This window comes from Solanum verrucosum, unplaced genomic scaffold (genome assembly GCF_900185275.1).
Source record: "Solanum verrucosum unplaced genomic scaffold, falcon-dt-bn FXZP01000060.1, whole genome shotgun sequence".
In the NCBI taxonomy this organism is placed as follows: domain Eukaryota; kingdom Viridiplantae; phylum Streptophyta; class Magnoliopsida; order Solanales; family Solanaceae; genus Solanum; species Solanum verrucosum.
In genome coordinates, this window is record NW_026020129.1 from 6040 (window position 1) to 67263 (window position 61224).

The 61224-nt window shown below is 28.7% G+C and overlaps 2 protein-coding genes and 1 long non-coding RNA gene across 3 annotated transcripts; 1 reads left to right on the top strand and 2 right to left on the bottom strand.

The window, feature by feature from the left end:
- Positions 1 to 13168: 13168 nt before the first annotated feature.
- On the bottom strand, positions 13169 to 53738 carry LOC125826120 (tyramine N-feruloyltransferase 4/11-like). Its single transcript, XM_049505423.1, has 3 exons — positions 53676 to 53738; positions 49050 to 49658; positions 13169 to 13381 (listed from the first exon to the last, which is right to left on the bottom strand). The coding sequence occupies exons 1-3, from the start codon at positions 53735 to 53737 to the stop codon at positions 13306 to 13308; spliced, it is 747 nt and encodes a 248-aa protein (XP_049361380.1). The 5' UTR covers position 53738; the 3' UTR covers positions 13169 to 13305.
- LOC125826134 (uncharacterized) lies at positions 13642 to 45343 on the top strand. Its single transcript, XR_007442927.1, has 3 exons — positions 13642 to 13754; positions 33097 to 33363; positions 45261 to 45343. It is a non-coding gene; the product is annotated as an uncharacterized LOC125826134 (long non-coding RNA).
- Positions 53739 to 55909: 2171 nt separating the features above from the next.
- LOC125826122 (tyramine N-feruloyltransferase 4/11-like) lies at positions 55910 to 56668 on the bottom strand. The gene has a single exon (XM_049505425.1). The coding sequence runs from the start codon at positions 56638 to 56640 to the stop codon at positions 55912 to 55914; it is 729 nt and encodes a 242-aa protein (XP_049361382.1). The 5' UTR covers positions 56641 to 56668; the 3' UTR covers positions 55910 to 55911.
- Positions 56669 to 61224: the final 4556 nt, after the last annotated feature.

Sequence of the window (61224 nt, forward strand, 5' to 3'; positions counted from 1 at the left end):
AAGGGTTCTCCAATTACACTTTTCTTCTGCTATTCTCTACATGGTATCAGAGCTATAGTTGTAGATTGGCTTGTTGATGTTATTTCAAGATCGGATTAGAGGTAGACTCAACTGGTTTGTCTATATGGATTTTAGCGGTCATGTTAATGGACTTGGGATGGAGTTGTTGAATCAGTCCAATTATAAGGTATGAAAAACATGTATGGAATCATACCTTGTGGGCGAGGATTTGTGGGATATTATGAATGGGAGTAACACAAGTTCTCCTGTTGACGGACCGGAAAATAAGTACAAGAAATAGAAGCAGATTAATGTGAAGGCGGAGTTCATTCTAAAGAGGACAATCTCCTCCGATTTATTCGATCATATTATAAAGTGTAAATCAGCTCATGAAGTATGGAGGACCCTCAATCATTTGTTCAACAAGAAGAATGAATCTCGGCTGCAGATATTAGAGAATGAATTGGCTAACACCACTCAAGGTAACCTTTCTATCGCTGAGTATTTTTTGAAGATTAAAAACTTATGTTCTGAGATATTTTTGTTGAATCCGAAAGAGGCTATTTCTGAAGCACGAATGAAAAAAATAGTCATTCATGGGTTAAAACATGAATATATTTCATTTGTGACGTCAATTCAAGGATTGGCTCAACAACCATCCTTGAAGAAATTTAAAATTTTGTTGTCGTCACAGGAATTACTAGCGAAGCAGTTGGCTAGTGTGTTTGTCAAATATAGAGAAGGAGATGCTCTTGTAGTCGACAAGAGAAACTTCAAAGGAAAATCAAGAGATATGTTGCACTCTCGATCCTCAGATGATTCAAGCTTGCTTGGAAAGAAGGAAGAGTCTTCTACTATTATGGTAAAAGCCTCTCAGATGTTATCGTTGTGGTGAAATAGAACTCATAAGAATATATTGCTGAGTCAAAGAGAGCAATATAGCTCAAAAAGTTGCTAAAGAAGAAGAAGACTGGGAAAATTGTTGAGTTGTTGAGGCTCGAGCAATAGATGTTATGATTTCCATCAACCTTGAAGAAGACTTGATCGAGGATTCAGAATATAATGCAATCGATCACGTGGAGAAGAAAAATGTTGATGTTATCAGTATGAAGCAAGAAACTATTAAAGATATGCATACTGGTGATATGGTAGCTTCTATATATCGAACAAATCAAGAAAATAAATTCTGAACAAGCAGTATTTAAAGCTATATATGTTGATGGTATCCTTTATGGAGAAAGTATTGAGGAAGATGTATGGGAAATTGAATTCTCTGAACAATCGTCAGCCATATCAAGGTCAGTCTTTGGCTTTGATCAAATATTAGAAGCAAATGGAGATGATGAATATCAAATAGAGGAAGAAGCTGATATTGAAGTCTCAAAGACAAATAATATGTTTTTTGAAAGTTCTAAAGCTGCCAAAAAATCTATCGAGGAAATGATAAAAGAATATGGTAGTTATCATGTGTTGGTGTTGAGACTTTACAAGAAATTGATAGTGTTTCTCTAGATAAAATAATTACCGAGAAGTTAAGAGAAAGGGGGAGTCTGAGAACTCAACAAGGAGATAATCTACATGGATTAACTGACGATGAAGAATCTTTATCATTTGAAGAAGCAAGAGGAGTTCGAAAGAAACTGTCGAGATTTTCACCAAAATGTGGCTCAAAGCTTCGTTTGAGCTCTTCCATGACAAGTGTGGGCTAGTTTTCAAAAAATCACTTTAAGGAGGACTGTGAAAAATTAAAGTTGATTTTTTGGAGGTACAAAAAATATCTAAGATATTTAATAGAACTTTCTAGATTTTTGTAGAGTAAATATCTTTTATATTTATACTTAAGAAAAATCTAGAGGTTCTAGATAATTAGATATGTATAGTAAGTAAAGTATAGAAATATCTAGGTTCTTGTTACATAGTCAGAAGATAAGGATATCTAGATTTTTCTTGTACAAGTATCTAGAATAATTTCTAGAAGCATCCCTATACAAGTATAAATAGGGGTGGCATTAGGCATTTGTAAAGTAACCAAAAAACAACCCAAATAAAAGAGTATTCTTCCATAAACAAGTTCTCCTTTCTAGTTTTCTCTTCTTTAGTTGAATCTTTCGATCTTAGTTAACGATCTTGGGCTAGCAGAAGACTTCCCGGATTACACTTTTCTTCTGCTATTCTCTACAAAAACTTCAAAAACATTTACTAAATTAAAATTTTCACAGTTTACACATATTGAATTTTGACAAGTAATATTATTGGATTGTTTCTTGCAATATTATTCCATTATTTCTTCTTCCTTTTTCAACTTGATTTAGTAGTTTTCTCTTTCCTAAAATTAGAAATCACTTTTAGAAATCGAAAATAGTGATGCTAATAAATGAAGAAGGAAATTTTGTAATAAAGATGATGATTTGATTTGATAAAAAATCTATTTTTTTATATTTTAATAATTTGGTGATTATCTAACACTGATTAAGAACCTATTTGACATTGTTGTTGGGAGCCCAGAAACACTTATTTTAACAAAAACACACTTTTTTTTTAAAAAGTTGGTGTTTGACAAACCTGTAAAAGTGCTTTTAAATAGAAGAAGAATCAGTTTTTCTGTTATTGTGAAGAAGCTAAAAATTTCTGCTTAAAAAAAAGCAAAAGAAAATTATTTTTTTCAAGACTAAAATGTCCCTATATATATATATATTATTACTTAATTAGCATACCTAATATGTTTGGTTAAGTTCCATTTAATAATTTTATTTTTTATTTTTATATAATAAATTTTATATTTTATTTTCCGTTTGCGTATTATTATTTTATTTATTATTTTACGTATTACTTTACAAAATTAGAAAACAAGAGAAAGGCAATAATAATAGTTTTGTAAGATTAGGAAAAAAGAAAAAACATAACAATTAAAGATTTGTACCTTTCAAAAAAAATGTATAGTATTGATTGAAAATTTGAATATGAACATTTTATTTTAATAAAATAAAAATTTAATTTATTTTTTTGTAATAGATCTTTAAACTAGTTTCTCTCTATAAAATAATTTTAATATTAAAAGTACATTAGCAAGTTAGCTAAGGAGGACTCAGTAGCTTTGTATAAATGAGTATAGTTATGGTATACATGTATTTGGTAAAACAATTGGTATATATGAGACAGATCAGACTTTGTAGCGAGACAAACTCTTGTATATATCTTTCGAGTGATGGTAACATTGTCATTATTGGATTCGGATGATGCATGGATGCATGTTGTTTCAGATGGAGTTGGTTGTTGAGTAGCAGGAGCCATGGGAAATTATTTAGTTAAATTTGAGGGGAATGAGGTTTCAGATAAAAGGTTTAAAATGGGATATTGTGTGGGAATACTTAGTATAATAATGGTTATTTATAGTGGAGAATTAAGTTGGATATAGAAAGAAATTTCTTATAGTTGTATATAGGCCAGCTTGACAAGCAGCCCTTCCTCTTGATCTTGTTGATCTGAGGTGCGAAGAGAAAGATTTGACTAGGGCAGTGTTGGGTAAGGCAAGACATTCACAAGAATGCCCGATAGGATAACAGAGGAATAATACTCAAATCTAAACTTTTCCTTTCAATTTGAACGAAGAGAAGACAAACTAAATCAAGCAATACGAAGAATGGACAGTAAGGACCAAAAGCTTCACTATAAACACCAAGAGTTACAATATTGTTCTCCAAAATTGGCCACAAAACAAGTGCCAAACAATGAGCGTCAACAAAACAAGATTGCACCAAAACTAGAGAATTAAAGGAGAGATTTCACCAAAAAAAACGAGCTATTGTTCACGCCCCAAAATCAGAAGCTACAGACAACAAAATTTGATCTCCAGTGTTGAATTGAATAACTAGATGCTGAGAACTCCCAGTTCAAATTTGAGCACGATCCAACAGCCAGTTCAAATTTGAGCACAATCCAACGGTTAACGGAGCAGCAAACTCTGTTAGAAGAGAACTGCCTGAGCAGAAAATTTCCTGAAGCAAAGACGAGATTTTTCTCCCTTTCTCTCAATCTCTAAAACGGCTCTCTCTTGATTTTTCTCTCTTGTGTTTCTAAAAAAAGACCTAAATATGCCTTATATATATACCACATATTATTGAGCTTATGGGCTAAAATGAATTGATCCTAATAAGATTTTATTTATCCACATAGGAAGGGGAAAAAAAATCCTAAACTCAACCGACAGGGCCCATTATTAATAGTTAAATTTCACAAATAATTCATGAATTTTCAACAAAGGTGAAATATCGAGAAGAAACAATTGCAAGTGGGTGCACAGCATAGGATCATGCAAAATATCATACAAATGTTAACATCTGCGAAGGAATTGAAAATTCTTCCAAAGATAAATGTTGACAATTTCACCAATATTGATAAAAATCATATGTATGGATTACATATATGTGGCTTGAAATTAAAGGTAATGGAAATCCATCAATATTGACCAAGATGCATGGAAACAAGTGTTTCTGTTAAATGGAAACCAAGTTAATCACATAAATTTGTTGAATGATTTAAGACAACGACAATCCTAATAAATGTGCATGTCTATGATACAACTCAACATTTTGGTCAAAAGCGACGGACATTGTCGCTTTTTTTTTAAAAAAAATATTTTTTTTAAGAATGCGATGTCGTTTATTGCTTTTTTTATTTTTTATTTTTTTAATTAAAAAGAGACGAAGTCCGTCGCTTTAATTAATTTTTAATTTTTTTTAGAATCTTGAAAAGCGACAGACAATGAGACACCGTCCGTCGCTTTTTGGAAATAAAATTTTGAAAAATTCAGAAAAGCGACGAACTAAAGGACCCTGTCCTTCGCTTTTCTGGATTTTAAAAAAATAAAATTAAAAAAAGCGACGGACTAAAGGACCTTGTCCGTCTCTTTTCTGGGTTTTAAAAAAATAAAATCTAAAAAAGCGACGGACAAAACCACCTTGTCCGTCACTTTTTCTGCAAATTTTTTGGCAGCAGAAACTGGCCAACCTGCAATAGCAATTCAACTCAATTCAATTCAATTCAGCTCCAATCAAACACAAAATATTATAAAGAAGCTACACAAAATATAAAACCACAAACTTAAATTAACATTCAAAAATATCTAAATTACAATATAAAGACTTATAAAGTCCGTCAAAATTCGTTTCAAAATTACAAATAGTTCATAAAGACTACATTTTATCAAGATTTCTAAAGTTCAACCTAATAATTATTCATAAATTCTATAAATCAAGATTCCTAAAGTTCACGACCTAAAGTTTAAAAATCCTACAATAATTCAAGATTTCTAAAGTTCACAACCTAAAGTTCTAAAATTCCACAATAATTCAAGATTTCTAAAGTTCACAACCTAAAGTTCTAAAATCCTACAATAATTCAAGATTTTCTAAAGTTCACAACCTAAAGCTCTAAAATCCTACAAAAATTCAAGTTCTCTAAAGTTCACTACTTAAAATTCTAAAATCCTACAAAAATTCAAGTTCTCTAAAATTCACAACTTGAAGTTCTAATATACTACTATAATTCAAGATTACTAACGTTTCACAACCTAAAGTTCTAAAATCCTACAAAAATTCAAGTTCTCTAAAGTTCACAACTTAAAGTTCTAAAATCCTACAATAATTCAAGATTTCTAACGCTCACAACCTTATAAAGTTCTAAAATCCTACAAAATTCAAGTTCTCTAAAGTTCACAAATTTAAGTTCTAAAATCCTACAATAATTCAAGATTTCTAAAGTTCACAACCTAAAATTCTAAAATCCTACAATAATTCAAGTTCTCTAAAAATCACAACTTAAAATTCTAAAATCCTACAAAGATTCAAGTTCTCTAAAATTCACAACTTAAAGTTCTAAAATTCTACAATAATTCAAGATTTCTAACGTTTCATAACCTAAAGTTCTTATAAAAATTCAAGTTCTCTAAAGTTCACAACTTAAAGTTCTAACATCCTACAAAAATTCAAGTTCTCTAAATCTTACAACTTAAAGTTCTAAAATCCTACAATAATTCAAGATTTCTAACGCTCACAACCTTATAAAGTTCTAAAATCCTACAAAAATTCAAGTTCTCTAAAGTTCACAACTTTAAGATCTAAAAATCCAACAATAATTCAAGATTTCTAAAGTTCACAACCTAAAATTCTAAAATCCTACAATAATTCAAGTTCTCAAAAGTTCACAACTAAAAGTTCTAAAATACTACAAAAATTCAAGTTCTCTAAAATTCACAACTTAAAGTTCTAATATTCTACAATAATTCAAGATTTCTAACGTTTCACAACCTAAAGTTCTAAAATATTACAAAAATTCAAGTTCTCTAAAGTTCACAACTTAAAGTTCTAAAATCCTACAATAATTCAAGATTTCTAATGATCACAACCTTATAAAGTTCTAAAATCCTACAAAAATTCAAGTTCTCTAAAGTTCACAACTTTAAGTTCTAAAATCATACAATAATTCAAGATTTCTAAAGTTCACAACCTAAAGTTCTAAAATCATACAATAATTCAAGATTTCTAAAGTTCACAATCTAATTAAAGTTCTAAAATCCTACAAAAATTCAAGTTCTAATTAAATTTAATAATTCCTATCAAATTTCTAAAATTAGCTATATATAAAATTCTAATCCAAGAATTAATTAGTTATATTCAAGTTCCAAGTTCAAGTTCTAAATTAAAGTTCATAGCTAGTTATATATAAACTTCTAATTCAACAATTAGTTATATATTCAAATTCTAATTAAAAAAAAACCTCATCGATCAATATATATTCATGACATTCAAACAATCATCACTATATAGTCATGGCATTCAAACATTCATCATATATACTTCAATTACTAATTTCTAACTTCAAAGTAACACTTACTAAGTAACAATATATCAATCAAATTTTAAAAAAATATCAATTCACAATCAAATTACATATTCTCAAGTTCAAACTAGTCCTAAAATCAAAAAACCCTAATTCATTCACTAATTACAATACCTAATTTAAAATGCTCAATTTAAAAGAAAATCCTAAAATAAAAATCTCCAATTCTCTACCTAACTAACAATAATCAAATCAAATTAACAATAACACAACCCAACAAACTAAAACAATAATATACTAACTAACAATCAACTATAATCACTAGAATTGAAAAAAAAAAAACAAACTAAAACTAAAACTAAACACCAACCTTAACAAAGAGGAGAGGCAGTGACGGACGGCGACTAGCGGCGACGGGCAGGGCAGTGACGGCAGCAGCGGTGGAGGTGGAGGCGGCATCTGGTGGAGGGAGATCGATAGAGAGAAGGGAGAGAAATAAGAGTGAAGAGAGAAGAAGAGAGAAGAGAGAGAGAAGAAAATAAGAAAATCACGATCTGGGTCAAAGATATTTTAAGAAAAACGACGAACAGTGTCTCTTTGTCTGTCACTTTTTTTAAAAATAGTTGACCAAAATTTTGACCAAAAAAGCGACGGACTAGAGATGCTATCCATCGCTTTTCTTAAATGTTTGACCAGTCATGTTGACCAAAAAGCGACAGACTTAGAGATGCTATCCGTCGCTCCTTTAAAAAATAATTAATCAATTAATTATTAATTATATATATATTTCGTGCAAAAATCCGCGAAAAAAAAAGCGACGGACTAAGAGATGCCGTCCGTCGCTTTTTGAAAAATAATTATTTTTATTAAAAAGCGACGGACAGCGTGGCAAATGGTGTCGTTTTTTGGAGCGACGTCGTCTGTCGTTTTTTAGCAATTTTTTAGTAGTGCAATTAGTTTTTTTTAAAAATTTATATCGTACTAATTCTTTGAATATTTCATTTTGTATAATAAAAATTAGATTTTGTGAAGCCGTCGATTTTTCTTTTGTAACGATGTGGTTGTAGACATTGAATTTTGTTGGACTCTACAAGACGTGTTCAATTCTAGTTGAGACTCTACAATATGTGTTCAATTCCAATTAGGATTCTTCGAGGGTAAACCCTAAACTCTAGTTCATGACTATATAAAGGGTACTATATTCCCTTGAAAAGGCATCTCGAATATTCCACAAAAGTCATGGAATACACCACTAACGGTCCTCGAATCATCCCTAATTAATGGTTTTTTATAAGCACTTTTATTTTATCAAAATATTTTACTATTTTACCCTTAATAGTTTTTTCTAATTCTCAAAATATATATTTCAAAATAAAATTCCTAGCTTTCTCTTCACTCAGTATTCATCGTTCCTCCTTTTATTTTAACAAAAAAGATACTTTTCAAATTTATAGTTCTTGCAAAAATAATGAATTAATTAAAGTATGTTATTTTTATTTTTATTTTTAAAATATCAATATTTTGTTTTATCAAATACTTTATTGGTGATCATTTCAACACTTCTATGACCGAGCACGTAACTGTGTAGTTAAATTGATTTCATCACTTAAAAAATTGACTTTCAAGTTTCAACACTTAAAACTTATCAATTGACCTTCAAGTTTCAACACTTAAAATTTATCAACTATTTATGATCAGTTAAACTAAACACCTTTATAATATAATTGAATAATAATAATTTTTTGTACTTTTAAAACTACATCTAGCCTTATACCGTGAAAATTCTATACAAATATATAATGACTCACCCACAAATCCATGATAGCCTATATAATGTGTTTAAGTATACTCGAGCATAGGGGTGTACAAAATAAAATCGAAAATCAAATCAAACCGCAAATCGAGAAAAAAAAACCCAACTAGTGGTTGGTTTGACTTGGTTTGGTATTGAAAAAAAAAACTTGACTATATTTGGGTTGGGTTGGTTTTAGCTGAAAAAACCAACCCGAGACCAAACCAACCCGACATTATATATATAATTTTAAAATTTTATTTTATATATAAAAATATTTACTTTGATATAATTTTTAAATATTTCTTATACTTTTTCATAGTTTTTTTCTTTTAATATATTATTTCAAGTTTGAAACTTAGAATTCTGAATGGTTCAATAAAGATTATAGTCCACAGATGTTGATAATTATAATAAAGCTTAAATCAAAATCAAATTAATACTAATGCAAAAAGAAAATCAATTCAACACTAAGAATGACAATAATATTGAATATTTGTTCTTTGGTTTTACATTGGTTTAGACAATTCAATTAATGCATAATCTAATTTTAATTTCCTTTAATATTTAGTCATGTAACTAATACTTATTAAACTTATTTAGCATGATTTAGTACTTTTAAATTATGATCATTTTCATTATGACTTGTTAATTTGCAATATTTGTTTTACGCGATTTCATTATTATTGTTATTTTGTTGGATATTTTAGTGTCATTACTCATATCATATTTTGTGTTATTTTCTTAAGAAACATCTTAGATAGTTGTATTTTGGTAGGACTAAAGAAATATTTGAAGTACAAGTAAATTAATTATATGTTTGTATGAATACTTTACCGGAAAAACCCGAAAATTCAAAAAACCCGAGGTTGAAAAACCCGAGTTTTATTGGTTTGGTTTGATTTATAGATTTAAAAATCCGACATAAATGGTTTGGTTTGATAATTGAAAAACCTGAACCAACCCGGTCATGTACACCCCTACTCGAGCATATGTATAAGCCCCTAATATATAAATTAGTACATCATATTGTTAAGAAGTCCCACATCTGCAGAGGAATAAGAGATTAATTGGTCTCTTTTAGAGGTGTCAAATGGCGGGTTGGGCTGAAATGGAAATCGGGTTGGGTCTTGACCCGCCCAAGTTTACTTTGAATTCAAATGGGTTGGGCTCAAAAGGGCTAAATATGGGTTGGGTCTTGACCCGCCTAATTTGACCTGCTTAATCTCTATAATTTTAACATAGTGATATTTAACTTTTATAATCACAATTTGAATTTCAACTCAAGATTATTATTTTATTTTTTTAAAAGTAACAAATAGATAGATAAATCCTAAAAGATATTAGATAGATAATAATTCATACATTTAATATAGGAGCATATATTAATAAAGAGTTTTAAAACGGATTGAAATTGGAGATTGAATTGGACTCAATTAAGGATTCTCTTAAAATGGGTTACGCCTGAATGGGTTGAGATTGAACCCAATTCAAATTATCTTGAGCCCAACCCTTAAAATTCTGGGCGAGTTGGACGGTTTACCTATGTTTGAGTTCATTTTTGACACTCCTACTCTCTTTATATGTATTTGGACAAACCTTCCCTCCCCTCATGAGCTAGTTTTTGGGGTGTAAGTTAGACATAAAATATAATTTAACATGGTATTAGAGTCAAGTTTATCCCAATATTTGTTGTTCACCGATGTTGTTCCCCCATTATAGTGTTCACATGCTAAGCACTAGGCGTGATGTGAGGTGTTAAAGAATGATAAAAGTCTCACATTGATGGTTAATGAAATGACACGAAGACACGCCATATCATAAATCACATATGAAATACTTTAATATTTTTTCACAAAATAATATGTTAATACAAAATGCAAAAGGAAGACGGAAGTTAGTTAAGTTAAATAGGAACGCAATTACATATTTCCAAAAAATTTATCTAGTCGTTTAGTTGATTAATTACTTAGTTTCACTATTTGCATCGTTTGTCTCATTTTTATTGGACACTGATTGAGAGTTGATTGTAACACTAGGTAATAAATTCACGCTTCCTGGGCATTAATCATCTTTCTAAGCTTTTGAACAACCTTTTCAATAATCGATTGTTATAAGAAAAAAATAAGCAAATTTTAGTAGGTTTTAAGATCATTTCAACAGAAATTAAATGATTTGACATTATCACATATCTCAAGAATTATAAATATATAATGAATAATTAAAAATATCTTGATATCTAATCATTTTTATTTTTTACATAATTTATCATAATATATGTTTGATGATATAATTGTCTTGATAAACTGAGTGATGTTTCTATGTAGCGATTAAACATCAATTTTTCTATTTTTTTACATGAAAAATATAGAATATGATAATTTTATGGTTAGAAAATTATGTGAAAATTTTCGGTAATCAATATTAGTTATAAATAAGTTAAGACCGTTAAATGTACACCACAACAACATAATTAAAAAAAATTTAGAGACAATCTTGTCTGAGGTCAAATGTTCACCACTTTTCGTTATTGTTACTTTGTTACTCTAACAAAATTTAATTTGAAACGACAACAAAATAATATTGTTGACCCTTTTAGAAATTCATTTTTCATTAAATTGCTACTCTGAAGGCCCTTCTTGATGCTTCATCAATGCAACTTTGCAACTTTTTCAGAAATATGTATGTATAATTTTTTGCATTATGAAAGTAAAAGTAGATCAAAATGTTGGTTTCTAGACTCATGTTAAAGAAATATTCTCGAACATTAAAAAATTAAAAATGAGTCTCACCTAAATAACTCAAATGCTCAGCAATGACTTGGGACATGGACAACAAATCTATCTTAATAGACATTTCTTTTGTAGCTTAAGATATTACTTTTATTTAAAGCAGGTTTTGTTTCATATTCTTCAAATTAAGCTTGCCGAAAATAGTCATAACTCACACCAAAAATATTTAGAAGAGCCGAATGAGAAGGAAAAAAAGAAAAACATTAAAAGGACGAAAGCTTTGTCCAAGTGAGATCATATACATACCAAATAAAAAATAATCAATACAATTTTAAGAAGACAACAAAACGGCGAGAAAAAACATACATTAAAGGGAGTAAACTATGAGCTATCCAATGATGATAACAAAACATTCTAACCAAAAAAGTTCCTATGTTTTGAAATAACATACCTCAAAAAATTGAATAACACTTCAATTAACTTTCAATCCTTAAAGTAGTCATAATTTCCACTAATAAAATTTAGTAAAAATAGAACACAAAATCTCATCCTTGTAAGGAATGACGTTGTTGATGAAGAAATTAGAGATTTGTAAGGCCTTTTTTTTATTGTACCTTCAACAATTCTAATAGAGAAAACTTATTTGAATACTCAATTAACATTTGTTATTTAATCAGTACTAACAAATACTTATAAAAATAATTTTGCAGAAACATAAACAACAAAGTTTAAAGCACGTACTCAAAAATAACAATTAATAATATAAGCATAAATTAATGACGGTAAGATGCATACTAGGATCTGTAACAATAGAATGAAACAGAATGGAAAAAATTGAGTCCACTGAATGCACAGTGTCCTCTTAAGAAAATTATTCCCATCTAGTACCTGATGTTTAAAGGAATAGGTCCTCTCAGGATAGAACGATTTTATTCACCAGTGTATTGATACAAAAACAATGGTGTCAGTGAGTCATTCAACATAAGCAAAGTACACAAATATTTAATTGTCCATAAGAAGAAGAATAAGTTCAATTTTTTTGTTGTTTTAAAATGAGAGAAAATTCCTCTATTTATAGACAACAAAAGGTAGTGTGAACAAATGTTTATTGTGTCTTATTCGATAGGTTACAACCCTTCGTAAAGGTCACAACCCTTCAGAAAGGTCACAACCCTTAGGAAAGATCACAACCTTTCATAAAAGTCACAACTTTTCATAAAAGTCACAACTTTTCATAAAAGTCACAATTCTTCATAAAAGTCGCAATTTTTCATAAAAGTCACAATTTTTCATAAACGAGGAAGGCTAGTTTTGGAAATAAAATAAATTAAAAGAGAATTTTGGTTTGTAATGGCGCTACATACGCGAGTCTAGAATTTTCTTTTATATATATATATATATTGACTTCTTGTGGGATAAGAGAGATAAATTACTATGAGCGGTAATTAAGGTTATGCCCCTCTATATATACTTTGAACTTACCTCTAAATATAGAAAGATGTGATTCTTTTTATACTCCCTCTGTCTCAATTTATGTGACATATTTTGAATTTCAAGATTCAAACAAGTCTATCTTTGATCGTAAATTTTTCCTATATCTTTTAAAATATATTGAATTATCAATTATTGTGACTTATAGTACTTTTTATGTAGTTTATAAATATATAAATTTCATTTTAAAAAATTTGAAGATTTCATGAGCAAATTCTCAGTCAAACTTAAACTGTTTGACTCTCGAAAAGCGAAATGTGTCACACAAATTGGGACAGAGGGAGTAATAACTTAAAGAAGAAGAAGATCATGTAAATTGAATAGAGGGGTTTAATGTGATAATTACCAATTAAAATTTAAAAATACAAATGTAATGAGCATTCTGCTTTTACAAAATTACAAATAGAAATGTATGAATTGAACTTTCAACATTTAAAAGAAAGCACACAATAGCTAACAGCTTCCTTGGTCATTTTTGTCCTTGTTATCAGCATACTTTTGAAGATTTTCTCCATGCAATTTTCCATACCTAAACTCATCAAAAACTTCAACTCCCATATTTATGTAAAAATCATATGACTTCTTATTCCAAACTGCGATTATTCCATCCACCGATACGAACCCATTGTTGGCAGCAATGGACGAAACTGTTCCAAACAACAATTTCCCCATTCCCAACTTTCTATAACTCTCTCTGAAGTAAAGACTCTCAAAATAAAATCCAGGCTTGTCATTGAAACATGAATAATTAGCGTAAAAGAAAGCATATCCTGCAATGTAAGCATCACTCTTATCATCATATTTTGATCGGAACTCCTCAACTTGTCCTTCAACGACAGGGAATTTAAGGTCGAACGTTGTAAGGACAGGCTTGAACCCTTCATTTGTGGGTTCGTTAAAAGGTGTTGGAGAGACTTCAAGTAGAAGTACGGATGGCCCGTAGAAAAGTGGAAGAGGATTTTCTTTAAAAAGCAAGCCCTCTAAGGAGGACTCAGTAGCTTTGTATAAATGAGTGTAATTATGGTATTCATGGATTTGGTAAAACAATTGGTATATATGAGATAGATCAGATTTCGTAGCAAGACGAACTCGTGTGTATATCTTTCCAGTGATGGTAACGTTGTTGTTTTCCGATGATGCATCGGTGGTTATTATTTCAGATGGAGATGGAGTTGGTTGTTGAGTAGCAGGAGCCATGGGAAAGTATTTAGTTAAATTTGGAGATAAAGGAAATGTTGAAAGGACTAGTAATGGGATATTGTGTGGAAATACTTTAGTATCATAATGGTTATTTATAGTGGAGAATTAAGTTGTCTCTTTTTAAAATTCATTTATTTGCTAGTGAGATTAGTGGATTTTTCAACAATAAAAAACGGTTGGTGGAGGTCAACTCTGACGTGCGTTCTATAGGGTCGAGTCATTGATGTAATTGGTTTGGCCTTTGGCCACCAATTTTATGTTGTTGATACTACTTTCCACTTATCCTTTATTTTATAATAGATTTTTGTTTTTATTTATTTCTTTTGACTTATTAAGAAAAGATAAAAAAATTTTATATATTTTACCCTCACCATTAAATATCTATTTTTCAAATCATTATTTCAAGACTCAATACTAAGTATCATTTAATAAGAATAGTTTGGTAATATATATATATATATATAATTATTTTATTTTTTTTTCTTAATGGGTATGTTAAGTCAAACAGTCACAAAAAAAGTGAATGGAGGGAATAATAATTAACTATTTCTGTTTGAATTTATATGACACGTTTTGATTTTTAGTTAGTCCACGAATAATTACACGTAAAATTTAATAATGCTATCAACATTTTACTTATGGTGGATCTCAATTGTTTCGCGAAAAAAGTTCATAAAGATATACTCTTTTTAAGGTAGTTTTGAAACATTTTAAAGTTTCCCCTTATTTCGTAAATTGATATACAGTAAACTACTTCATATAAACTTCGTCTGTGGTATTTTTAAGGTCGAAAGTTGTAAGGACGGGCTTGAACCCTTCGTCTGTGGTATTTTTAGGTTCGTTAAAAGGTGTTGGAGAGACTTCGAGTAGAAGTACAGATGGCCCGTAGAAAAGTGGAAGAGGATTTTCTTTAAAAAGCAAATTGGCTAAGGAGGACTCAGTAGCTTTGTATAAATGAGTATAGTTATGGTAGACATGAATTTGGTAAAACAATTGGTATATATGAGACAAATCAGATTTTGTAGCGAGACGAACTCTTGTGTATATCTTTCTGGTGATGGTAACGTTATTGTTTTCCGATGATGCATCGGTGATTATTGTTTCAGATGGAGTTGGTTGTTGAGGAGCAGGAGCCATGAGAGAGAGCTGTCAACCTACACAATTGTGTAGAAGCAAGGGTGAGTACCGAAAACCACAGATAGTCGCAAGTAACTCTAAACTAAGCAAAACTAGCAGCTACAAACAACTCCTTTCAATCCCAACCGAACCACCGAAACTTCAATCTAGCAGCAAACCAACCAACCTATACTAAACAGATCATATTCAACAGTTAGAACCAACAGTATATCCTCATCAACCTCAGATCAACAAATAAGAGCAAGTAGATCAAATTTCACATAAAAAGGGTAAACCGATACAATCCACACATCACAGACAAAGATAAGGCAAATGCGATGCAAAATGCAATAATGATGTCATGTAGTCGTGATGCATGTCTGTCCTACGATACACATTTGTTGACGTAATCAGTCCGCGCTGAATACTCAAATCAGAACCCATGGGGGCCACACATGGACCATGTATCACCGCCGGAACCAGATCCCATCGGCATCCAAATCGCTAGCCGGAGCTAGTCCATCTCATATATCTCTAGCCGGAGCTAGTCTCAACCGTGTCTCATATCCATCCATCCTCATATCAGTGTCTCAGAACTCATGCAACAGATAGTTCACACATGGGATGAATAATGAATATGCACATGTCATCAATCACAATCATATCACGATCACATCATAGTATTACACATCATCTGTCTCAATCATAACCATATCACGACCACATTATACTATTACATATCACCTGTCTCAATCACAACTATATCACGACCACATCATAGTATTACACATCACATGTCTCAATCACAACCATATCACTGCCACATCATAGTATTACACATCACTTGTCTCAATCACAACCATATCACGACCACATCATAGTATTACACATCATCTGTCTCAACATCAATGCCTGTATCAATCATAGCCTACTCATGCTCTTCTATCCCCTCAATATCAGTTATCACATGACTTATTCAATAAATTCAAGTCACATATAACACATTTAGCTCGTTTTATTCCCCATCTTTCATTTACAACAATTTCAATCAACAAATAAAACTCATCCTCAATCCCCATTACTCCCCAACACAATTAGGAAAGTAGTCATGCGTAGTCTAAGAGTTTTACAAAGTTTGGAAGTCACTTGCCTTAAAACGAACTCCAAAAGTTACTTAACTTGAGCCCTTTCCTTTCCGAGTATAATCCGGATCACGATAATCTATTCAAACAATTATTCACAATCACAATTCGAGTCCAATGACATCAAAATCAAGAAATTTAGAGAAAAAGGGCAAAACGGTCCAAAAGTCTCATACCAGAAAACGATACCCAAATCTAGAAATTTTTTATGTAAAATGATCCTTAAAGTATTTGGAAGCTAATGGTGAAAACCAATTTGAAAATGGAGTTGAAATCAATTCACAAACTCAATTTGAAGGAAAATTCACGTTCTTGAAGAAGTCTAAAATATTCGAATCCGAAACCCCGACTCGAAAATGAAATATCTCTTAAAAAACATCTTACCCATGCTTAGATAAGTTCAAATATGAAATTTCATAAAAAACGGAGTTAAGATCGACCTTGAAATTCTCAATTTATCAAACTTTAACTTTACCGGGAAAGTCCAAATTGTACGCGGTTAATATGATGAAAATAATCGATGAATCAATAATTTTATGTTAAAAATCAGTTTACCCATAACATAAGGATCGTAAATATACCTTTTTCATCAAAAAGGGAGTCCAAATCGATAAAACCCCAATTTTTCCCAAGAGATTTATGGATAGGGAAAAAAAACCCAGATAAAGAAATTATGAGAAAATGTCGAATTGAAGATTGAATATTAACCCTCATATTAATTCAAGAAGAAACCCATAAGAATCACTCCATTCCGATCTCTAGAACTCCCGATATGCTCAAAATACCAAATGAACACAGTCTGAGATTTTTATAACAATACATGGCTGTTATGCACCAGAAAAACAGCAGTTAATCTTTCACTAAAAAGACCGTAATTTCCTCATACGATAGTGAAATGACCCGATTCTTTTTTGTAAATGTCTTAAATAATGATACGGACCTGCTCGTTCAATCGGAGCTCAATTTCATGCTCGTTGCCCAGTCAAATATCATTTCTACTCGGTAAACAATTATTTCTTATTTGCGATAAAATTCCGATCTCGGGTTAGCGAAAATGCACCAAAATTTGCAGATAAGTCCTATAATTCATGCTCAAAATTTCAGAACCTTCGGAATAATTTTTCGACCTTTAAAACTAATAATGAACCCTTTAGTTGCCACAATTTGCTGAAATAGTGTCAAAGTATCCAAGAAACTTAAAAGCTCACCCAAAACTCATTTGGCACTTCCCGAACACAAACCAAATATGCTACTAGCTTGAAAATGACATTTCGGACTCAATGAAATCTTCGGAATTTGAATTCGAGGTCTCCTTGACCCGGTATCCGATAAGGCGTCAAGAAACTAACTTTAGGCTCAAAAAGTCGAAATGCACTCGGGGACTCTAAAAATTCAACCAAGACTCATTCTAGACTTAGAATCACCCCCTGAATCCAACGGTGCCCTCGGAATTCCATTTCGAGCACCGGAACCTTGTTTGTTGACCAAAGTCAACTCTTGATCAAAATTTCACAATTTTTGCAACTTAGGACCTCAAATCTTCGTTTTAACTCCAAATTCGACTCCGTAAATTCTCATAGACCCGTTTCGACATTTTAAAACTGCTGAAATCGGCGGAAATCCGATTCGAGTCTCGAAACTCCAAATGACTCGAAATAGCACTTTTAACCAAACTTTAACTCTTAAAAACTCAGCTTTTCATCCAACTTCAAAAAAACAACAATTAGGACTCGGGGCAACTATCGGGAGGGGTAAAACGGTCATTTTATAAAAATTTCCAAAAATGACCTTTAGGGTCATTACACATCAACATGCTCACGGAAAAATAATGTTGTTGAGATTAATAAGGTTAGTTTCAAATCATCATCTCTTCAAAGAAAAGGAAAATAAAATTGTTTTTTTAAAATGTTTAAAATATTATGACAGGTTGTTTTTTAATAATAAATAACAGATTTGTGCTTTTTGATAATTTATTTTTTTTAAATACTAATGCAACCATATGCACTATAATTCCCCATAAAAATAGTATTTATTATTAAAAATAAAATTAATCTTAAAAGATTTTTCATTTAAAAATAAATGTTTATAAAAAAATAAATTTTACAAAATTATATTTTGCCAAAAAATTAAATAAAAACGCATGCATTTAACTGCAGTTAATTATTTTAAAATTAGTGGATCAGTTTTAGATGAGTTAGTGGGATCAGTTTTAAATTTATATAAATATTTTTATCTTTTTAATTTTGAGTTATGTAAAGGGGAGTAGTGAATTTCTAAAATATAAGTAAATTGATTAAGAATTTTTTACTTCCAATTTAAAATTCCATAATTCAAATAATTTTAATTTATAAACTAAAATTTAACAAAAAAAAATAATATAATAAAAATTGTTAATTATAATTTAACAAAAAAATAATACAATAAAAACAAAATAAAAACAAAACAAAGAGTTAGCTGAAACTCCTATTTAAAAACTCATTTTTCCTATATTTCCTCTCATGTTCACACTTTACTAACAATTAAATTTTTTAAAATAAATTTATTTCAAAAATTTTAAAAATAGTATGACCAAAACATAAAAAATAAAAATTGAATGATAAGCATTATCCGTAACACACAATAATCTTATGAATTACCGAATTCTAATTCTCAATTAGAATATTACTACAGTTAATATGACTTTTTTTTTATACAGTTAATATGACTATTTTCTTTTTTTTTTATTTTTATTTTAACCAAAAAATAAGATTAATTCTTCTTAATTCATTTTTCTTTTTCTTTTTTTTTTCTGAAAAAAGAAGAAGAGAAAATCACGATGGTGTGAGAATTCTAACTAATCATTTCAAAAAACACATGCATTTAAGTTTTTATTTTTTAATTATAATTAAATAGTTGAAAATGTTTACATCTCAATTCAAATTTAAAATAGCTATATCAACTCTAAACTAATAAACTATACCTAATTTGTTTATTTATAAATTCATTCTCAACTTAGAATCCAACTTTTATTTTTATTTTTAAGTTTAAAATGGGAAAACAATTGCATTTTTGTTTTTTTTTTAAAAAACTTTTATTTTTTAAAACACAAATCTTTCGAAGATTTGCCCAACAAATGTCAATATTTTGTTGATTATTTGGTAGTAATATTTTTGGTTAGAAGTTTTATATATATATATATATATATATATATATATATATATATATATTTATATATATAATTGAAAAACAATTAACAATAATTTATAATTTAATTAGATGTAAACAAATGAATTTTAGAAATGTGATTTTATCTCAGACATATTTTGTGCGTGTGTAACTTTCTTTTGAAACTGAAAAAGTTGTGTTAATTTTAATTGTAAAAGGATTTATATGTAATTATTTCTTGATTATTTAAAATTTGATTTTATTCTATAATTATTAAAATCATGAATTTAATTTTATTTTATCCTCTATTTATGTATATGTTTCAATAAAATTTTAAATTCATAAGCATTTCTAAATTAATTTTCATTATACGTAGGAAAATTAAATCAATATTTAACAGGTCCCATTATAATAAATTGTTATTTATATGTTGAATTTACTGTTGAACTTGATTTTAGGAATGAATTTAAAATTTTAAGTTTTAAATTTAACATGTTGCTATTTAATTAAATTTAAAATAAATCATATGTGGCCCCTTAAAATTGTCCGCATAATTCACTTAGACACCTCAATTGAGCTAGTGCCTATTGAACACTTTTATCTATTTAAACGTTGTTTCTATTAGATACTTTTCGGTAATCAGCAAAAAATGTAAAGTGAGTGTGACACACTCTCAATGACATGACAAAATGCTTAATGAAAAGACGACATGTGGCAAGTGGTCCCCAAAAATTATAGAATATGATTTTTAAACTTTAAAAAATAAAATTTATTTCAAATACATTTCAATCTTTTTCTCTTATATATAAAAATATTGAAAATAATAACGCATACTACCCAGCCCTATGCTATCCCACCCCCACGCTACCCCACCCCCTTTCTTCTTCATCTTCTTCCCTAATCCCTGCAACATTTCATTTCTAACCATAATAAAACTCAATATCTTATCAAATTATTTACCTATTCAGTTTTTTAAAAAAAAAATCATACCTAATACGTGAGAGAAATATAGAGAGAGAGACACATACAAGAGTGATGAAGAAACGGAGTTTGTTGACGGATAATCATTTCAAAATCGATTGCTAAAGAGAAATCAAGAGGACTCAAATTAATTTTATCGAATTCTTTGATATTATTTTTTATAAGTTAAATGGGTTCACATTTTAATTTTGAGTGATGATGTTTGTTTGAAGATGGCTGGAAATGGAGCTATCAGCTAAATTTTTTACTCCAATGTCCAAAAATCTTCTTTCTTCTTTCGTTTTTGAAGATCCAATGCAGTTGTCTTTGAAAACCTAATTGAGGTGAAGAAGATGATCGAAAGCGGGAGTGGGGGACTTTTTCTTTTTGCGATTAAAAAAATTATTGGTTTAAAAAATATTTTTAAAAAATCGTTTAAGTCATTTACGATGATAAGAATCAATGGAAGAAGAAAAACTGAAGTTTTCTTGAAAAAATAAATTAAAAAAATATGATTTTAGAAATCTTCACGCGCCAAAGGAAAGTGAAAAACACTTTTTCTACCATATCAACATTTTGTGTTTAATAGGTATACATTTTGAACAATTTAGGTGTTCAATAGACACTAGCCCTACTTTAAGGGCCATAGATGACTTAAGCCTAAAATCACTTATATATCAATTCAGAGGGATGCATCATTTATTGAGAATTTGGCAAGTAAGAGCCTGTTTGGATGGGCTTTTAAGCTGGTCAAACTGGCTTAAAAGCCAGTTTTTGACTTATTAGAGTGTTTGGCAATTATCAAAATGATTTATTTTAAGTCAAAAATGACTTATTTTAAGCCAAAAGCTAAAAGCTAGGGGGGGGGGGAGCTTTTTTTTTTTTAACTTAAAAGCACTTTTATGTTGACCAAGTATATTACCTTTTTGCCCTTAATTCTTTTATACAATTTCCAAATTGCCCATATTGAATTATTATTATTATTATTATTATTATTATTATTATTATTATTATATCTTATTATTATTATTATTATTATTATTATTACTATTACTATTACTATTATATTATTATTATTATTATTATTATTATATTACTATTACTATTATTATTTATATTATTATTATTATTAAATTATTATTATTATTATTATATTATTATTATTATTATTATGTTATTATTATTATAATTATTATTATTACTATTACTATTACTATTACTATTATTATTATTATTATTATTATTATTATTATTATTATTATTATTATTACTATTACTATTACTATTATTATTATTATTAATAAAATAATAATAATAAATATTATTATTATTATTATTATTATTATAATAATAATAAATATTATTATTATTATTACTATTACTATTATTATTATTATTATTATTATTATTATAATAATTATTATTACTATTACTATTACTATTATTATTATTATTATTATTATTACTATTACTATTACTATTATTATTATTATTATTATTACTATTACTATTACTATTATTATTATTATTATTATTATTATTATGTGTATTATTATTATAATAATTATTATTACTATTACTATTACTATTATTATTATTATTATTATATTATTATTATTATTATTACTATTACTATTACTATTATATTATTATTTTATTATTTTATTATTATTACTATTATTATTTTATTATTTTATTATTATTACTATTATTATTATTTTTATTTTTTTATTATTATTATTATTATTTCTGAAATATGAATTTATATTCCTCTTATAAGGTGGTAAAGAAATATGTGAATGATAGAAAAATATTATTACTTATGGATGTAAAACATAAATTAATTTTGTTTTAATTTTTTTTTAAGTATAAAAACCTTAAATTAATCAACTTTTTATCATGTTAACAGCTTAAAGGGTATTTCAGACATTTTGATAAAAAAAAGTGTTTACCAGCACTTATTTGCCAAACACATCAACAACTTTTTTTTCAACTGCAGCACTTTTATCCAAACACATAACTACTTATTTTAAAAATAAGTTCCAGCACTTTAAAAAGTTACTTTTTAAAAGTTACTTTTTTTAAGTCAATCCAAACGGGCTCTAAGTAATAATGTCACTCAGCTTATAGAATACTTGGGAAATGGCAACAGACATAAATTATTGAAATGAGCAATTTTTAACTTTTTTATAACAAATCTTAGTATGCCTAAATTAATCAATAAGTACAAATAATAAATAGGCTACACGTAAGTATGCGTGATAATTTTGGTTTCATGTTTCATTATATAGCTATCGATCAAATGGTTATAAATTATAAGTGTGCATTTTCTCCCTCGTATGAGGACTTTTTTTTCTTTCTCTTTTTCTTCTTCTTAATGTGTTATGAGTTAATCAAAGTGAAGTGTAGCAAACATGTCTGGATATCACTGTTACATTAAGATTTTAAAAAATTATCAAGTTATTTGCAATTATAATAAGATAGACACTTTAATATGATAATATCGTAACTTAAACTAATAATTAATTTATCTTTAATAAATTAAGTGATAATTTACGCTAAGAAATTCTTCAATGCAATTACTTATGTACGCTATAGCTATGTTTAAAGTGATTTTTTAAAACTCTAATTCTAAGAGACGAAAGAGTTTTTCATTTTGGAATTGTGGCTTCAATATATGCAATGATAATACTAAAATATTACATAAAAAAATTCATGTATAATGTTGTCAATTCATTCAAAAAGTCTATCAACATTTTCATATATTCGTAATATATACACTATTTAAGATTAAGTCGCAATACCTTCACTTCAATCTTATGTTGAATTTGGATCACATTTAGTTTTAATTAATACCATACCATTCATTCTCTTATTTCCTTCATTTAGTTGTATTGTTTAACAAGTGGACATTACTTGACTTGCAACTTTTGATCTCCTTTGTAATAGAATGGCCTTGTTTATGGTAGAATATTTTCTTCATTCAATTTTGATTATATAAACTGTGCAAAGAGATAAACTCATCGAAAAAAGAGAATAATTTGATTTGTTACCAGAAAGCCATGAAATATAATCAAAATTTCTCACGATGATTCTCTTTCAAAAATAAAATCACATAAAAAAGAATATAAATACTGTGTTTTGTATTTATAGAGAGTGAAAACAAAGAACAAAAAAGTTAAAACTCTAAAGTTATAATCAGTTTTGAATTCAAAAACCTCAATTGTTTAAGATAAAGTCGAAATTAAAAAAATGCACCCAAGTTAGTTTTGTTTTTATAAGAGACCACGTTGCTTTTTCTTTTTATTTTCCTTTTAAACTGAATTTTCTCATATTTTTCTTCATATGAAATTTTAAAATGTGATTAAAAGAAAAAACTGTAAAGAAAAATAAAATTCATGATTTGTCCGATGTAATATAGTTATATTGATCTTAATTAATGTTTTAAATAGTTAATTTTCTTAAAACAATTATCTTATGTTAATCAATTACCTATACTTTAGGAACCATTACCTATAGATTCCGTACTTATTAAACTATTCAGTTTTATTTTTATTTTTATTTTTAAATTCAAATTAAAAAACAGTGACTAATTTTTAATTTTAGGAAAAAAAACATGGAATTATTTAGTTGGTTACTCTTTTTTATTTTTTATTTTCGGTTAATATTAGATACATATTTAAAATATTTTAAAATTATTTTTAAAATTTTAAAATTGTTCGAAATTTTGTGTGCAATGTTGAAACTGTAATTATTAGTGAAGAAATGGGACAATTTAGTTAGTTTTCTTCTTTCTTTCTCACTTTTTTTTTTCAAATTAGTTGAATTTCAAATTCTTCTAAAAATAAATAATTTTTTTTTTTTTTAGAAAATCCTTATATAATTAGTAGTTGATGACATGTGTCTTTTTATTTTATTTTTAAAAAAATTCAGATTAATAATATTTAGTTAATTGATTTTTTAAAAACGGAAAGCTAAAGAATAATTGTATATAGATAGAAACGTTATTTTTAAAAATATTTTATTTACTTTTTGTTTCACTTAAATACAGATTTACAGTTTCTTCATGTTAAATTTTAAAATTGTTTTAAAATCGTATCTCAATTAATTGTAAAAACTGCTTTTAAAGTATTTTTTTTAAAAATAAAATAAAATTTACTATTTAAACAAATTACATATTATATATAATTAATTTAGATGATTTAAAAATCTGATTTTTGTGGTGATGACATGTGTCACTTTTTCTTCTTCTATTATATATAGATAGATTTTGAAACATTTTAAAGTTTTCCCTTTATTCCGTATACTCAGTATTCAATCAAATTACCTTATGTAAATTGAGACGAAAGAAATATTCCTTAATAATAATAAAAAAGAAATTGGACGGAACAACCCCGGTTTATATATAGTATTGTTGGAGTTTAAAATTTTGACAAGTAAAACTTCAAAAATAATCTACTCAATTCAAATTTCACAGTTTACGCATATTGAAAATTTAATAAAATATTAAATTTGAGAAACAATTCATAGCATTCAGACGTTTATAGTTTAATTTCATAATTAATTCATGAATTTTCAACAAAGAAGAAATATAGAGAAGAACCAAGTGGGTGCATAGGACCATGCAAAATATCATAAAAAATGTTATTTTTCAACTTCTTATCGTACAACTGTTAACAACTACGAATGAACTGAAAATTCTTCAAAAAATAAATGTTGAAAATTTCAGCAATATTGATAATAATCATATGGATTACATATATGTGGCTTGAAATTAAAGTCAAATGAAATTCGTCGACATTGACCAAGATATATGAAAACTCAATAAGGACGATTTATTATAAGAATCCATATATATTCACACTAAAAAAGAACATGTTTTCAGAGAAAAAATATTTTCGTCTTAAATAAACTTTATCATGAATTTTCCGAGAAATAAGTGTTTCTGTAAATGGAAACTAAGCCAATCACGCAAATTTGTTGAATGGTTTATGACAACGACAATCCTAGTAGGAGTGAATGTCTATGATACGACTCAATCAGTTGTTTTTTAAAAAAAAAAAAAAAAAATCATATTGTATTAATATTTTGATTATTTTAATATAATGTATCATTGGAATATCTTATAGTATTATTCCTCTTGCTGATATATGTATTTTGTTATGTCCTAATATATATAAGGTAGGGGTCATGCCTAACCTTTTAATTTGATTTCAAAAGAAGAAAAACTAGACAATATGGGAAGAGTCTCTCCTTTGACTTGTAAAAGAAAATGATTGGGAAGGGTTTCTCCTTCATTACCAAATCTAATGCAAACTTTAATAGTGGTTGTTACCACAACAAAAGAGTAAATTACATAAGATGTTTAGTTAAATTTATAACCTAATTAAATTGATTTATAAGTCTTTTTTTTTAGTTTATTTATATGTTTGATAAATGCTACAATATCAAAATATTTCTAAGTTAAAAGTCAAGTTGTGAATTTCTAATATATGACTTTTCAATTTATAAACACTTTTCATTTGATCCAAATATTTTACTATTTTATCCTTAATAGTTTTTCTTATTCTCAAAATATCTTGTTCAAAATAAGATTCCTAGCTTTCTCTTTACTCAGTATTCATCGTACCTCCTTTTATTTTAAAAAGATAACTTTTCAAATTCATAACTCTTGCAAAATTAATGAATTAACTAAAGTATGTTAGTTTTTTTAAAAATAATAATAATCAGAATTCGAGTAAAAAAGAAACACTTCATCTTTGATCTAGGTTGACTCGTATATTTGTGTATATATAGTAAGTACCTTAGTCATTTTGTGTACATTACTCTTTCCTTTTGTGCTCTATTTTTTCTTTTTCCTGGTCGAAGAGTAACATTTGTTTTGCTATGAGAGGTCAGGTTATGCCCCTCTATCTATACTTTGGCATACTTTTAACTTACCTCCAAATATAGAAAGACGTCATTTTTTTAATAATAAATTAAGAAGAAGAAATCATGTAAATTGAATAGAGGGGTTTAATGTGATAATTACTAATTTAAAATTTTCTAATACAAATGTAATAAGCTTTCTGCTTTTACAAAATTACAAATAGAAATTGAAGAGCAGGAGCCATAGTTGTTTAAGGCAAAGGAGATATTATTGAAAGGAGTAGGATGAATTTTAATTAGTAATGGAATATTGTATGGAAAGATAATACTAATGGTTATTTATAGTGGAGAATTTGGTCTCTTTTTTGTAATACTTTATTTGGTTGGTGGAATTCAACTCAAACGTGCGTGTTATTACAATAACTTAGATAAAAGAGTCAAGCATCTCATGAAATTTCTTTTCTATTTCCTACAAATACAAAATTTGGTGGGAGCCGTAAACTAAAGTTGACCCATTTTTCAAATGTAGTCATTTTATAATGTAAAAGAACTCTCCTTTTTCTTTTTCCACGTGTGGTGTAGACTGACGTGGCATCATACATAATTAAAAAAAATTAGTTCGATAATTTTCAGTTCCAACTTGTAAAATATTATATTCATATCAAAATAACTTAATACGGTCAATAATTTTAAGTCTGATTTTAATATTTTACAATTTACGGTATGATAAATTCGCAATCTAAATTTATTCTATTTTAACTTACATATAATAGATAATTATGAATAATTCAAAAAAAGTACATTCAGTTTCCTTCGTTAATTAATTATATACACACAAAAATATTCGATCAAGACATAGTAATTAAAATTTAAACGATTAAATAATTAGTTTTGTACTAATATAAGTTTATAAATTTGTTTGTAGTATTATGAGTTGAATTTAATTATATACTTCAGTACAATATTCGATATATTTATATAAATATCAAATATTGTATGAATATTTATAAAATCAATATCTAATATCATACTTCCTTCATTTTAATTTATTTGTCATATTTTTTTTGTTGTTTGAAAAAAAAATCTGTTCTTTTTTTGTAATTCTTTAGTTTCAACATTTCACATGTCATGTTTTAGACCACATGATTAAAATTCACTCTTCTTTCGACACGTGGCACCAAGATGGCCCACCTACTTTTATATTTGGTTTTTGAAGATGGCCCACCTATCACAAAGATGGCCTACCTACTTTTATACACTCCTCTTTCATTATATTTTAATTTTTTCCTTTTTAAATAGTACTAAAAAATAAATTTAAAATATCACAAATTCGATTAACTCTCAAAATTTTACGCGAATTCTATAATTAAGACGAAGGGAATAACATATATTATTTGAAAAATTACTATATAATTACTACTCTTCTTATATAGTAATATTTTAATTTTTTCCTTTTTAAATAGTACTAAAAAATAAATTTAAAATATTACAAATTCGATTAACTCTCAAAATTTTAGGCGAATTGTATAATTAAGACGAAGGGAATAACATATATTATTTGAAAAATTACATTAAGAATACCATAAACCACTTACAAATTCGATTAACTCTCAAAATTTTAGGCGAATTGTATAATTAAGACGAAGGGAATAACATATATTATTTGAAAAATTACATTAAGAATACCATGAACCACAATAGTTAACAACTTACAATATTTGAAAAACATATTAACTCTCAAAATTTCACATGTGTCACATAAATTGGGACTAATGGAGTAACATATATTATTTGAAATTACGTTAAGAATATTATTAATCACAACTCAAAGTATTTAAAAATACATAACATATATTATTTGAAAATAATGTAAAAAATATTATAAATCATAATAATTAACAATTTAACGGATATTGTGCCCGTGCTTCCATTTAGAAGTGAGAATGTTTAGGAGCTTAGGGTTAGTCAGTCAATTGACTGATTTGCCCTTCTTCTTCAACTTCCTCTAGTTACTACAAAAATAGTACTAAAAATCAATTTAAAATATTAAAATTTTGGTTAATTCTTGAAATTTCACATGTATTGCATAATATAATAGAGTGAGTAACATATATTATTTGAAAATTATATAAATAGTACTAAAATATAGTTTAAAATAGTACTAAGAATTTGATTAACTCTCGAAATTTCATATGTACTGCGTAATTGAGATTGAGTGAGAAATATATATTATTTGAAAAATAGAATAAATATGTAGAGTGAGTAACATATATTATTTGAAAATTATATAAATAGTACTAAAATATAGTTTAAAATAGTACTAAGAATTTGATTAACTCTCGAAATTTCATATGTACTGCGTAATTGAGATTGAGTGAGAAATATATATTATTTGAAAAATAGAATAAATATGTGATATTATTAGAAAGAGCTTTAATATATATTTTAAAAATTATTTTGTCTTCCGTATATGATTTTCTGCATATATGTGGAGTTTTAAAGTTTTTAACATTTTAATATAGAAATATGATTATTTGAAAATTTTAGTACTTTCTTCATTTAAATTTTTCCTTGTTTTTCTTTTAATTTGTTCTAGATTTAAAAATTACATAAAAAGTACTTAAAATCACAATGTAATAATATAAGATATCAAAAAAACATAATTAAAAATCATAAAAGAAATTTTATTGACTCTTTAATTCCATATTGAAACAAAAGAAGTTTGTTTGAAAATAACATAAAAAGTAACGTAAATTAAAGTAAAATAACAACTAAAAATATTTGAGAATCATATAAGAAATTTAGTTGAGTTTCGTAAAAGTACCTACGTCACATAAAATGGAACAGAAAGAGTAATATATATTATTTGAAAATGATATAAGAAGTGCTATAAATCACAATAAATTAACAACTTCAAAATATATTTAACAAAATCACATACAAAAAATTATATAACTCTCCAAATTTCATCGGTGTCTCATAAATTGAAACAAAGAACTACTCCCAATTTATGTTATTTACTTTCCTTTTTAGTCAGTCCCAAAAGAATGTCACATTTCTATATTAAGTAACAATTTGATTATAAAATATTTATTTTACCCTTAATGAAATAATTTACAGTCATACAAATTTATATCATTCATTTTGGACCACAAATTTTAAAAGTCTTCATTTCTTTTTTAAACTCCGTGGCGAATCAAACTACCTCACATAAAATGAGACGGAGGAAGTAATATACATTGGGCCCGCGCTGGCGCGGGAACCTAATAACTAGTATATATATATAATATCAAAATCACGGTATTAGGATTTTGATATATTAATTTGATAGCTACCGTAGCATGTTCATTCCTATGTATACTGAAGAATGACATCTAATATACCACATTTGCGAATTGCATTACCAATAAATTAATACTCCCCATCTCCATTGATATAATATTTTTAACTTCTCGAAATTCAAATTCTAAAGTTTGATCCTGTGTTTGAACATAAAAATTTTTAAAATAAAATTTATATATTTGAAAATTACGGAAAAAGTATTATATAATAATTAATAATTTAAAATATTTAAAAGGCATATGAAAAAGTAATGATTAAAAAATAAGGGTAATTTTAAAAAGGCAAAAGGGTTTGGTGGACGCTTCTACTTGTATGAGTTTGTATTCCAAACTTTTTTACTTAATCATTTGTCAACTGAACCCTTGAACTCCTCGAAACACTATATTTTAAACACGTTTTCTGACTTGGCATCCTATGTGGCAGACACAACAAAGGAGCGTGTGATACACCCACCTGAGGAGCGTGAGATCTGGTTAAATGGGTCTAATAGCCACATTAGGGTTTTATAAAGCCATCTTCTTCCCCATATGCATTTAACAACATTATTAGACAAATTTGAGCTTTTTCTGGCCTCTTTTTTTTTTATCTCTTTTCCCCAAATTTCTTCTCCATTTTTTCCATCGTTATACTCCTTTTTTATTTCTATGCATTTTCATTTAATTCTTTGCTTCATTTTGTGGTTGATCCTATTGTAGTTTTCTGCATCATCATGAAAGTTATTTTTGTTAGAATCCTATAATCTAATAGAAATCATGAAACATGTAATTGAAAGCATAACAAACAAAATCCCAAAAAATTTCAACATAATTAGTATGAATCGACTAAAAAGCTAAAAATTAAACAAAGACATAAATAGAAGATGAAATCTAGACTAAACAACATACAAATACGAAAATAAGTTACAAAATTTACATAGATAAATTGAAATTCAAACAAAACCAACAAAAATACTCAAACAATTTTGTGGGAATGAAGAAAAAAATGAGAAAGAAAAATGTGGGTATATATAGCCACACACAGATGTTGCGGTGAACCTCTCTTCTTCGACTTAGATGAAAACAAAGACGGATTGCCTTGATTGAGCCATGATTTCTGCTACTGGAGTTTTTTCTTCAATGAAAAGAGTAGAAGAGGTTGAATTATTTTTTTTTTAAGAAAGATGAAAGAGAAATGAAATGAGATTGTGGGGAAGAGTGGTGGGGTTGGTGGCAAAAGACAAATAAAAATCAAAAATATATTAATTAAATATAATAAAAATGTCAAGATGACATGAAGTGGTATATATACACGTGTCATTTATAATTATTTTTAAAATTACGTGTTTGACATTTGTGGTACACGCGCAACTAAAGGGTTAAAAAGTGTTTAAAATATTGAGTTTAGATGGATTCAGGGGTTCAGATGACAAAGGAATAAATAGAAGGGTTCACAATACAAACTCATTCAAGTAGAAGGGTCCACCAGACCCTTTTGCCTTTTAAAAGTCTCACTAGTTTAGTACTCCCTCTGTTCCAATTAATGTGGCATTTTTCGTTTTTTGAGAGTCAAACAATTTAAGTTTGACCGGAAATTTGCGCATGAAATCTTCAATTTTTTTTGAAATAAAATTTATATATTTGTAAACTACGTAAAAAGTACTATAAGTCACAACAATTGATAATTCAAAATGTTCAAAAGATCTATGAAAAATTTACAATCAAAGTTAGACTTATTTGAATATCAAAATCCAAAGAGTGTCACATAAAATGGGACGGAGGGAGTACCTAATTACCTCTTGTTTCCTTTCATTCCCTTCCCTTCCCTATATTTTTCATTATTACAAAACTAACCAGAATTTGGACTTCAGAGTGTCCATATACATGTATCTCTTTCTTAAATGTTCAATGCAATCTCTTTCATAATCATCATCAAAAAATATATTCTTTTACATAGTTTATTACATCTCAAACAAGATTTCTACTTATTAACTTTATATTTACAAGAGTTTTTAATATATGAGTGTATGCATGAGTGATTTTTATGAGATTGTTTACTATTTTAAATTAATTAATTATTATTATGATTTTATTTTATGTGTAGCTAAAATGAATACTTTCATCAACAACAACAAGTTCAACAAGAAGAAAGTGGTGTTCATAATGGGAGCAACAGGAACAGGAAAATCTCGTCTCTCTATTGACCTTGCCACCCATTTTCGAGGAGAAATAATCAACTCGGACAAAATGCAAGTATATAAGGGACTTAAAATCGTGACCAACAAGATCACACACACTGAGAAACAAGGTGTACGATACTATTTGCTAGATATATTTATTTATTTCCAACAATTTTTATATCAAATGACTACCTAAATAATTTAAGAATACTAACAATAGATTCGAGTGGAAAATATATTTTACTATTTTACAATCACAACACTCACTTTCGTTACAAAATTTATAATAGACGATAAAATTTAGAGGTAGTTATTACCTTTATATTTTTGGTGAGAGAATTCTAAGCCTATCATTGGCGACATGTCCTAATAATTATTAGATAATTTACTGAAATATCACTCCAAAATTATTAGATAATTAAATGGAGTATATCACTCCAAAATAAAAACATTGGTGCAAATGACATCAACAAATTAAATTGGATAAGGCTACACTTGATAGATGAGTATGAACATTATTATTCATTACGTAACGAACCTTGAACTTTTCAATAGGTTTTAATAGAAATTATACTATAGCTATTTTTCTAAGTTTGGAGGTTTCCGTTATTAGCTCGTAAAAATAAGTACAACTAACGAAGCCTAAGAATGGAGGAAAGATGCATATCTAATATGGCAAGGGAGAAAACTCTGTGATTTCCCAAATAATATTTGTGCCAAATAAAATTAAATCATGAATCACAGAGATTATGTTATATATGATAACCAATTTAGAATTAATACAAATGTAATGAGCATTCTGCTTTTACAAGATTACAAATAGAAATGTATGAATTGAACGTCTTTCAACATATAAAAGAAAAACACACTAACAACTTCCTTCTTCATTTTTCTCCTTCTTATCGGCATACTTTTGAAGATTTTCACCGTGCAATTTTCCATACCTAAACTCATCAAATATTTCAACTCCCATATTTATGTAAAAATCATATGATTTCTTGTTCCAAACTGCTACTATTCCCTCTACTGATACGAACCCATTGTTGGCAGCAATAGATGCAACTGTTCCAAACAACAAACTCCCCATTCCCAACTTTCTATAACTCTCTCTGAAGTAAAGACTCTCAAAATAGAATCCTGGCTTGTCATAAAAGCATGAATAATTAGCGTAAAAGAAAGCATATCCTGCAATGTAAGCATCACTTTTATCATCATATTTGGACCTAAACTCCTCAACTTGTCCTTCTACGACAGGAAATTTAAGGTCGAAAGTTGTAAGGACAGGCTTGAACCCTTCGTTTGTGGGTTCGTTAAAAGGGGTTGGAGAGACTTCGAGTAGAAGTACGGATGGACCGTAGAAAAGTGGAAGAGGGTTTTCTTTAAAGAGCAAGTTAGCTAAGGAGGACTCAGTAGCTTTGTATAAATGAGTATAGTTATGATATTCATGGATTTGGTAAAACAATTGGTATATATGAGACAGATCAGATTTTGTAGCAAGACGAACTCGTGTGTATATCTTTCCAGTGATGGTAACATTGTTGGATTCCGATGATGCATCGATGGTTATTGTTTCAGATGGAGTTGGTTGTTGAAGAGCAGGAGCCATAGTTGTTTTAAGGCAAAAGAGATGTTGTTGAAAGTAGAAATGGGATACTGTATGGAAAGATAATACCAATGGTTATTTATAGTGGAGAATTTGGTCTCTTTTTTGTAATACTTTATTTGGTTGGTGGAATTCAACTCAAACGTGCGTGTTAGTATAATAACTTAGATAAAAGAGTCAAGCATCTCATGAAATTTCTTTTCTATTTCCTACAAATACAAAATTTGGTGGGAGCCGTAAACTAAAGTTGACCCATTTTTCAAATGTAGTCATTTATAATGTAAAAGAACTCTTCTTTTTCTTTTTCCACGTGTGGAGTATACTGACGTGGCATCATACATAATTAAAAAAAAAATAGTTCAATAATTTTGATTTCCAATTTTTAAGATATTATATTCATATTAAAAAGATTTAGTATGGTTTAATAGTTTTAAATTTGATTTTGATATTTTGCGTATGATAAATCGATAATCATATCCTTCATTAATTAATTATATACACAAAATAAATTCGCTTGTATCTAGCTATCTCGCTCGCCTGATCTCTCTTATCTCGCTTGCCATTTTCCTCTCTCACTCCCCTCTCTTTCTATCTAATATTCAGATACATGTATATATAGACTATCTCGGTCGTTTATCCCTTCTATCTCGTTCATCTTTTTCCCTATTTAAGTCATGCATCAAATAGCAAAAATACATGTATTTGAGTTGAAAATTTTGACATGAAATATTTGTGAGACAATATGTAATTATTTCAAATTATAGAGAGAACTAGAAAATATGGTAGAAACATTTAGGGAAAATTGTATGAAATAACAAACTATTAATTCAAATTAAATGTTATAGTCATAGTTTATTTTAATTGTAATTCACAGCAAACATTCCCCTTTTTTTGCCATTTGATTCGGTATACAATTAGCCATTTTATACATTTCGGTATAAAATGTGTTTGTGTTTGTATAAAGCGAGAAAAAGGTGTATATACAAATACAAATACATATATTTTCGTCCTATCACCTATATTTATACAAATACAGATCTTATTATACAAATTACAATGTATAAATGAATTTATACAAAATTGAACAATTTGTATAAAATTGGATATTTGTAGCGAATTATACAAATCAAAAGCTCCATGTCATATCACTTGGATTTATTCGCAATATAGAAATATATGTTGATACAAATACATTCAGGTTGATATAGTCGTATCACTTGTATTTATTCGCTCTTTTATCTATTGTATTCATTCACAATACAGAAATACAAATTATAATTTATACATAAATATTGTCTATTTGTATTATTCATTCATTCTTGTGCTCATTCGCGATATATATAAAAATACAAGTTATACTCTATTGTACATGTTGTTACAGAGGTGTCACTTGTATTCATTCTTTCTTATATCGCTTGTATTAATCACATTAACAAAATATAGATTGATATAAGATAGTAGATATAACCATTAGAGTGACACCATTGATACATATATCTTTTTTTTTTTGGTGTGTGTGTATTCATTCCTTTAGTTGGCTGGGATTTTATTTAAAAAAATCGAATAAGCACTCGTTGTTTGCTAGTACCAGTCAACATACATACAGTTGAATGAATTATGTAATTGTAGTAGTATCGCATTGTGAAATACAGAATACAATATATATATATAGAGAGAGGTGAGTGGGGGTGGTGGGTGAGATAGGGAGAGAGATGGCTAGAGGGATGAGAGAACCTAGTAAAAAAGCGAGATAAAAGAGAGGGCGGATGAAATTGGGAGAGATGCCTAGAAAAATAAAACATAATTATAAAATATAATTTTCTTAAAATGTTATTATAGTTATTAAATACAGTGTACATCTTTGCTACATTATATAAGATTTTCGACAAAAAGTTAAGTGTCCAAATATAGAATTCTTACTATTTTTTAATAATATTTTAAATAAAATTTTGGTTCTTTAATACACCAAAAAATCTCAATCCTTAAATCAACCATCAAATTTAAGAATCAAACCAACTTTAAAAAAAAATAAAAATGAACGAAACCCAAATGCCAAAATCGAAGCACCAAATTAGTTACTTCGATTTTCCAATTTCTTTTAACTTTTTAATATTTATGTCCACCCGTAAACAAAACTATGGAAATGGCCACGGATTGAGAGCACTACTAATTATAAAGTGCTCACACAACAATGAGAGAGCATAGGGTGCAAATAATTTTTTTGTTTGGAGTAGTAAGGGGTATTTTTGAAATAAATAGTTAAGTTTCTTTTGTTTTTTCTTTTCAGCATCTTAATTTTTCAATTTTTCTTTTTTTTCTTTTGAGCTTCTTAATTATTAATTAATGATACTGCTCATTAGTTAATTTTAGTGGGGACATTTTAGGAATTACTGATTAGTTACTTAATTAATTATTGCGTATTAGTTAATTTTCGTTTGTTTTTCTTTTATGCATCTTACTTAATCAATGATATTGCTTATTGGTTAATTTTCTTTCTCATATATATCTTACATTTTATATTAAAAGTTAAAATCATTTTAATCAACACCATTTCATATCTCTAATGTTAATAATATTTGTAGGTATTTATTTTATACTTAATGAGATAATTTAGTTACATAAATATTGCTTATTGTAGATAAAATAATTTACTACCACACAAATATTATTTTACTCTTATTTAGAAATGAGACTTAGAGGACTAACACTGCATTAAATTAGTTGTACAACATGCATAGAATTTTGTACATTAGCTTTTGACTGCATTAAATTAGTTGTACAACGTGCAAAAAGAATTGTACATTAACTTTTATAAATGACAATTACAAGGACTAACATTGCAATTATTATTATTACTCATTACTTACAAGGACTAATATTGCAATTATTATTATTACTCATTACTCCTTATTAGAATTATTATTATTACTCATTTTACTCCTTATTAGAGTTGACACTTTAAAGGACGAACACGACACTACCAAGTTGTACACAAAGCATTTCAAATTGTACTATAAAATTAATTGTGCCTCATTAATTGTACAAGTGTCTTTCTACATATACAACAACCCACATGAAGAATTACTTTTCTGAGTTTTTTCCTCAGTTTCTCTCTATATATTCGTTTTTTTTTCCTTTTTTTCTACTTTCCATTCTCCCCTTTTACTCTCTCTTTAGTTAATCTTTAATATTACATTTTTTTATAGATCTTTAAAATATTTTGAATTATTAATTATTGTGACTTATAATACTTTGATATTTACGTAGTTTACAAATATATAAATTCCATTTTTAAAAAATTGAAGATACCATGCGCAAATTTTCGGTCAAACTTAAACTATTTGATTCTCGAAAAATAAAAAGTGTCACATAAAATGGAACAGACGGAGGATAACTCTCAATTAAATTTATTTCAGTTTTTATTTTCCATTTTTAACATAATTTTTCAAGTTGGATTTCTAGGAATTGTATTGTAGACCCATTTAGATTTTACCCTTTTGTTTTAAATTCAAAACAACCCTAAAAAACAAATGGTGATTACAGACAACAAAATTTCAATAATAAAGAAATTTGAACGATAAATTCTTCACTATCAGATGACAAAATTTGAAAACCATTAAAAAGAAAAAATGTATAACCATACAAAGATTTAAATAAAAATTTAGAAAGCAATGGAAGAAATCAGTGGTAGGCAAATCAAGAAAATAAAATTTGCCTAAATAGTAGACGTGGTTTGATGAGAAAGAACTATAGTATAGGTATTTATACAAAAGTGAAAGATATTGAATAGCCAATCAGATTGGACCAAGTTTATAGACGCGTGGGGACTTAACACAATTTTTTAATTGGTTCACGGTAGCGAAGATCTCTGTTATATATAATATAGGAGTAAAATAATAAGAGAAAAGAAAATCGATGGGTAAAATGTTCTTTAAAATTTGTATAAAATAGAGAAATCTCATACCGTGCTAATTACATCCTATTCCGGAAGTCTTCTTAATTACAATAATTTTGAAATTTTCCTTGCTCTCAGATACATTACTCAATTGTTCGATACATTGTAAATGATACATTACTTAAGATTCAGTTGCGTCGGATATATTCCTCTACTATCGAATACATTGGTCTCTACTCCGTTGTTGTGTCATACATTCCTCTATTGTCTGATACATTGATCTCTACTGATTCTGTTGTGTGAGATACATTCCTCTATTGTTGGATACATTTGTTTCTACTATGTTGTTGTGTTGGATCCATTTCTGTATTGTGGGATACATAACTATATATGAACATGGTTCATAATGGGAGGGATGTATCCAAGAGGAGATTTTTGTAGTTTTTATAAATGGTAGGAAATTTTACATACATACTACTTGGCTGGAATATTAAAACTTTTATTCAATGACTAAAATATCTCAGCACATAGTACAATTTTTGTGGCCGTGTTCAGGAGTGCACGTGGTTTGCTTACAAACTAAATAACAATATACTTGTCAACAGGGAAAAGATGAAGGATCATCCCAAACAATTAACTTTGAATCTTGAATTAGAGTCGCTAATGAACTCTGTTTACTAATATTGCAAGTGAAATTCTCATCAATGTCAATAGGAATTTTGAAACGTGAATGAGTTGTTTGTCCTCCTGGAAGTACTATTTGACTCCTCTCTAATTCAAAAACGTTTCATACACTTGTCAATTAGAACTTTTGGATCCTCATTCGCTTAAACAATTGTGTTGCTGAGTGAGGCAAGTGACCGAGAAAAACAGTCAACTTCTAGAAACAGACCTGCTTTGAAAAATGATTGATTTCAGATTCTCTAATTTTCAAGCCTTCAAGTACAATTTCACACCCTTTTCAAGCTTTTAAGATTTGTAGGGAACCATAGTGTTCTATTTTGGATGATGTTGTATTAGTATTTAGTAGTTATTCTTAGATAGAACACTACAAAGAATGCACTTAACGCTACAAAACACATTGTAGCTAAATATGAAATTTTCCATAGCTAAACAATTTAGCCATAAAATATTTTTTCGTAGCATCCGTAGCAAGATGTAGGGTGGCTAAAAGTTTGCTATAGATTTTACATGGTCTGTGGCTAAGGACTAATACTTATAGCTACAAAAAATATTATGTTATAGCTATGATAGTAAAAAATTCTTGCTACGAAATATATACTTGTAGCAAATAATTTTACTCTTTTGCCACAACAAATTAGATCTATAGCAATTTTTATATTGTAGACACAATACATTCTATTGTGGCAAATGACTTAATTTATTTGCTTTGAAACTTTAAAATTTATGGCTATTTTATATTTTATTCTTGTGGCAAGAGTACTTGTATTTAGCTACAAATTAGAAAATCTATAGCTATAAAATTAAAGTATTTGCTACAAATATTTTTCACAAAGCTAAGAATTTAATTTTTTTGTCATGACATACAATTATAGCTAATAATTTTAATTTGCTATGAAAAATGAAAATGTATTGCCCTATTTTTTTTATATAATTACATATAGATTTAGCCATAACTATAAATATTCATTGTTACAAATTGAAGAATACTATCATAAGCATTATTAATCACAAGAATTTTTATAATTTAGCTAAAAAATAAATTTCAACAATTTAAATACTATGAATGAAAGGATGTTGGTAAAAAATGTTACATAATGTAACCACAAATACATTTTTGAGATTCCAAAATAATTCTCAAGTACATATAATTTCATTCTATAATTTTGAGAATAGTCACAATATACAATTCTTGTAAGACACCATCGTGTTTGAATCCAAGGAAGCATATAGTCTTCCCCTATCTCTCCTTCCACAATCTTCAAATTATATGCATCTTAGTTTGTTCAACATCGATCCCAATTTATCATTTATATGCTCTTGTTCCATAAATATGCCTATCAATAATGGCAAAGTAATTTAGCACCAAGAAAATAATGATTTGAAATTACAAAGAGGAAAAAAAATGTCTTGGATAATCTTTTTACAAAAATGTTTAGCAAATAAAAACCAAAAACTAATACAAAGAAAACCAAGAAGTAAACAAATTTGTAACTTTTAAACTTCTTAAAACTTGTAGATATAGATCTCAAATTTTAGTATCAATTATAAAATTCATACCTAGTCAAAAAATTACCTTATATTAATTAAAATATACAAATTTAATACGATACCTATCAATTCAAATCATGACAACAATCTCTTGCAAAAATACAAAATATAATTGTGTATGATAAATTGTTTGTGGTTCAATCTTTTCTTAAACCTATACATAATAGAAAATTTAGAGCATACAATTGAGTAAATAAAACAACTCGTATAGTAAAAACTTATCGCATCTGCTTGGAGAATGCTATGTAAAAACCTACAAAAGAGAAATTAGCAAAACTTTAAAAAAAAAATTGAACAAAAAAACTGAGATAAGGGTGAGGGGAGGGAGAGGGGAGGGGGCGAACAAGAAATATATGGGAAAAGGGAAAGGATGTCTAGGTATTTGTTAATTGAATTTTGAAATTTGGGGGGGGGGGGGGGAGTGGGGTGGGGTATATATTTATACTATATATATATATATATATTTCCATTTTAAAGTATAAAATAAATCAAAAATTTTGATCTTTTGCAATTTTAATTTTTTTGGGGGGAGATTTTTGGATCTAAATGGGGAAGGGGAAGGGACGGCTGGGAGAGATTTTGGGGGTAGATTTTTTCTTTACTTAGTTATTATTTCTTATTGTATATGTATAATTTTTGCTTTTTTTATTTTACAAATTCTATTACAATTACAAAATTAACAAATACAAAAATTATTTTTTATATATATATATATATAACAAAGAAAATTATTTCATGAAAATAACAATAAATAATAATAATAATAATAATAATAATAACAAATTTATACTTTGCTTTTAGTCAATGGAAAAAATCAATTATTTATATGAAATAAATATTATTCTAAAATATATATTCCTTGGTCCTTTATTAATTATTTAACTTTGTTATCTACTCTCATTTTCAAAATAAACTATTAACTTATACTTCATATGTCTCATATTAGTTGTCCAATAACAACAATAATAATATCTCTAGTGAAATCTCATAAGTAAATTCTAAGAAAAATAGCGTGTACCAAGACTTTATCACTATCTCGTGAAGGTAAAGAGACTGTTTTAGAGAGACCATCAACTCATATTAGTTGTACACATTAATAAAAATAGTTGTCCGAAATTAATTGTCAATTTATGAAATCAAAATATAATTAATTACATTTTCTCAATTTCCCTTACATTTTATTCTTTTTAAAAGTGTAAGCAAGTTTGTAAAGTTTCAGATAAAAAAAATTATTGGGTAAAGTATTAAAATTATCCTTGTTATTTATTTATTTATTATTATTTTTATCCTTCTTATTATGATTTTTTAAGATCGTGTCTAGGGAAAAATAAACAACTAATATGGAACAGAGAAAATAGTGTTTAATCAAATTTATGATCATTCTTAATTTCAATTACTGTTTTTAGTTTGCTTTAAAAATATAAAAAAATTATATGGATTCAAAATAATTTTCTCTATATCTGAGAGAAGGGTAAATGTACACTCTAGTATCTCCAGATCTCATATATTGTAGAAAGGTTTGCTTATACTCTACTTTCTTAAAATCTAATATTATAGTACTATAGTTAGTATTTTATTATTATTATATATTGTATAAAAATTTTAAATGATATACTCATTAGAATGTCAAGTTAAAAATATAATATTTTAAAATAAAATAAAATTGTTAATATCAAAAAATATGTTTAATCTATTTAATAGAATTGAGAAAGCAAAACAATGTTGTGATGGCAATTGTTAATTGCCATACAATTCAAATTTGAAAATTATTTTAAAATAGAATTATCAAAAGAAGAAAAGAAACTCAATTATATTTTTTTATACATGTGAAGTCAAATTCAAGTTAAATTGTTCAACTAATAATGGAATTATACCTCCACAACATTTGATTATTTCAATTTGAATTTAAATAGAGATGTGAATTTTGAATTGTAATTTTATAGTTTTGATTAAAACACACAATATTATATGGATTAAGATGTTAAGATTAAAATAATAAATTCAAAAATAGTTTATTTTTTCCTAATAATAGAAAATTAAAAAAGAATTGAATGTCAATATCACTTTTTGTGTATTAATTATATTCAATTAACAATTGACAATTGATTTATCTATCTAGATTCCAAAATAATTCATGTTGCATATTTGAATAAAATATGACACTATTTAATAAAGTGTAAATTGATTATACATATTTTTTATATAAAAAAAGTACAATTACATCAAATTAATTAGACATAATTTCTAAATTTTTCATAACTTCAATTTATTTAAATTATATTTATAAATTAAAAATTAAGATCTTGTAAAATTAAATTAATTGAAAGATTAAATCTCTAATTAAGCTAGCTCGATAAATGTATTGTTCGATAGAAGAGATCCGAGTCGTATAACATGAATTCTCAACACAACATAAGTATAACTATGTATCACTTCAATTTTCAGATAAAATGTATCACTTCAATTGTGCTCACATTGTTGTATCAGTTTGTTTTGAGAAATAATTATAACTATTAAGTTAATTATGGCAACACTATTTTGATACTCAAAACATAATATTCATTTAGTTATAAAATTTTATTTTAAATTACTTCTTATGGTTAAATTATTACTAGTGCTTCAACAAGTTTCAACATGATCCTGAAGGTTTTTAATAATTAACTATAAAATTTTACTACAACAAAAAATATATGATAATATTTTTCATATGCAACAACTTTTATAACTAGAAAAAAAAGTATTTAGCTATAATTTTTTTAAAATAATTTATTGTGGCTAAAAGGTTATTATTATTACGATAACTTCAAACTCGTGATAAAAGTTAATAATTAGATATAAAATTTTGTTATAGACGAAAATTATGATTATTTCATTTAATTATTGCCACAATATTTTATAACTTGAAGCTAAATTAGTTATTTAGCTACAAATATTTCTTCAAATAAGTTATTGTGGCTAAAAGGTTATTATTACTATGGTAGATTTAAATTTGAGGCAAAAATAATAATTAGTTACGAAATTTTACTATAGCAAAAAGTGTAAGACTATTTCATTTAACTATTGTCACGTCTTTTTATAACTTGAAGCAAAATTATTTATTTAGCTACAATATTTTGTTTCAAATAACTTAATATGGCTAACATGTTACTATTGCTACAATTACTTTTATTGCATAGGAAAAAGGTTATAATAGCTATTAAATTTGATTGTAGCAGTAAAATTGTAGCTATTTTGATAATTATTGCCACGATTGTTAGTAATTATAGCAAATATAAGGATTTAGCTTTGTCAACTTAATATTTGTGGCTAAGAAATTTGATGATTTTTTTAGATAGCCACGAAATTTGAATTGTTATGGCTATTACTAAGTAATAGCTATGATTTTCAAATTCATAGCTTAAATTTCGTAGCAATAAGTATGTTTTCTTGTAGTGGAAGTTATGCTTTTAGTATCATCTAAATTTCTTCTGTTATTTTTGTGTTGTTTGAATTGCAACTTCTGATTTATTAGCAGACTGGCAGACGATACCAAAACACCATACTTTATCATATTCATAATTACAATTGTGGAATTGAGAGGATGATCATACAATAGGAGACTAATGATGTTTGGAAATGATTTAAGTAATATTCATTTTTTTAATGAGTTATTATCTGTATTTTTGACACACATAATATTTTATGAACAAGTTTTCACATTTTATGTCATTATGCATGTAGGATAGGTTTTGCTTTAAAAATTTCTTGTTCAACTTTTCCTTTAAATAAGTGAAATTCAAGATATATAGTTTAAGAGGAAATGACAATAGGGTTGCGGACCGTCTCAACTTCATTTGAAAGTGTCACGCCCCAAAATCTTTAAGCACACAAGAAGAGAGATGATACATGCAAAGAGTGAAGAAGAGAGAGAAGCACCAAAAAAATTTGTGAATACAAAATGGGGCTACCCAAAAGAAGATGAAGAGAAATAAGGAACTAAAGAGCAAACACGTGTTAAATAGTCACATATGGATCCAAGTATAAACTATAAAATAGACATTTCTTAGCTTGTTGCACAATTTGTATCCTCTACATATGATAAACAATGACATGCTAATCTTATATATCAAAACTGAAACATCTGCTATATCACTCTTCTAAGTAAGGGTCATTATTTTGGTTGTATTACATTAGTTAGTATTTGCAGATCGTTCAAGTTGGCATCATACTGATGTCTGTTGTACATATTCTAAATATTTCTAATAGTATATAATATATGATATTATCCATCTTCTGCAAAAGGTATCACCCTTGATTCATTAGTATTAATATTTTTACAAGCATAATAGTTTGACTATTGGGCCCGTGCTTGCCACGGGCCTCCCCCATCTAGTATATACATATATATAACTTATTTTAGATTAACCTTGTAAGTATTCATTTCACATTTAATGAGATGATTTACTATCATATATACAAAAATATATAACTTATTTTGAATTAAAAAATTAAAATTATTTAATCAAAATTACTTTAAAAAATAACTTCCTAAATAATTATCGGACCGTGTGAAGCATGAAATTCTTGCCACCAGTTATATATTCAATATAAGACAAAGTAAGAGAGGCGTCAATGCAAGTTTCTGCATGGATCGTTTTTATATTTGGTGATTTTCAAATTTTGTCTTTAAATTAAATGAGTTTTAATCTTCGCTCTTGTTGATCATTTAATTAAAAATTGTAGATCAAAATAATCTTACGGATACCTAAGAATTTTCTTCTCACTTAATATAGATTATATAGGAATAAAATTACGAATAAGTTTTGTAGTATTTTTTAAAAATTTTCTTGCAGTTTCAAAAATTGAATTATAATTCATGGAGGCATCCAAATTTTTAAAAAAAAAAAAATCAGAGAGATGATGTTATTATGATAGTAATCAATTTAAAATTTTCAAATACAAATGTAATACACACTGATATGATGAGCCTTCTGCTTTAAAAAAAATTACAAATACAATATAATAAATTGCACCTTCAATATGTAGGGGAATTAATTAACTATCAGTTGCCTCCATTTTTATGAGCATACTTTTGAAGATTTTCACCATGCAACTTCCCATACCTAAACTCATCAAATATTTCGAGCCCCATATTTACGTAAAGATCATATGCCTTCTTATTCCAAACTGCTACTATTTCCTCTAACGAAACGAACCCATTGTTGGCAGCAATGGATGAAACTGTTCCAAACAACAATTTCCCCATTCCCAACTTTCTATAACTTTCTCTTAAGTAAAGACTCTCCAAATATAATCCTGGCTTGTCATTGAAGCATGAATAATTCGCGTAAAAGAAAACATATCCCGCGATGTAAACATCACTCTTATCATCATATTTTGATCGGAACTCCTCAACTTGTCCTTCCACAACAGGGAATTTAAGGTCGAACGTTGTAAGGACAGGCTTGAACCCTCCGTTTGTTGTATTTTTGGCTTCTTTAAAAGGGGTTGGAGAGACTTCAAGTATAAGTATGGATGGCCCGTAGAAAAGTGGAAGAGGATTTTCCTTAAAGAGCAAGTTAGCTAAGGAGGACTCAGTAGCTTTGTATAAATGAGTATAGTTATGGTATACATGTATTTGGTAAAACAATTGGTATATATGAGACAGATCAGACTTTGTAGCGAGACGAACTCTTGTATATATCTTTCGAGTGATGGTAACGTTATTGTTTTCCGATGATGCATCGGTGATTATTGTTTCAGATAGAGTAGGAAGTTGAGGAGCAGGAGCCATGGGATATTGTTTAGTTAAGTTTGAGAGGAATATTGAGGTTTAAGATAAAAGAAATGTTGAAAGGTTTAGTAATAATGGGATATTGTGTTTAATGGTTATTTATAGTGATGAAGAATTTGACCCTTTTTAAAATTTGGAATTTGCTCCGATCCCCTCTATTATATTTTCTCTAGCTCCATTCCATAAGTACACGTCTAGATAAAAGACATGCATTTTAATTATTCAAATTTTAAAGGTCAAAATTATATTACTATATTAAAATGTATCATAACCAATTTTAAATAAACTACTTTTCAAATTTAGTAAAAACAAAATATTTCCTACAATTTTTTATACCATTAATTTGTATATTTTCCAGCTAGACATGGAGAGTTTAATTTTCTGTTTTTAGCCTTTTATAGGAGAGATTGACGTGATGTATTTTGGAGGTAAGGTTCGGTCCCCTCGTGTTCCACCTTTTTGATGGAATACAACACATTTAAAATTATAGAATATGAATCTAACAAGATTTTTATTTGGCGTGACAAATAATAACCTTCAAAACATTTGTAGGTAAAACAATATTTTCTTTTATTTCACGAAAAAAAAGTAGAAGATAAAAGAATATTCTTCAAAACACACTTCTTTCATTTTCCCCTTCAAAATACATATGTAGCCACACTTTCTCCTTTTAACCTTGTGATAATTTTGATATTTTATATTTGTAATTTTGATAATCTCTAAAAATTATTTTTTATTTCTTGTTCTTTATTTTTAGGTTTTGGTTCACATTGATAATCTTAACTTCTTTTTTTTGTTTTCATTTCTCAACACATAGTATTTCAAAGACAAAATTTACTGTCATTTAGATGTGCACTTGACAAAATTTTGGAGAAAACATAATGGAGAGGAGGTGGAGATGATTTATCCAACGATAAAAAATTCTGGTAATCATCAATTCAAAAGTGCGTTCTAAAGAGTTAAGTCATTGATGCAATTGGTTTGAGTTATCCATCAAAATTTGGCCACCAATTTTTATGTAGTTGATAGTATCAACTATTCTTCTCATAATTTTTACATGATATTATATTATTTTTAGTTAGCCCCAAAAGAAAATGACGCATTGTAAAAGTAAATAATGTTATCATTATTTTAGTTATGTTGAGTTTCATTTATTTGGCAAAAAAAACCATAGAAGGGTACCCTTCTTGAGGAAATAGATTCGAAACATTGCAAAATCATCCCTTATTTCTTAAATTTCGTGTCCATTATCCAATTAAACTACGCACAAAAATTTAGACGGAGAAATTACTCTTTAATAATTAAAAAAGAAAAGAACCAAGTGGGTTTATAGGACCATGCAAAATATCATAAACATGTTATATAAACACTGTAGGAACAAACTGACAATTTCTTAACATAAAAATGTTGACTTTCATCAACTTCTTATCGTACAAACTACAAATGTTAACATCTACGAAGGAACCGATGATTCATCCAAAAAAAAATGTTGACAATTTAAGCAATATGGATAAAAATTCTATGAATTACATGTGACTTGAGATTAAAGTCAAATAATCAAGTCGTTAACATTGTGGAACATGCTTTAGAGAAAAAATATTTTCCTTTTAAATGATCTTTATCGTGAATTTTCCATGATTCCGTAAATGGAAATTAAGTTGATCACGCAAATAATTCATGAAACATGTGTTTCGCTAAATGGAAATTAAGTCCATCACGCAAATTTGTTGAATGTTTTAAGACAATGACAATCCTAGTTGGGGTGTCTATAGTACAGTTTAATCTGTAATTTTTCAAAAAATTATATAATTTTTGGTTATTTTATTTTGTATGATAAAAATTAGACTTTGTGAGATCGTCTCATCATATCGATTTTTCTATAATATTGATGTGGGTTCAATAGTGTTCGGTATATTTTTAAAAAAAATATTTTTTAGATATTTTTTTAAAAAAAAAACTCTCTAGATTTTATTTTTTACTATTTAAAATTAAGGAGGTGAATTTGAAAAATGATAATAATAGTGATGCACCACGGGAGAAAATATATTCCTAATATCTTATAACTCTCTACTCAAGATCGTTAATAACTTTTGTAGATTTTACACAAATTTCATAGTGTTAACAGCTAATTACATCTTTTCTCTACTCCTTTTCAAATTACAAAAATTCCTTAAATTTGGTGGAATCCAGATACATTCAAAAACATCACGATACACTGTGTTCTGGTTTTGAAAACATCCCTGATACATCGCGTCTTGATTTCGAATACATCACTCAACGTCATGATACATCACGTATGTCCTGATATATCGCGTAAAGTAATGTATCCAATTAATACATCACGTAAAGCAACGTTTTGATACACCACGTAAAACAAACTGATACGTCACTTAAAATAAAGATTTTTGTAATTTTTTTATGATAAGGATTTTAAAAAATATAGTAAAATAAATGTTGTGTTTAGGTAATTTTTCCTTACTTGTAACCACTCAAGATGTGATGCAACTTATATTTGATTTCATCCTTCCAATAAGGCCCAAAATGAAAACTTTAATTTAATGCATCATTGGATATTATTCCTCTGGTCAATTTGTTTAGCACAAATATGATTAGTCATGACAATAAACGTTGGATACAATAATTATCCAGGAAACACGTGTTTCTGTAAATGGAAATTAAGTCGATCACGCAAATTTGTTGAATATTTTAAGACAACGACAATCCTAGTAGAAGTATCTATAATACGATTCAATTAGTTAATTATTTTTTACAATTTATAATTGTACAAATTTTTAGTTATATTATTTTGTGTAATAAAAATTAGACTTTGTAAAACCGTCTTATCATATTGATTTTTTTTTCATATTAATGTGATTTCATTAATTTTTAGTATTTTTCTTAAAACGTCATCTAAGAATCACAAGTAAAAATTAGAATTAGGATAATATGTAAATATTCTTTGGTAAAATTTCTGAAAAAAATTCTAGGATTATTTTACTATTTAAAAATTTGTGAATTAGAAAAACTTGAAAGATGAAAATAAGATATATACCAATTTGCTATTCAAGATCGTTAATTAATAACGTATGCCACTTGCCACGTACCTGGACCGTAAAAGAAAGTGATTTGGAAGCAGTGACTCTCCTTCATTATCAAATATTTTACTATTTTATCCTTAATATTTTTCTAATTTTCAAAATATCTTTTTCAAAACAAAATTTCTTTAACTTAATTCTCTTCACTCTATATTCGTTCTTTTTTTTCTTTTCTTTTTTTCCTTTTTAACAAAGATAATTTAAGTTTTTGCAAAACTATTGAATTAAGGTGTTTTAGTTATTCCACGAATATGACTATTTATCAACATTTTTTATCAAATACAACAATTGCTTATTAGTCGTTTTACCATTTCCATCCAAACATGTTTAGTTATAAGATCGACTTCATCACTTAAAAAATGATTTTCAACATTTAATAGTATAAGAGACCATCTTTGCCATTTTTGTTTTATAGAAAGATATAATTCTTTATGATAAAGTTTAAAAACATTGAACCCAGGGATTTAATATAATATCACAATTACCAATTTATTTATTTTCAAATTACAAATATAATGAGCATTCTGGTTTTACAATATTATTACAAATAGATATTAATAAATTGCACAATTAAGCACACAAAAAGCCATTCTCTACTAACAGCTCCCTTCGCCGTTTTTGTCCTTGTTATCAGCATACTTTTGAAGATTTTCACCATGCAACTTTCCATACCTGAATTCATCAAAAATTTCAACTCCCATATTTATGTAAAAATCATATGACTTTTTATTCCAAACTGCTACTATTCCCTCTACCGATACGAATCCATTGTTGGCAGCAATAGATGCAACTGTTCCAAACAACAAACTCCCCATTCCCAACTTTCTATAACTCTCCCTGAAGTAAAGACTCTCAAAATAAAATCCAGGCTTGTCATAAAAGCACGAATAATTAGCGTAAAAGAAAGCATATCCCGCGATGTAAACATCACTCTTATCGTTCCCATCATCATATTTGGATCTGAATTCCTCAACTTGTCCTTCCACCACAGGGAATTTAAGGTCGAACGTTTTAAGGACAGGCTTGAACCCTTCATTTGTGGTATTTTTGGGTTCGTTAAAAGGGGTTGGAGAGACTTCAAGTAGAAGTACGGATGGACCGTAAAAAAGTGGAAGAGGATTTTCTTTAAAGAGCAAGTTAGCTAAGGAGGACTCGGTAGCTTTGTATAAATGAGTGTAGTTATGGTATTCATGGATTTGGTAAAACAATTGGTATATATGAGACAGATCAGATTTCGTAGCCAGACGGACTCTTGTGTATATCTTTCCAGTGATGGTAACGTTGTTGTTTTCCGATGATGCATCGGTAGTTATTGTTTCAGATGGTGTAGGAAGTTGAGGAACAGGAGCCATGGGATGTTGTTTAGTTAAGTTTGAGAGGAATGAGGTTTTAGATAAAAGAAATGTTGAAAGGTTTAGTAATGGGATAATATGGTGTTTGGGATCATATATAATGGTTATTTATAGTGGAGAATTTGGTCCTTTGTTAAAAAAAAACATTATTTCGTTAGTGAGGTTGGTGGAGTTGGTGCAAGTGGGAGTGGGTGCAAGAGATGTTATAGCTAGGGACCATGCAAAACAAATATAGCAAAAAAGTCCAAAATGTTACAATTGTAGGAACAAACTGACAATTCTTAACATAAAAAATATTGACTTTGTATGAACTAAGACTTTCACCAACTACTTATCATTCAAATGTTAACATCTACGAAGAACCGATGAACCTTCCAAAATCAAATGTCGACAATTTCAGCAATATGGCCAATAGAAAATATATGAGGTGTGAAAATCAAATGAAGTCGTCAACATTGTCTAGCTCTATAATGCTTACCAAGATGCATGAAAGCTCAATAAGGATAATATTCATTCACACCGACCCAGATCGTCGTGATTGACACTCACACTAACTCTCCGGTGGAAGAACCATTACTACAACCCAACTAAGCAGCCTTGACCCAAAATACTACACATTTAAAGATACGGAAGCAGGTTTGAATGACTATATAATTAATACGGAGTCCCCATAAACTCCGAAAGTTCAGCTAACATCTAACAACTAATGCGGAAATACCCCTAGAACCTGAAAGTCATTGTACCAAAACACTACTAACAACAAGTTTAAGAACAAGGGGTACAACCCCAAAACTAAACAACACCTTAAACAACTAGTCTGAGTCCGAAAAGAGTGGACTTAAACAAGAAAGATCCATGATAGCCTGAAAAAACTGGCTCACCCTTGAATCCGGTCACGATCAATAGTCACCTAGCTGAGGTCTATCAATAGCCGCCTGAAGATGCTCTGTACTCAACAAAGAACAAGCAAGTGCAGTATCAGTACAGAACCACAGTGTACTGATAAGATCACGCGACTTCCCCAATAAGTGCAACATAAGCAAGTAATTACAACATCATAAACATGCATATACCGAACATATACAATATCAGTCATCTTAGCAGGAAACATGTTCAATTACACATTATCAATAGTAGATAGATACAAAAATATCAATCACAAGTCAATGGTCCTCTCATGGAACCCACACTCAAACTGTTAGTGTATCGATACGTGGTACCTGATCCAATGTTTATGTCGGAACGTGACAATCGATTCCATATTTATGCCAGAACATGACAACCGATCCAAGTTAGTGTGTCGGAACGCAACACCTGATCCATTCAACAAGCCACAATCATAATCACAATTAGTATATTCTCAAATCATACAATCAAGTCATGATTCATGACATTCATCATTCATCTATCCTCATTTATAATTAGTGTGATCAGTAATGCAACATTCGCATACATACATGTATTATAATGAAGCAAGAACAAACATACATCACACAACATGAAATCACAACCATCACCTACCTCGAATCCAAGATTGAATCCCCTAAGTCACTTGAATCTTCCCTTTCCAGATTCTTTTACACTTGTTCTAGGTCTACAACAATTAATATACACAAGGATCAACAATCAAAGGTCTAATTATCCGGATTATAACAAACTCAATAACCCAAGACCAAACCCATGATTCCAATCCCAAATTAGGGCTTTTTCCACCATAATTCTCAGATCAAAACCTTCCCCCAACAATAATTACCCAAGAAACTACGTTCTACGGATCGAAATACGGATTCGGGGAGTGAAAACCTTACCTTTAGCCTCAAGAATGGTGGAAAATGCTCAAGAAAACACTTGGGGTCGTTCCTGTGCTCTCAAAGTTGAAAAGTGCAAAATAAAATGTTTTTGGGGTTTATTTCCGACTTAAGTCGCGTCTGTCCTGTTATGGTGGCCCAAGTCCCGCCACAGCGGCTCCGCGTTGGCGGGAAATTCCCACCTTAGCGGCTTGCACGGAAACAATGAGCAATTTTAAGAGTTTCAAAACCCCCTTTTCACAACACACCTTCATCCCACAACTCTCATAAAATACCCGCTAAGACCATTTTCGGGAGTTCTACTAGCCCGAATTCAATTCCGTAAAGTCGTACGGATTCCTTAACGTCTTAGCTATCTACTCATAATATCAAATTCACAATTGGACCTTTCATTTGCTACCAGATTTCCCTATATCATACTACTAACTTAAATGGTTAAACATATAAAAATGTTCAAAAGAAAATACAAATAATTTTCTTATTAATTAATTACAAAATTAATAAAATGCATATACCAAAATCATAATACCGTATTTCTTGTATTAAAAGCTTTTATTTCAAATATGGTAATTTGATATCTATCTACCCTGCAGAATAATATATAATATACCACAATGCTAGCTGCATCTCCAATTAATTGAGCAAATAAGTAAATCACGGAGTTTATAAAATAAATTAAGTACTACTTTCTACATCTCAATAATTAATAATTTAACAGATAGAAAATAAATGAAATATGATTAAAGAATAAATTATTTGACTCTTCAAATTTAAACATCATTATTAAATTGAAAAGAAAATAATAATACCGTCTTGATATAGTCCAATCTGTTTTTTTTTTCTCCCAATCACAACACTCACTTTCGTTACAAAATTTATAATAGACGATAAAATTTAGAGGTAGTTATTACCTTTATATTTTTGGTGAGAGAATTCTAAGCCTATCATTGGCGACATGTCCTAATAATTATTAGATAATTTACTGAAATATCACTCCAAAATTATTAGATAATTAAATGGAGTATATCACTCCAAAATAAAAACATTGGTGCAAATGACATCAACAAATTAAATTGGATAAGGCTACACTTGATAGATGAGTATGAACATTATTATTCATTACGTAACGAACCTTGGACTTTTCAATAGGTTTTAATAGAAATTATACTATAGCTATTTTTCTAAGTTTGGAGGTTTCCGTTATTAGCTCGTAAAAATAAGTACAACTAACGAAGCCTAAGAATGGAGGAAAGATGCATATCTAATATGGCAAGGGAGAAAACTCTGTGATTTCCCAAATAATATTTGTGCCAAATAAAATTAAATCATGAATCACAGAGATTATGTTATATATGATAACCAATTTAGAATTAATACAAATGTAATGAGCATTCTGCTTTTACAAGATTACAAATAGAAATGTATGAATTGAACGTCTTTCAACATATAAAAGAAAAACACACTAACAACTTCCTTCTTCATTTTTCTCCTTCTTATCGGCATACTTTTGAAGATTTTCACCGTGCAATTTTCCATACCTAAACTCATCAAATATTTCAACTCCCATATTTATGTAAAAATCATATGATTTCTTGTTCCAAACTGCTACTATTCCCTCTACTGATACGAACCCATTGTTGGCAGCAATAGATGCAACTGTTCCAAACAACAAACTCCCCATTCCCAACTTTCTATAACTCTCTCTGAAGTAAAGACTCTCAAAATAGAATCCTGGCTTGTCATAAAAGCATGAATAATTAGCGTAAAAGAAAGCATATCCTGCAATGTAAGCATCACTTTTATCATCATATTTGGACCTAAACTCCTCAACTTGTCCTTCTACGACAGGAAATTTAAGGTCGAAAGTTGTAAGGACAGGCTTGAACCCTTCGTTTGTGGGTTCGTTAAAAGGGGTTGGAGAGACTTCGAGTAGAAGTACGGATGGACCGTAGAAAAGTGGAAGAGGGTTTTCTTTAAAGAGCAAGTTAGCTAAGGAGGACTCAGTAGCTTTGTATAAATGAGTATAGTTATGATATTCATGGATTTGGTAAAACAATTGGTATATATGAGACAGATCAGATTTTGTAGCAAGACGAACTCGTGTGTATATCTTTCCAGTGATGGTAACATTGTTGGATTCCGATGATGCATCGATGGTTATTGTTTCAGATGGAGTTGGTTGTTGAAGAGCAGGAGCCATAGTTGTTTTAAGGCGAAAGGAGTGGGATGAAGTATTTTAGTAATGGGATATTTATTGTATGATGAAAAGATAAGGATAACAACATATTTATAGTGGAGAATTTTGTCCCTTTAAATTTTTTATAATTGTTTATTTGGTTGGTGGACGTCTACTGAAACGTACATGTTAGATAAAAGGGTCAAGCAAGTTGCATCTGATGAAATTTCTTTTCTTTTTCCTATTAAAATTTGGTGGGAGCCGTAAATTAAAGGTGACTCATCTTTCAAATGTAATCATTTTATACTGTAAAAAAAAACCAGAAAAAAAAATATCTAAACTAAATCATTTAAAATGGCAATAATTAAGCTGTTTTCTTTTTATAATTTTACCATAAAATAGATACTTATATTTTATGTTCTTTCATCACTTTTACAGTTTTACTTACGTTAAAAACATATTATGATATTTCTTTTTTAAAAAAAAAAAAAAAATGAATGTAAAAGTTCTCATCTAACGAGAGGACTTTGTCAAAGTTGCCAGTTGCCACTTACGGAGTAACTTCTTAAAGAAAAATTGACTTTTCTTCTTCCACGTGGTATATACTGAGGTCGCATCATAAGTAATTGAAAATTTTATTTCGATGATTTTGATTTTTAATTTTTTAAAATTATATTCACATTAAAATAATTTAATTTAAGTTTAATTTTAATATTTTACAATATAATTATTTGTTCGATTCAACTTACATATAATAGATGTAAGTTCAATTATATATACTTCAGTATGATATGTGTTTTTATATAAATAATAAATACTATATCAAATATTAAAGAAAGAAAATGAAATTTAATATTATACTTGTTCTATTTTAATTCGATTGTCATATTTTTCTTTTTAAGTCTGTTTGAAAAAAAAAATCTTTGATTTTTTTTATCACTCTTTAATTTTAATTTTCTAGAGAATGGAGAACAGATGAATTGAAGGAGAAGAAAGAAGAGAACTAGAGCTAATGGAAACAAAAGACCCAAAAACGATCAATCTATCGGGTCAGATTTTTTGAAATTGATTGTTAGATTAAGTGGGTCATATATTTTGAAATGTGTAAAGAAAATCCATGTCATATTTGCCATGTCAGCAGGCTGTTAAAAAAGGGTAATTTTAAATCTTAAAAAACGTTAAGGGCATTTTTAAACCATAAGGTGGATGGAGGGCATTTTTGAACCATTTGAAATACGTTAAGGACATTTTTAACTATTTTCCCTAGTTCAAATCATTTTTGTTATCTATAGTTTTTCCATTCACCAAAAAAAAAATGTTTCTTCATAGACTAAATTTCTATCAATTTAAAATAAACATTTAAATAAGTTATTTTATGAAGAAAAATATTATAAATCATAAAATAGAATTTTTAGCATTCAGATATTAAATAAAAAGTATTGAAAAGCACTTTGCCATAAAATATCAAAGTAAACTAAAAGTTAGACAAACTTTTCCAAAAAATAGATATAACTTTTTTTAAAGAAAAAATGTGTATATTATTTATCGCGACTCAAGTTGTTAAACTATAGAAGAACTCTTTTTATATCAACAGCTTAATGCTATTTAATTGAAGTAAATCCATTTTTTCTCAAAAAATTGGAAAATGAATATTTCTTACTGATGTTGGGAATCTTAAATATCTTTTTTTAATCATGGTTAATTAGTATACTTCTTTAATTAAGAAAACTAATTAATCTAGACCTTTAATATTTAAGTAACATAGGTGTCATACATCTAAGTAAGTAGTAATTTGGGGAAATGGAGAGTAGCCGAATCTGAAAGATACATATAATTACCTCATCACTATAAGTAAAGTAAGGTCTGATTTGTATTTTTATGTTTGTGGTTTAGTACTTTTATTATTAAACAAAAAATTAATAGTAGTCACCCCCGCCTAATCAGGGGAAGATTTAGAAGTGGGACAGTGAGGAATGAGGATGTTTATTTGAATCTTCTCGGCGAAAAATTGCACGGAGGTGCTTTTTTTTAGTGTAAAATTAAATAAATCAGATAGATGATGTTATATATGATAATCAATCTAAAATTTTCAAATACAAATTTAATACACACTGATGATGAGCATCTGCTTCTAAAAAATTACAAATACATAATGATAAATTGCACCCTCAATATGTAGGAATTTTTTTAAAAAACTATCAGTTTCCTCCATCATTTTTCTCCTTATCATCAGCATACTTTTGAAGATTTTCACCATGCAATTTGCCATACCTAAACTCATCAAAAATTTCAACTCCCATATTTATGTAAAAATCATATGACTTCTTATTCCAAACTGCTACTATTCCCTCTACTGAAACGAACCCATTGTTGGCAGCAATGGATGCAACTGTCCCAAACAACAATTTCCCCATTCCCAACTTTCTATAACTCTCTCTGAAGTAAAGACTCTCAAAATAAAATCCTGGCTTGTCATAAAAACACGAATAATTCGCGTAAAAGAAAGCATATCCCGCTATGTAAACATCACTCTTATCATCATATTTTGATCGGAACTCCTCAACTTGTCCTTCCACTACAGGGAATTTAAGGTCGAACGTTGTAAGGACGGGCTTGAACCCTTCGTCCGTGGTATTTTTAGGTACGTTAAAAGGGGTGGGAGAGACTTCAAGTAGAAGTACTGATGGCCCGTAGAAAAGTGGAAGAGGGTTTTCTTTAAAGAGCAAGTTCTCTAAAGAGGACTCGGTAGCTTTGTATAAATGAGTGTTGTTATGGTATGCATGGATTTGGTAAAATAATTGGTATATATGGTAAAGATCAGATTTTGTAGCGAGACGAAGTCTTGTGTATATCTTTCCGGTGATGGTAACGTCCTTGTTTTCCGATGATGTATCGGTAGTTATTGTTGCAGATAGTGATGAAGCCATGGTAATGAGGGCAAACTTGAAGAGCTAGGGAAATATTCAAAGGACTATGAAGAAGGTTTTGTAATTAATTGGATATTGTTTGAAAATATTTTTGGATATAATGGTTATTTATAGTGGAGTAGTGGTCTTTTTAATTATTTTATAAAACTTATTTAGTTAGTGGGGTTGGTGGAGGAAACTCAAGTGTGCATTCTAGTTATCATTAATTAGCGGCTGCTAATGACTACATATCCTAAAATATGATAATACTAATTATAATGCAGATACGTTAAGATATGATGATAAAAAGTTTGTGAGTAGGTGATGAAAGGGAAGTCTCAACTTTGGATGCTGTCCACTAAAGTATTTTTGTCTAACTATTCTGGATTTTTGTTTGTATAGAAAATATTTAGTACAACAACTATTACGCTTCATTTCAATCATTGAACAAATTAGGTTGGTTATATAACTATTTATATTCTTTATTTTTTATTAAAAAATAAAAAATTAATGACGGATAAATTTTATAGTGGAACAAAATAATTCGTCACAAATCCTATTTAGTGTGACATATTATATATCAAAAAGTTACATGTGATCGTCCTCCATTGGGGGTAACACCTAATTAAGGATTATTAGGATTGAGTGTAGCTTTTGATTGATGCCTTATCTTTGTAACATATAATAAATACTCCTAGCAACACTGTGTTGCCAATCTGTGTTTAAAATAGAATTACTAATTTCAATAAACTTTGCATAAATACGAAAGTAACTAAAGTTTTAATAAACCAGTAAGAACAGAAGAACAAAAATTAATTCAGAACAACTGAAATCTGTAAAACATACCAGAATCTGGAAAAAGACAGAACGGAAAAGATCAAGCCCACTGAATGCACAGTGTCCCCTTAAGGAAATTATTCCCCTCTAGTATCCGAGGTTTGATTTGGAATATGTTCTCCCAGGATAGAATGATCTCAATCACCAGTGTATTGATACCCAAAACTCTGGTGTCAGCGAACCACTCAACAGCAGTAAAGTACACGAAGAAACTTTGTGCAGAAGAAAAAGGAGAAATCAGAAAAATTCGTTAGGAAAAAAATCTGAAGAATCAATGTATTTATAGGCAAGAGGAATCTTAAAATTGATTCGATCTCACTATTGATTGTTTCTTTCCAATAAGTTGGCTCAGACGAAGACATAGTTGCTTTAAATGTTTGAGGCTCATTTTCAAGCAACAGTGCCACAAAATCTGGTCTGAAATAAGTGGGTTTTTGTTGGCGATTACTACGCCTAGGATCCTTACTAGATAGTGTATTTTCCATTGATTCTTCCCATGGTCGTTTAGGTCTTTCACCTGTTGACTCACATTCAGTTTTATACGAATAAATATGTTCAAAGAACTTAGTATTATTTGATTCAATTATCGTATTAACATGAATCTCAGGATTATCAAATTTGTGAATAAAAAACCGGCAAGCCTTACTGTTCACAACATATCCAATAAATACACAATCCACTATTTTGGGTCCAATTTTTACCCTCTTCGGTAAAGAAACTTCTACCTTGGCTAGACACCCTCACACTTTGAAATATTTCAAGTTGGGTTTCCTTCCTTTCCACAACTCATATGGAATTGATTGTGTTTTGCTACGGGGTACCCTATTGAGTATCTTATTAGTCGTAAGGATAGCTTCCCCCAAAGGTTTCGCGGTGAACCAGAACTGATTATCAAGGCATTCACCATTTCCTTTAATGTTCTGTTCTTCCGTTCCGCCAAACCATTTGACTGTGGTGTATAAGGTGCAATAGTTTGATGAATAATACCATATTCCAAACATATCTCTGCAAAATGAGATTTGTATTCTTCACCCTATCACTCCAAATCATTTTTATCTTTAAATTCAATTGATTCTCCACTTCATTTTGTATTGCTTAAATGCATCAATTGTTTCATCCTTACTATTAAGCAAATATACATAACAAAATCGAGTGCAATTATCAATAAAAATTATAAAATACTTTTTCCCACCACGAGATGGTGTAGACTTCATATCGCATATACCTGTGTGAATTAAGTCTAATGGTTTTGAATTTCTTTCAACAGACTTATAAGGATGTTTAACAAACTTATTTTCCACACAAAATTTGCATTTCGATTTATCGCATTTTAAATCAGGCAATACTTCTAAAGTACCCAATTTTCGCAAGGCTTTGTAATTTACATGTCCCAAACAGGCATCCCATAAATCATTTGACTCCAATAAGTAAACAAAAGCAGAATTCTTATTAATATTGTCAACAACCATTACATTCAGTTTGAAGAGGCCCTCAGTGAGGTAGCCCTTTCTTAGGAACATCTCATTCTTACTTATTACAACTTTGTCACTAACTAGGACACATTTAAACCCATTTTTAACGAGCAGTGCAACAGAAACTAAATTTTTTCTAATAGTAGGAACGTGCAGAACGTTGTTCAGAGTCAACACCTTGCCGGATGTCATCTTCAACATTACTTTCCTAGTTCCTGCAATCCTTGCTATTGATGTGTTCCCCATGAACAAATCTTCTTCGAACTCAGCAGGAGTATACGTTGCAAAGGCTTCTTTCACAGAGCAAATATGTCGAGTGGCACCTGAGTCGAGAAACCACTCCTTGGGATTTCCAACTAAGTTGCACTCTGAGATTATTGCACAAAGGTCATCTGCATCTTCCATCTCTTCCACGATGCTTGGTTGACTTTTGTCTTTGTCTTTGTCCTTTCTTGGAGCACGACAGTCAAAAGACTTGTGACCAGCCGTACTACAGTTGTAACAGTTGCCCTTGAATTTCTTCTTGGTCTGTTCTGATTTCTGTACCGTTGGACTTATTTCTCTTCTTGCCTTTGACATGAGCTTCTTCAACAATATTAACTCCAATTATTGTCGAACTCTTACAAGACTTCTTTTTAACGGTCTTGTTATCTTCCTCTATCTTGAGCCGAATCACAAAATCTTCAAGATTTATTTCCTTACGTTTGTGCTTTAGATAATTCTTGAAGTCGTTCCACGAAGGAGGTAACTTCTCGATCATTGAAGCCACTTGAAAAGCTTCATTTACTACCATATCTTCAGCAGTCAGATCATGGAAAATAAGTTGAAGTTCCTGCACTTGTGATCGAACAGTTTTACTATCTACCATTTTATAGTCTAAAATCTTTGCGACCACAAACTTTTTCACGCATATATCTTCTGTCTTATATTTATTCTCAAGTGCATCCCACAATTCTTTCGAAGTTGTCATTGCACTATAAACATTATATAAGTCATCCTCCAAAGCACTCAGAATGTAGCTCTTACATAGGAAGTCTGCTTGTTTCCATGCTTCAATAATCATGAATTTTTCTCTGTCTGGCAATTCAACAACAGGCACTAGAGTTTTTTCATTGGTAAATTTCTGCAGACCAAGAGTGGTAAGCCAGAAAAATATCTGTTGCTTCCATCCTTTGAAATTCGCACTAGAGAATTTTCCCGGTTTCTCTGTTGGTGGTACAACAGTTCGGGCTGGTGCAGCAACATCCACTGTAACATTGTTGTTTTCCATTTCTGATAAAGACAAATCGATACAGACTTAGTAAGCAATAACTTAAAATTGCAGACTCAAAGGAGTATAAAACCACGAAGGTTTTTGTCTCCACCAGAAACACAGATTAAAAAAAAATAATCTTAAGATTGTTGCCAGTCTGTATTTAAAACAGAATTACTAATTCCAATAAACTTTGCATAAACACGACGTAACCAAAGTTTTAATAAATCAGTAAGAACACAAATTAATTCAGAACAACTGAAATCTCTAAAACATACCAGAATCTAGAAAAAGACAGAACGGAAAAGATCAAGCCCACTGAATGCACAATGTCCCCTTAAAAAAAATTATTTCGCTTAGTATCCGAGGTTTGATTTGGAATATGTTCTCCCAGGATAGAATGATCTCAATCACCAGTGTATTGATACCCAAAACTCTGGTGTCAGCGAACCACTCAACAACAGTAAAGTACACGAAGAAACTTTGTGCAGAAGAAGAAGGAGAAATCAAAAAAATTTGTTAGGAAAAAATCTGAAGAATCAATGTATTTATAGGTAAGAGGAACTGGTTCGAGTCGGGTCGGTCAATTAACTGAATAATCGAAACGTTTCGGTTAAATAACTAATTAATTGAAACATTTTGGCCATTTAATTTAATTTAATTTAATTAAATAAATAATTAAAACAAACTTTGTCCAAAAATAATCTCATTTTCCAAAGCCGAAGCCGAGCGAGTGACGACGACGGCGCGAGGGGGGTCCCTCTTTCCAACCCTTTTAACAATTAATAGGAGTGTTTCTATATATAAACTCTTCTATTTTTCTTTCCACCACCGATGAGGGAGAAATGCCTTGTCACTAAAGCATAAGAGGATTTTTCAAGTTCCCAACTTTCCAAGTTCCTCTCTTTTCATCTTCCCTTCATTTCCCATTAACTCTTGCTACATACCGAACACACTGGACTCAACTCTCATCTACATCTTCGAAGTTTAAAAGCTTCTTCCGACTGTATAATCATCTAATTTAGTATTATTATCTCGCTTTTA

Bases quoted from the DNA above. Each gene is read 5' to 3' on its own strand.
- LOC125826122 (XM_049505425.1), bottom strand. From the start codon at position 56,640: ATGGCTTCATCACTATCTGCAACAATAACTACCGATACATCATCGGAA.
- LOC125826120 (XM_049505423.1), bottom strand. From the start codon at position 53,737: ATGGCTCCTGCTCTTCAACAACCAACTCCATCTGAAACAATAACCATC. The intron at 49,659-53,675 runs ATCCAACAATGT...GGAAAACAACAA, and splicing joins ACCATCGATGCATCATCGGA to CGTTACCATCACTGGAAAGA. The intron at 13,382-49,049 runs GTATGGAAAGTT...TGATGAGTTTAG, and splicing joins GAAATTTTTGATGAATTCAG to GTATGGAAAATTGCATGGAG.